This window comes from Garra rufa, chromosome 3 (assembly GCF_049309525.1).
Source record: "Garra rufa chromosome 3, GarRuf1.0, whole genome shotgun sequence".
In the NCBI taxonomy this organism is placed as follows: domain Eukaryota; kingdom Metazoa; phylum Chordata; class Actinopteri; order Cypriniformes; family Cyprinidae; genus Garra; species Garra rufa.
Genome location: NC_133363.1, coordinates 65367158 through 65439246, shown reverse-complemented (window position 1 = coordinate 65439246; position 72089 = coordinate 65367158).

Below are 72089 nucleotides of genomic sequence, written 5' to 3'. Positions count from 1 at the left end.
GGAGGGAGTTTGAGGCGGACTGCCACCGGACTAATGATCTTGGTGACAGGAAATGGGCCAATGAATTTAGGAGCAAGCTTATTCGAGACGGACCGGAGTGGAATGTTTTTAGTAGAAAGCCACACTTTAGAACCGACGACGTATACGGGAGGCCTCGACCGGTGGCGATCGGCTTTGGCCTTGGTGCGCGCTCCCACCTGGAGTAGAGTCTCACGGGCTCTAGTCCAAGTGCGATGACACCTCTGGACAAAGGCGTGGGCAGAGGGGACCGCGACTTCGGATTCCAGACTAGGAAAAATTGGTGGCTGGTACCCTAAACTACATTCAAATGGTGATAGGCCCGTGGATGATACTGGCAATGAATTGTGGGCATACTCCACCATTGAGAGTTGTTGGCTCCAGGAGGAAGGATTTCTGTTGACCATACATCGCAACATTCTTTCCAGATCCTGATTGGCTCTCTCAGTTTGACCGTTGGTCTGAGGGTGGAATCCTGAAGAGAGACTAACAGTTGCCCCCAACAATTTACAGAATTCTTGCCAAAATTTGGACACAAATTGGGGTCCCCTGTCGGAGACCACGTCCGTCGGGAGGCCATGTAACCGAAAGACGTGGTCAACTACAGTCACCGCTGTCTCCTTGGCTGAGGGTAATTTGGGCAAGGGAATGAAATGGGCCGCCTTCGAGAATCGGTCCACCACGGTCAAAACTACCGTGTTGCCCTGGGAGGGCGGGAGGGCGGTGACAAAATCTAAAGCGATATGGGACCAGGGTCTCGAAGGGACCGGCAGCGGTTGAAGGAGCCCATCAGGGGGTCTGTTAGACGACTTACCAATGGCACAAACTGAGCAAGCCAAGACAAAACTGCGAACATCACGAGCCATGAGAGGCCACCAAAATCGTTGCTTGACCATATGTAAGGTTCGATTAACCCCTGGGTGACAAACCACATTGGAACAATGACCCCACTGAATAACCTCGGACCGTAATTCCTCTGGCACAAATAAACGGTTCGGTGGGCACGCGACCGGGGGCGTTACCCCTTCTAAGGCTGATTTAACCTTCGTTTCGACCTCCCAAGTGAGAGTTGAGACGATAAGCGTCTCAGGAAAAATACTCTCGGGAGTAGACGGGCGATCGGAGTGGTCAAAAATTCGCGATAAAGAATCGGGTTTGACATTTTTAGAACCCGGGCGGTACGAAAGAGTAAAGTTAAAACGTCCGAAAAACAATGCCCACCGAGCCTGCCTAGAGTTCAATCTTTTAGCCGTTCTGATATACTCGAGGTTTTTGTGATCGGTCCATACTATGAAAGGTACCCCCGACCCCTCTAACCAATGACGCCATTCTTCCAATGCCAATTTGACCGCCAACAACTCTCGATTACCAATATCATAATTTGACTCGGCAGGTGACAGACGATGGGAGTAAAACGCGCAGGGATGCATCTTGTCGTCCGTGGCCGAACGCTGGGACAGGACTGCACCTACCCCCACCTCTGACGCATCGACCTCCACCACGAACTGACGAGATGGATCAGGGGTTACAAGAATTGGAGCCGAAACGAAGCGGCTCTTCAGTTTGGCAAATGCAGCTTCCGCTGCATCTGACCACCTGAACGTAGTTCTGGGGGAGGTCAAGGCGGTCAGAGGCGAGGCTAGCTGGCTGAAGTTGCGAACAAAACGCCGGTAGAAATTGGCAAAGCCCAGAAACCTCTGCAGGGCCTTGCGGGAATCTGGGGTTGGCCAATCTACCACAGCTTTAACTTTCTCTGGATCCACACGAACTCCCTCGGGCGACAAGATGTACCCTAGAAAAGGAACAGACTGTGCATGAAAAACGCATTTCTCCGCCTTGACAAAAAGCCCATTCTCTAGCAGCCTCTGAAGCACTCGCCTAACGTGCTGCACATGTTCCTGGAGAGATGAAGAAAAAATCAATATGTCGTCCAGGTAGACATATATGAACTGGTCGACCATGTCTCGCAGCACGTCATTGACGAGTGCCTGAAAGACCCCTGGGGAGTTGGACAAGCCGAAGGGCATGACCAAGTATTCAAAGTGCCCCCTGGGGGTATTAAAGGCGGTCTTCCATTCATCTCCCCTCCTGATGCGAACCAAATGATATGCGTTTCTTAAGTCCAATTTAGTGAAGACAGACGCTCCCTGCAACCTCTCGAAAGCTGAAGATATCAACGGCAAAGGATAGGTATTCTTTACCGTGATATTATTCAGCCCTCGGTAATCAATGCAAGGTCGCAGAGATCCGTCTTTCTTCCCCACAAAAAAGAACCCCGCCCCCGCTGGAGAAGAGGAGGGTCGAATGAACCCGGCTGCTAGAGAATCAGAAATGTATTTCTCCATAGCCTCTCGCTCAGGAATGGAAAGCGAATATAATTTGCCCTTAGGCGGAGACGTACCTGGCAGTAACTCTATTGCACAGTCATAGGGACGATGAGGAGGAAGAGAAGCAGCCCGAGACTTACTGAACACTTCCTTCAGGTCGAGGTACTCTACGGGCACGTTACACAGATCCACCGCCTTCTCCTGCAACATAGGGGTAGACACAGAGGGACAGGCAGACACAAGACATGACTCATGACATTTAGTGCTCCACTCAGACACAGACTTGAGCCGCCAATCAATCCGGGGGTTATGCTTGACTAGCCAGGGATGGCCCAGAACGACAGGTGCGTGGGGAGAGTCCAGTATGAGAAATGAAATACTCTCACTGTGATTTCCAGACACAGTGAGAGTGATGGGTTCTGTAGAGTGAGTAATTCTGGGTAAAGTCTGTCCATTGAGTGCGGAAACGGCAATGGTGTTAGTGAGGGGGGAGAGAGGAACATGATTATGCAGAGCAAAACTGTAGTCCATGAAATTACCTTCAGCCCCGGAGTCCAGAAGTGCGGTGACGTGATGATCAAAAGTCTGCCATCTTAACCTTCCCGGGAGGAGCATGGAGGTCGAGGTGGATGAGGTCTTCTCAGCGGAGATCCCACCCGACAGTAGCCTCAGATTTACTGCCGGGCTGGCCCTTTTACCGGACAAGAAAAAGCGAAATGTCCCCCAGCTCCACAATAAAGGCAGAGACCTTGGGATCTCCGCCTCTCCTTCTCCTCCCGAGAAAGCCGAGCTCTCCCCACCTGCATGGGTTCGTGATCGTCGTAGGGGCTGACCGCGTCACGGCCGCTGGCTCGTGATGGTGTTCCCTCCCCAGGGGGAAGCCGAGCGGAGAATCCACGCCGCTCGGCTCGGGAGAGACGAGAGTCTACCCGCAAGGCAAGATCGATCAATCCGTTAAGGTTGGCGGGTAGATCCAGGGCGTAGATTTCCTTTTGGACGCGGTCAGCCAGCCCATGCAGGAACCTATCCCACTGCGCCTCCTCGTTCCACTGGCACTCTGCCGCCAGGGTGCGAAACTCAATCGAATAGTCGGAGACAGACCTCTCCCCCTGTCGGAGGTCCATCAAAGTCCGCGCGGCCTCCCTTCCTGAGACCGCGCGGTCGAACACCCTCTTCATCTCGGCGGAGAGTGCAGAAAACGAGGCACAGCAGGGATCTTGATTTTCCCACACCGCCGTACCCCAAAGTGCCGCCCTCCCCGTCAACAGGGTGAGCACGAATGCTACCTTGCTTTCCTCACTAAGAAAAGTTCGCGGTTGTAATGCGAAGTGCATAGAGCACTTAGTGAGGAAAGCACGGCAGAAATTCGGCTCACCGTTGTAGACCTCAGGCGGGGGAAGGCGGGGCTCGAATGACTGAGCCGCAGCAGATGGTCCGGTAGATGCGAGAGGGGCGGGCGGCGTGGGTGGCGTGACTGGCGCAGCGGGAAGTTGCAGTTGTTGCATGCGCTGGGTTAGCTCGGACACCTGCCCCACAAGAGCACGAATGGCAGATCCAACACCGCTTGTGCTCTGCTCCTGTTTCTCCAGCCGGGAGAGACAATCCTGTACATAGTCCTCGAGTGTTGGCTGTGGCGCGCCTGCTGCTTCCATTGTTGGTCCGATAGTTCTGTGACGGTAATAAAAGATGGAGGAAGCAAATGCAGGTGAATACAGGATTTATTGAATGAACAGAAGTGAAACAGTCAATGATGATGATGAAGTTCTCCCGGCTGGGTGAGGCAGGGGCAGATGGCAGACAGTGAAATGGCGTGGGTCCCGTGATGATAATCCCTGGTGAAACAATGAAGACACGACGAAATCCGACAAGACAGAGCTCCACAGAGACGACCAGCAAACACGAAGACAACCCAACACTGTGACATCCAGATGAACTATCGGACGAGGGAGAGAGAGAGAGATGAGTATATATGGGCTGAAGGTAATGGGAAACACCTGTGCCGGACTGATTAGCAGCTCAGCTGAGCGAGCACACACAATCACATGACAAACCAACAGATCACGAGACGAGAGAACACGGCAGATCCATGAACCGTGACACCTGTTGTGTTATGTTTACATGTGAAATTTTAGTAAAACTTAGGCTAACTAATATTATATTTATTTCAATAAAAGTAGCGTTGAACTTTGATTTGTGGTTATAGTTGTAATATTTCGTGCTCTTGTGCTCAGATCAGTGTTATTTTAGCATCATTGATATAATATGGGTTTCTAAATATTTTTGTAAGAGCTTTTTAATATTCTCTGCTTTCATTCAGTTAATATTGTATTCATTAATTTTAAGTATTTATAATGTTTATATTGTTATAATATTTAGTATATCAGTTTAGTATTTCTAGTTAAAAGAAATCTAACTGTAATCTAATATGCATCCTGACATAAATAGAACACCGAGCCTGCAGCAGTAATCCGTTTGGACTCAAAAGAATGTATAGCAACATGGCACTGTACTCGCCATGAGGTCTTATCTATGACCATCTTTTCAAAGTCAGTGGCGTCCATGGGCGACATTTGACTCTTGAGTCAGGGGGGGCAAGAAAAAAAAATCCGATGTAAGCATTAAAACAGTGCCCTACGGTATTGCAGCACATCAAAGCAGTCAATTAAAGCGCTGCACTTCAGCCCGGGCCGATGGGCCCTGACTTTTTTTTACACCCCAGGGCTACGGCTTCGGGCCAATTTTCACGTCATAGTTCAGACCCGGGCCGGCATCGGGCCTGTTTTAGGCTTCTCCTTATTTTCATAATTTAGACAACCATCAATTATGGTGAAGAAAAAAAAATGCCGCCCTGGTGGAAACAACACGAAACTTCACTTTCGCTTTCACTTTTGAGACCGACTCAGACACCGTTTAGTGTGCTTTAGCGCAGCTGAATCCGCGTTCAAGCGCACACAATAGGCTAAATCTCACCCCAAGCACCGGCAAAAATAAATAACAATGAATGTGTCGAGGAAAGAGTAAGGACATAAATGAATTATTTATTAATTAATTTGTGTATTCTGAGTCAGTGTCGCAAAGATCCTGACTGGCAATCTCCTTTTTGGACGCGCCTTCAGAGAGAAATTCATCTTTACGGATTACATGAAAGAGTTTGTGCTTTTGATTTGTTTTATTTCGTTAAGTAATAATTTAAAGCTTTCTATAAATGTATTTATTATGTCTGTGAGGCATGCATTTCGCTTCATTTTGTTAAGCACTCCGGTTCAAGAACCAGACGGCAGAAAGCACATAATTTTTGTTTTCTTTATTTTATAAAAATGCTGTAACGTTTTTTTTCGATGTATTACTCGTACTTTGTGAGCAAAAATGACGGATAATTTTAAATTGCTTCCAATGAAAAAAATGCAAGTGATTGCGCTGGTGCCTCGATGTCCTGCAAGCTTTAGCTTCCACTTTCTGCACAAACTATGCGCATATAGCTCACATGTATCTGTAACGTTTAAACTACCATTGTTTTATACTTGAACTGTTTTATATCTATAGATTTCATTTTAGGCAAGTCGTGATGATTTGAGAAGGCAAACTGATCAAACAGACTATGATCAGTCTTCCGCTGGGCGCTGTTCGGTAAATATATATATTTTTAACGAATAAAAAATGCTCCAAGCGTTTTTCTAAATTAGCTAAATAAAAAACGAAACTAAATATAAACATTTTACCATTACATACAAAACTGAACTATTTTATAGCTGAAACAGTAAGTTGTTTTGGGAGAAGGGGAAAATAGGGCCATTACTTTTTATGCTTTACATGTTACCCTTGGGAGATATCATCAGGAAACATGGTGTTAGCTTTCATTGTTACGCTGATGATACTCAGCTCTATATTTCTTCGCAGCCCGGAAAAACATATCCATTCGAAAAACTAACAGAATGCATAGCTGATATTAAAAACTGGATGGCGAATAACTTCTTACTGTTAAATTCTGAAAAAACAGAGGTGTTAATTATTGGACCTAAAACCTCCACAAGTAATGACCTAAAACACAGTCTAATACTAGATGGCTGCTCTGTAAATTCGCCGTCATCAGTTAGGAACCTAGGCGTCCTATTCGATAGCAATCTCTCCTTTGAAAGCCACATTTCTAGCATCTGCAAAACCGCATTTTTCCATCTTAAAAATATATCGAAATTACGACCTATGCTATCAATGTCAAATGCTGAAACATTAATTCATGCGTTCATGACCTCAAGGATAGATTATTGTAATGCTTTATTGGGTGGTTGTTCTGCACGCTTAATAAACAAACTCCAGCTGGTCCAAAATGCAGCAGCTAGAGTTCTTACTAGAACCAGAAAGTATGACCATGTTAGCCCGGTTCTGTCAGCACTGCATTGGCTCCCTATTAAACATCGTATAGATTTTAAAATCTTGCTAATTACTTATAAAGCCCTCAATGGTTTAGCTCCTCAGTACTTGAACGAGCTCCTATCGTATTATAGTCCTTCACGTCCGCTGCGTTCTCAAAATTCTGGCAATTTGATAATACCTAGAATATCAAAATCAACTGCCGGCGGCAGATCATTTTCTTATCTAGCGCCTAAACTCTGGAACAATCTACCTAACACTGTTCGGGAGGCAGACACACTCTGTCAGTTTAAATCTAGATTAAAGACGCATCTCTTTAACCTGGCTTACACATAAAATCATTAACACATTTCTATAATTCAAATCCGTTAAAGGATTGTTAGGCTGCATTAATTAGGTCAACCGGAACCGAAAACACCTCCCATAACACCTGATGCACTCGTTGCATCGTAAAAAGAATGGCATCTACGCTAATATTAGTCTGTTTCATTCTTATTCCGAGGTCACCGTAGCCACCAGATCCAGCCTGTATCCGGATCAGATGGTCACTCCAGTCCCCCGGATCCAGTCCGTACCCAGCTTAGATCATGGATCACCACCTAGAGATGACTTCAATAGCCGTGGATGTCAACCAGATGAGCTCCAAGGCGGATCATCAATAAAGACCTCGCCAACCTTGACAGCCATTGGCACTACACCACAGGATCCTGATGAGTTCTCTATAATCAGACATTGGTACAAACTGTTGTTTGGTCTGGCCAGAGGAGAACTGGTCCCCCGACTGAGCCTGGTTTCTCCCAAGGTTTTTTTCTCCATTTCTGTCACCTGTGGAGTTTTGGTTCCTTGCCGCTGTCGCCTCTGGCTTGCTTAGTTGGGGACACTTTCCAGCGATATCGTACACTATTTGAACTGAACTGACGATGATATCACTGAATTCATTGATGAACTGCTTTTAACTGAAAATTGATTGTTACAATAATGCGTTACTTACACACTATTGTGCTGTTTAAATACTGTGCAGTTGCTTTGACACAATCTGTTTTGTAAAAGGCGCTATATAAATAAAGGTGACTTGACTTGACTTGACTTGATGTCATTAACCTGATGGCTTGAGGCAATGTGCGAATCGCAAACAATATTCACGTTTACGTGGATACTCATCAAGACTGTCATTCTGAAATACTTTTGTGTGCATTTGCTGATGAAGGCGCGAAAGAAAGCTCAACTTGGTACTCGCATGCTGTCTGGGCCATTTTTAGCCTTATTTTGGCACCCTAGGAGAAATTTGGACCTTAATATGCTTCTTCTTGAGCCACTCCTTTATTGCCTTGGCTGTGTGTTTTGGCTGATTGTCATGCTGGAATACCCATCCACCACCCAATTTCAATGCCTTGGCTGGCTTCAATGTCTTGACCCTGATTGTACATGGCCCCATCCATCATCCCTTTGATGTGGTGCAGTTGTCCTGTCCCCTCAGCAGAAAAACACCCCCAAAGCATAATGTTTCCAGCTCCATGTTTGATGGTGGGGATGGTGTTCTTGGGGTCATAGGCATCCTTCTCCTCCTCCAAACACGGCACCCAGGTGCCTTAATAACACTGACGAGATCCTCCCGTGTAGTTCTGGGCTTATTCCTCAGCGTTCTCATGAACATTGAAACTCAACAAGGTGAGATCTTGAATGGAGCCTCAGACCGCAGGAGATTGACAGTTATTTAGTGTTTCTTCCATTGGCATATGATCACACCAACTGTAGTCACCTTCTCACCAACTGCTTGGTCCTTTTTAAATTCAATATCCTCCATTTCAAAACAAGCATGCGTTCAAAATGTAAGAAATGCTTGTATTAGTTCACTGGCCATCGGAGCAAACCAACCCCATGACGTCACACGCTGTGGTGCTGCAAGATGGCAAGGCCCTTGCTCCAAAAGCAAATTTGCACACTGTAGTGGAAACGCACCATAATAGTTAGAGAGTTGGACTTGTAACCCAAAGGTTGCGGGTCCAGCAGGGATTGTAGGTGGGGGGAATGAATGTAAAACCGGCAGCCATATCACCCTGTAGCCCAAGATTGGTCGCCCACTGTAGCTAAACAGGGTTGAGCCTGGTCAGTACCTGGATGGGAGACCTCCTGGGAAAACTAGGTTGCTGCTGGAAGAGGTGCTAGTGAGGCCAGCAGGGGGTGCTCACCCTGTGGTCTGTGTGGGTCTTAGCACCCCAGTATAGTGACGGGGACACTGTATTGCCAAAAAGCACCGTCCTTCGGATGAGACGTTAAACTGAGGTCCTGACTCTCTGTGGTCATTAAAAATCCCAGGATGTCTTTTGAAAAGAGTAGAGGTGTGACCTCGGCATCCTGGCCAAATTTGCCCATTGGCCTCTGACCATCATGGCCTCTGAATCATCCCCATATTCTGATTGGCTTCATCACTCTGTCTCCTCTCCACCAGTAAGCTGGTGTGTGGTGGGCATTCTGGCGCACTATGGCTGCCGTCGCATCATCCAGGTGGATGCTGCACACTGGTGGTGGATGAGGAGATACCCCTGACACTGTAAAGCGCTTTGAGTGTCTAGAAAAGCGCTTTATAAATGTAACAAATTATTACAGCACTCTCTCCAACCCTCAATACCTAGAATGAGGTGAGTCCCTTGAACAAGGCACCAAACCCCCAACTGCTCTCGGACGTCACAGCAATAGCTATATGGCTGCCCACTGCTCCAGGTGTGTGTTCTCTACTGTGCGTGCACTTGGATGGGTTAAATGCAGAGCACAAATACTGAGTATGGGTCACCATACCTGGCCACACATCACGCCCTTTTCCTTTTACTTTCCTTTAAAGTGGAAATCTCTTTACTAAATAATGTAAACTTAACTGACTGCTTCACAGCATCAACATCGTAGCCTTAAAAGCTACACCCATGTTAAAACCAGACCTCTGAGTAATACTAAAAATATTTCTACAAACTGTAGCAGCACCTCACCCTTAAAGGAGTCATCGGATGCCCATTTTCCACAAGTTCATATGAACCTTTAGGGTCTTAATAAAAAGTCTGTAATATACTTTGGTTACAAATTCATCCTTTTACCTTGTCAAAATCAGCTCTGCAAAATATCAGCTCATTATATTACATCGGTCCCTTAAATGCAAATGAGCGCTGTCTGCCCCTCTCTGCTGTGGGATTAGGAGATGTACAGTAATGTTTACTTTAGCCACATTTAGCTGCGTTTAGCCAATAAGCATATTATTAAGAAAAGGCCATCCATTTGCAAAGATGCATAAAAACCCTTCTACTCACTTCTGCTGTGTGTGAAGCAGCTTCACGAATGATTCACACGAACATAGACGCATATGTAGATCGGGATCGGCGCTTTCCTTTTAAAACCGAAAGTAACGTTAATCGGTTTCGGGAGTAAATGATGACCGCTATGTTCATTATTACATCCAACAACAGAACACCTCAATCGCTCAATTAGTCTTCCTCTGCACCTGAGTCACACAATGGCGATTGTATTTGGACTGTTTCAGCTCGATGAGGGCGGGTCTAAGGTAGGGCGCTCATGTCAATCAAATGTGTTTCATCACAATAACAAGAAGCTGAGCATTAGCTGATTTTAAAAAGGGGATATTATTTTTAAAGATTAAAAAAAAAACACTGGGTGGATTTGTATCATTGTAGGGTGGTTGTGTTCGCAAAGTACCAACACATTAATGTTCAAATAACATGTAAAAGTTAGTTTTGCATCCGATGACCCTTTAACCTTCTGGACGCGGCTCATCTTGGATAGTCTGATGATGAGTAAGTTAAAAGCAAATTTTCATTTTTGGGTGAACTATTGGTTTAAACATGCATTCTGATGAGGTCATGTGAACACATTTATTCTAGCACACTACATTCTCTCTCTCTCTCTATTTTTTTTTAAAGCAGTAGTTTCTGCCACACAGCAAACACATCCAATAAGCCAGCCAACTGTGACAAATTTCCATCCTGAGCACACTAATTTCCATCCTGACCTTCACAGGTACACTTCATTCAAAGACAAAAAGCAAATCATCACTAATCAAGCCAAAACAGGTGAGTTAGGGAAATGAGTTAACAAGTCAATCTAAAACGTACTGAAAAAACATTACTCTGATGAACTACATTATCAGTAGTGATGGTTAACTGATTGGATACAACACATATTTTATTATCTATAGCTTATAGGGTGCCATTGTCCATCAACCCTAGACTCCATAAATACCCGTTTATTTTTAAGGTAACGTTTTTATTCCCTTACTATGCTTACAAGCTATGCATTTCTTTAGTCATTTTCCCTTTAAATAAAAAGCAATTATGTTGTTGTTTCTGTAAATTTCCAGGAGAAGAACCAAGTATGTGCCTACTTGTATTTGCATAGGAAAATAGCTGCTGAAGAGTCAAAAAAATGCATTCAATTTGTCACAATCTGAAAACATACTCTACTAATCACAAACACAGCTGACAACCAACTAAATAATGCATCATCAAAAATATGGCTTGCGATTTTCTCCAGTTAATGCAAGAACTGAACAAATGCAAATGTGCACATTGAATGCAACACAAGTCACTTTGAACAGAAGTGATGGTCAAATGCATTAATGCAAGTGTAAATGTAAATTTAAGATTAAAAAAGAGTGGATTTTCCAAATAAAATCATCTGTAAACGCTTGTACATGAAGTATGATCTTTCTTAGGTAACACTGTGTGTTTTGCATAGACTTGTGCATCATGTTGTTCTTCATTTACATCATTCACAAGGACATATAAACTGAAAAATGAAGATAAATTAAGCCACAAAGTCATCCAAAACAAAACAGCGACAGTATTCAATTTTTAAATCAACTACTATCATGTGTCTAATGTTTTAAAGTTGATTCAGTTTAAATGTGTAACATCTACTAAAGTGTAACAAGGAATCTGATGATAGTGAGTGTCCTAAGATGACTCATCAAAACAACTTAAGGAGAAACCAAAAAATAGGTCACAATTTGCATATCAGACTGAATTGCCCTCCTTAACATAACAAATTTAGTAAAAGAACACACGATTGGAAACTTAAGAAACATCCTGAGAAGTCGCTATCACTGAAGGAAGGCACTTCGTCAGTTCAACAGGTTAGTGCTCTTTTATTTATAAAGGATGAACAGTTGATTGCTACACTCTCAAACATAAAGGTGCTTCACAATGCCATAGAAGAACATTTTCATCTAAATGGTTGCATAAAGAACCTTTAACATCTGAATAACCTTTCTGTTTCACAAAAGGTTCTTTGTGGCACATAAGGTTTTTCAGATTATAAAAAGGTAAGAAAGGGATGGTTCTTTTAAAAACCTTTTGACAGATCGGTTCTTTGTGGAACCAAAAATGGTTCTTCTATGGCATCGCTTGAAGAACCTTTTGAAGCACCTTTATTTTTAAGAGTGTAATTACGCTGTACTTTTCACATTGTGTTGTTAACACAATATTACTTTTGCATTTTGTTTTTTTTCCTCCTTATGCAAACATATAAATTTAACCTTAAAAACAACAATGCTAATTCATCAACTATGCAGATGGTATATTAGAGAACTAATTTAGTTATTTTTGTATTTTTCCAGCAACAAAAACCACTGGCAAAGTAATGGACCAAATTTGGCTTCGCCTGCTTTTTCTTTCAGGTAAAACATTATACAAAAGATACAAATAACATAAAATAAATGTAACAACATTACAAAAGAAATTAGATTTGCATATTCTTGCTGTTTTACATACAGAGAAAAATACTGAGCAGAATTAAGTTCAATATAATCAACTCTTTGCTCGAAGTATCGCCTGGGTCTCTACACATTTACTCGAGCATTGAGAATATTGTTTGTGTACACAGAGTTTACTAAAAAGAAAGGTTTTGAACAACTTACTTTCACTGTTTGAGTTTCTGCTCGCAGACATCTTGCCAGTCAAGAAGTGTCGATCTCCGAATGCGAATGAATGGACTCCATTGGACGAAATATTAGGCTCTTATGATGCTCTTTTTACAACTAGAAGGTTAATATAGTTTTTCACTTGCGACAAAACAACGAATTAGCCGTGCATTTATATTGAAATATGCTTTAGGAGCTATCCATCCTCGCATTCTGAGCATATTCAGCATAATTTAATTATGGTAGGTTTGCATTTATTAAAAGACCAGGTTGCATTTCCCTGTGCGTTTCTATTCATATTTATTATCTGCTTTGTGAATTATGTTGCATAGCATAAATCATAATCTGTCTCTAAGAAGTGCATACAGTTGGTATATATTTTTGCATTAACAAATAAATTAAATCTTTAAATTAATCATAACTATTTATTAGTTGTATGCTTTTACAGTCCGTGTTTTCATTTATAAATATGTTTGATGCAAAGTTATCTATGTGTAAAATATTAAAAATAGGTTGTGAAAATGTTGATGGAACAAACTGATGTATGTGCAGAATTGAGAAATGGATATTATTGATGAGCAGCTGTGTATCACAAGGTAAATGAATCTCAGTTTAAATTTTCTTTTATAAAATTTAATAATTTATTTGTATATCTGCATAATTGGTAAGAGAAAATATTGTGTAGCTTTTCAACAGTTCAACTTTCATTTTGTAAACAGTAGGGATTAACTTGTTAGTGTACTTCATTCATTCACTGGACTGAATATATGTAAGTTTCAAATGCCACTGGCTCAGTATAGTATAGGAGTAAAAGAAATGTAAATCATACTTTCATTTTAAGTTATATTATAAATTCTGTAAACATATATAGAAGGTAATATTTGGATTTCTCCAGCTCTCTACACTGGTGAGTGTAGACCGGAAATCCAAGATGGCAGAGATATGCAACTATCCGATTAGTCCGATGACTGGGAACAAGTGACTGTATCTGGTGAGACAGGTGACTGTGTGACATTAACCCCTCCCCCAGACCGGCAACGAGGACAAATGCATGCCCTGGGAGTGGGACTGTCCAGATGGGCCTGGTGGAAATCTGTGAGGAGAGTCGGTTGCAGGATTGTCATCTCAATCTACCCACGATCTCTCCTCAGGACCATTCCCCTTCCAGTCTACGAGGGTCCCTGGTACTGGAGGGTGCTGCCTCACTGCCAAGAGTCAAGGATCTTGTGGACTCGGAAGATGTTGTAGGGGATGATCTCAGATGGAGGCGGAGGGAGGGGCATCTCATGCTCTGGGGATGGAGCGAGAACAGGGTTACCATAGGGTTTTAGCAGGGAGACGTGGAAGGTGGGTGAAATACGGTAAGTGTCAGGTAATTGCAACTGATAGGTGACTTCGTTGATCTGACATGTGATGGGAAAAGGACCTATATACTGGGGATATGGTAGATAGGAGTGTCGGCACAACGCGCATCTGCGCTCTCCTTGAGCCTCTGAATTGCCTGCTGGAGATGGACATGAGCTGAGTCCCATACCCTCTCAGTCTCCGGGAACCAGTAATCGACCGCTTGGGCAGACAAGGAGCAGTTGAGATGATGGCACAGACCAAAAATTCCTTGACATACTGAGCAACATCCTGGGCCATGTTGGGCCATCCGATCCTTGAGGTGCAAGAAGGTTCAGTAGCTGTCTGGATGCCTGGATCTCGGAGAGGTATGCACTGAATACTCTCGGTGAAGCGGGCTCGGTACGAATGGTTCAATTCAATTCAAGTTTATTTGTATAGCTCTTTTCATGATACAAATCATTGCAAAGCAGCTGTACAAAAAATGTAGGTTACTACAATATATTTAGTAGCTTACTACCCCCTGGTGGCTTCTATCTGGCTGTTGAGTGCCCAGGTAATGGGAGACATGAAGAGGTAAGTAGAATGGGTTCTGGTTCTTCGGGTTGTGGATCAGGTTGATAAAGGCGGAACATCGACTGTGGTGTTTTTGTTTCCAGGTCGTTAGGTGATGATAAGCGAAACCAGGTGAAGAAGAGCACCCAGCGGGCCTGAGGAGAGTTCAGTCTTTTGGCGTCTCAGAGATATTGCAGATTTTTTTGGTCCGTGATGACTTGTAATGGAAACTGGGCACCCTCCGTCCAGAGCGAGCTTAATGGCCAACAGTTCACGGTTTCCAAAGTCATAATTTTGCCCTGCCAGGGATAGCTTCTTGGAGTAGAACGCACATTGATGGTGTACAGGGGGTTCACCCCGCCACTGAGAGATTATGGCACACACTACCAGGGTAGCAGTGTCCAACTCCACCATGAAGCGGAGACTGGGTCTGGATGGACGAGAGCTGGGGCCATGCTAAAGGCCAACTTCAGGTCTTAGAAGTCTCGGCGAGCCCCGGGAGTCCACGACAGGGCTTTTCCCTTATGACAGATCAAAGAGAAGAGTGGATCTGAAAGTTGGCAATAGTGAGCCATGAATCTTCTGTAGAAGTGGCAAACCTGAGGAACCACTGCATCTCCCTGATGGCAGATGGGAGTGGCCAGTTCTGTACCGCATCTACCTTCCTTTGGTCCATCTGTACTCCAGCAGGGGTGACGATGTATCCAAGAAAGTGGATGGTGGTCTTGTGGAACTTTCAGCCTTCAGGTAGAGGCATTGGAGTACCTGGCGAACGTGGCGATGATGGTTCTGGAGTGATGGTGAGTAGATGTAGATGATTACAAACTGGTTGGGCATGTCTTGGAATATCTCATTCAAGAAGTTTGGAAAGACAGACTATTAGAAAGACCATAGGGCATCACCAGGTACTCATAGTGGTCAGTAGGTGTTATAAAGGCGGTCTTTCATTCGTCATCCCTGTGGATACAGATCCGATTGTAGGGCAACTGCGGGTGAGGTGGAGGGATGGATGAACCCCTGTTGTAGCGCTTCCTGAATGCTCTCCTTCACGCTGGCTCTCTCCAGGATTGACAGAGAATAAACATCCTTAGGAAGTTTGGCTCCAGGCAGCAGGTCTATGGCACAGTTCCACGGTCGGTGAGGTGGAAGATAGGTTGCAGCGACCTTACTGAAGACGTCCTGGAATGCCCGGTATTCGGGAGGAATGGAGAGAGTTTTGGAGAGATTAGGGCTTTCAACGGTAGTAGAGCAGACTGGCAGGTGAGTGGTTGGCTTGGGTAGTTTCTTTAGACATTGTTGGAAGCATTTAGGACTCCACTTACAGATCTCTCCAGACCTCCACTTGATGTCGGAATTGTGCTTGTCGAGCCAGGGGCGTCCCAGGATGATATCCACGTTAGCTTCCTCCAGCACCAAGAGTGAGATCCTCTCCGAATGGAGACATCCAATTTCGAGCACAACTTCTGATGTTCGGTGGTGCACCAACCCCTTGTCCAGCGGCTTTCCCTGGATATCAGAAATCTGAAATTAGGTTGTGAGGTTGGCAGTACTGGGTATATGGAGCCATTGAAGGGTGCGAGATGAGATGAACTTTCCCGCAGCACAAGAGTCCACCAGGGCTTTAACTGGGGAAGATGTACATTCATATGTGAGGAGAGCATCAATGTACAGTATACAAGAGACAGAAGGGGTTATATGGATAGTACTCACCGCTGGACATGATGGTCGGACAGGGCATGTGCGCAGAATGTGCTCCTGTGAGGCACAGTACCAGCCGTGAGTCTTCGTGCTCTCTCGGAATGGGACAGGTGGTAGTTCTCCGTTATCATAGGCTTAGGTGCTGGAGGAGTGGGCTTGGGAGAGGCGGCAGCTGCTGGTGAGCATTTCATATGGCAAGCGATGATGTGTTGAGAGATATGAGAGGCTTTCTATAGAAAACTAAGCAGTAATAATCAAACGGCAATAATGCTGAGAAAAAAAAAAGAAAATACAGTAACTCTAAACTTTCGGATACTTAAAGAACACTTATATAAGTAAATGTTTTAAAAAGTAGACTGCTTATACAATAAAAAAATCCACAAAATAAATTTGATATAAAATGTATATTAAAATGAAGCCATGTGCAGTAATTTTGGAAACTGAGAATGTGACGCATCGTGATATTTAGTTGATAATGAAAATCGTAATTAAGAAGATTGTGAAGATTCACACCCCTAATTTTAAGATGGCGGTACTGACATGGTACAGATTCCAACTATAAAAAAAAAAGCACAGAAACTGTTAAAAAAGCATAAAAAAATCACAATCAATCACGCCTTTAAAGGAGAAGTTCACTTCCAGAAAATTCTTTTACAGACAACTTACTCACCCTCTTGTCATCCAAGATGTTCATGTCTTTCTTTCTTCAATCATAAAGAAATAATGTTTTTTGAGGAAAACATTTCAGGATTTCTCCCCATATAGTGGACTTCAAAGGTGTCCGCGAGTTTGAACTTCCAAAATGCAGTTTCAATGCAGCTTCATTTTTGATCTGTCATTTTTAAACAAACTGATAAATTTATATACTTTTTAACCTCAAACGCTCATCTTGTCTAGCTCTGCATGTACTTTTGTGTATTCCTGGCTCAAGACATTTAGGCTATGTTGAAAAAAAAATCCATCTCATTTTCATTACATGCAACTTCAACATCTTCCTACATCACTGCAGAAGTACCGACTTAGTGTTTACAAAGTGAACGTGCAATGAAGGTTATATGGCCTTTACAAAAAAAAAAAAAAAAAAAAAAAAAGTTGCCCATTTACAAAATGAGGACGATTTTGAAGTTGGAGGAGAAAATGAGATGGGAGTTTTTTGACATACCCTAACTGAGCTATAAAGACGAGCATTTTAGGTTAAAAAGTATATACATTTTTTTTAGACCCTTCTTCCTCAGATTGTTTAGAGTCCTTTGAAGCTGCATTTAAACTGCATTTTGGAAGTTCAAACTCACAGGCACCTTAGAAGTCCACTATATGGAGAGAAATCCTGAAATGTTTCCCTCAAAAAACAATTTCTTTTTGACTGAAGAAAAAAAGACATGAACATCTTGAAAAATTTTTTGTTCTAGAACTGAACTTCTCCTGTTTTCCTGTAGTATTAAAAATGGTATCAAATATAGATATTTTTTACAGTACTGTATCAAAGTTAGAAATTACAGTATTGAAACATGAGAATAAAAACAAGAACACAGAGGCAAATAAAACCAGCCAACTGGAAACTTTCAGAATAAAAATAATAACATAACTGTATTCTCTTGCAGGACTTCTGTCATTAACTCTGTGTATACAACAAGAGTATATTCTGATCAAGCAGTCAACGACGTGGGAAAATGCGCAGACTTACTGCAGGAAACATCATATTGACCTGGCCACCGTTCAGAGTAATGAAAACTGGACGAGGCTGCAAGAAGCTGCAGATGAAAAACTGTTTACTGGCTTTGCCTGGATCGGACTGCACAACGACATCAACAGCTGGCGCTGGTCTTATAACGAGGAGAGACCGGTGTTCCAGTTCTGGGGTTGGAGTGAGCCAAATAACTACGGTTATGGAGAGGAGTGTACTGGGATGTTCTCTAATGGAGCCTGGTTTGATTTGTACTGCACCAACTCATTTTATTTTGTGTGTTATGATGGTGAGAAACACACACAATATGATGTTTAATTAATTCAGGTTATGAATGAAGACACTAATATAATGGCATTAGGGGCAGGTGAAAATTAACATCATAAATCACTGAGATGCTGTTATAGGTTTTTTCACTTGTATATTTACTGTTTTTATTTTATTTTAGTTCAGTTTGAGTCATTTTGTTGTTGTTGTTGTTGTTGTTGTTGTTTTTCAGTTTTAGTTGTAAACTCTAATCTAGTTTTTAACCACACACTCAACTAGGGTTGCAAAAAGCAGGAAAATTTCCAGTAAATTTCTGAACCATTCCATTTATTTTGGAAACTTTCCAGGTTTTTTGGAAAGTAGTCCTAAAACCCTAGTCATAAACTAACTTTTGGCCAGTAATGATAAAACAATAAAGTTCACAAGGATTCAGAACAAAAACAAAACTTGCTTTATTTTGATTCCGAAAATTCTGAGCGAATGACAACTTGCAGTTCAGATGTTTGGAAGCCAAATTAAATGAAAAATTCATCATGATAATTCAAACCAGTTACATTAGTTAAAGTGGGTCATTTGTTTGTGAATCAGACTACACTAGTTAATCAGAACTACAAATCTAAAAAAAAAACAGTCTTTTTTTTTCATTGTCGATTCAGCATTGCAGGTAAAAATACTTGTCCTATCTTATATTTCTACTCTTTTATACAAATAATCATACAGCGTTCTTAACCCACAGCCCATTCCAGACTTCATGATATTTTATTTTTATATTTATTTAATTCTCAAAACAGACATATACAACTTACAATGAAAATGAAGGTATAGTTCACCCAAAAAAAAAAAAACAATCAAAATGACTTACTCTCATGTCATTTCAAACCTATTCATAAAGTTATTATTTTTTATAAAGCAATTATTTTTTAATTATGTTTAATTCAATAAGTATTTTTTTACAGGTTATTACAAGAAAATGGCAAGTAACATATTAAATTAAATGTGAAATTTTGAAGTAAAAACCTGAAATGGTATTTTCTTGTAAAATTGTTTACAGCTTCAAAAAACTGCATATTGAAAAGTCATAGATTCCTTATATGTAAATTATGAAGATACTAATTGTTGACATTGAGTAAACTATGCCTTTATGTAAATATTATTTAAAAATGAACAATCTAGAAATATCCAGTAGGTTTAACAGGCTAATAGTTGTTACACAAAATTAATTTGGTTTTAACATCTTGACTATTTTTGAATTTTCACAGGAAGTATAAACGCACTGCAGAGAATGGTTTTGAGCAATACTCAGAATACATGGCATGCAGCTCAGAAGATCTGCAGAGAAAATTATACAGACCTGGCTATCATTAGGAGTCAAGCTGACAATGACCTGATAGCCGGACTGATATATAATAAAAAACATCCAGTCTGGATCGGATTGTACAGGGAGACTTGGAAGTGGTCAGATCGGGCCTATGTTAGTTCCTCAACCCAACTCGCTATTCAGACATTTACTCGGTGGAAAGAAGACTGTGTTGGTGCAGATATTTATTATCATACATTTGGCGAGAGATATTGCACTAAGAATTATTTCTTCTACTGTAGCACAGGTAGGTCTGATCTGAACTATTGTCTACATTCATGTGTTATTAGTTGATAAAATCATCAGAGTTTCACAAACTATGGTTCAAGGGTGTTGTAGGACCCTATGAAATCAAATTCAATTTTATTGTGTCCCAAAGATATATATTCCATTTAGCAAAATTTTTTTGGGGATTTTTAGTCAAAAGGGGTTTGTCTGCCGACCAGGGGTGTGTTTCCCAAAAGCATCGTTAGCCAACTACGGTCACAAGTTCGGTCGTTACCAACATAGTTCAACGATTCGGTGTTTCCCGACACCATAGTTCAAACAAACATTCGCAAACAGCGTCGCAAACGTACATGGTTGGAACTACAGCTCTCGACCTGTGGTTAGAAGCATAGTTTCTTGCTAGTAAGACATTTGTGACCCTGGACCACAAAACCAGTCATAAGGTTAAATTTTACAAAACTGAGATGTATACATCATATAAAGGCCTATAAATAAGCTTTCTACTGATGTACATTAGGATAGGACAATATTTGGCCGAGATACATCTGTTTGAAAATCTGTAATCTGAGGGTGCAAAAAAAATCTAAATACTGAGAAAATTACCTTTAAAGTTCTTCAAATTAAGTTCTTAACAATGCATACTAATCAAAAATTACATTTTAATATATTTATAGTATAGTTCATGGAACATGATCTTTACTTAATTTCCTAATGATTTTTTGCATAAAAGAAAAATCAATAATTTTGACCCATACAATGTATTTTTGGCTATTGCTACAAATATACCCCAGCGACTTAAGACAGGTTTTAGTGCTCCAGGGTCACATATGGGCTCAATACATGATGCTCTTGTGCACAATATGCAAGCTGACATGCAGTACAATCTACATCTTCCATTCAATCTAAATATAAATGCATTTTAATCTATGTATTTTTGTGCAGCCTCTATCCGTTTTTGAATGGTTCGCATGTGCATAAATGCCTAAGGGAACCGTATGACGTAAGAGGGAATGCGCTATGAATCAAACATCAAATAAAGCAAAATGACATGGAACAAAAGATAATAAATTAGTTATTTGGTGCCATTTTCAATATTGCTGCATTTTGAGATCTCTGATCAGTTAAATAGCAGAAGTTATTACCCGGTGACGTCATTAACAACAGCCCTAAGTTGTTGAATTAGCGTGGTTCAAACAACAGAGATGCGACTGTGTTCGGGAAACAGACGTGACTAGCTCGTTTCCACAACAATGCATTGTACTATGGAGGTTAATCAGCGAGTTACATCGATGTACGGGAAACGCCCCCCAGTTTGGGAATCCTTGATTCATAAGGCATAGTAAAACAAAGTAAAATTTATAATGTGCTTTTCCCACAGTCAGGATGAACAGGCAGGTGATCCGAGTTCAGGTGAAATCCGGTCAGAATGTGAATGAAGCTAAACTGAAGGCGCTCATCTTAAACAAGGTCAGTTTTATAATTAAATCATCAGATTTCCCCTCCAGAGTGAACCACAATAGTCAGTATGTGAAAAAAAAAAAACTATTTTTGTGTTTGGAGTTTTGACAATTTTTTTGGTTTAGTTGCAGCAGACACTGAGCTATCTGGACGCCACACTGAAATGGAGGACGCAACCCGATGGGAAAGTCTTCCAGAAGAACAAGACCGTACGGAAACGTAGCGAAGCCAACACTGCTGGTGTTTGTTCTTTGGAGTGAAATTTTGCTCAGATTCATAGAACTTAATCCTACACTGTAAAAAAAGAAATTTATTGAGGCAAGTTAAAATAATTTGTAACCTGGCTGCCTTGAAATTTTAAGTTAAGTTAACTTGAATTGTTAAGTTGTACTAAGCGTCAACTTAGATATTTGAGTTGATTCAACTTAAAATTTTAAGGCAGCTGGGTAACAAATTATTTTAACTTGCCTCAACAAATTGTTTTTTACAGTGTAGTTACAGATATCTGAATTACTACATTAGATGAACAATTTGGTAACACTACAATAAGGTTTCAATAGTTAACAACTTGAGTTAACATGAACTAAGAATGAACAAGACCTCTACAGCATTTATAGTCTTAGTTAATTTCAACATTTACTAATGCATTATTAATATCATAAGTTGTGCTTAACATTAGCAAATGCATTGCTAGTGTGAATTAACATGGATTGACAATGAACGACTGTATTTTTTATTAACTAACATAAATCCTGCAATGTAATAAATGTACTGTTCATTGTATTTTCATGTTAGTTAATACATGAACAAATGGAATCTTATTGTAAAGTGTTACCAACAGTTTATAGAAATCAGTTCCATATATTCATTTTGCATTTATTCATTTAGTTAACAGCTATTAACACTAAAAAAAAAAAACACTGTTTAATCATGTATAAATATTTATTTAAATATAAAACTTAAAAATAAGCAAGCAGGTATGACCTGCAATACTCTTGAGAAACCAGACTAGAAGATTTATTAAAGAGCCATACAGATATTTATAGGGTAAACCATTGCAAATGAAAATTATATTTTGAGACTAATAACTCTAGTTCGCCAATTTGCTTTGGAATTTAAAACCATTTTCTCTTTTTTATCCTTAAATACTACACAATTTGTAATACAACTAACAAAACATTAAAGTGGTCATTAACACTTTAGGCGCCAGTTTTTTTGTTTTGTTTTTTTGAAAAATGCTGGATTTTGAAATCAAAATTTCAAAAGTGTGTGGCTTAAAAGGGCTTAAAGATGGAGATCTATTGCAAAATAGAAAATATTAGTTCACAAATAGTAGCATGTTTTAGCATCGCAATTTGACTGTTACATTTGTCTTCATTAAGAATAGATAAAGGCAGTAGTGAATCTGAAAAATATATTCAAGTAAAAGTACCATTACATTTCAAAAATGTCATATCAGTAGAGTAAAAAATACTTGTCCAAAAACTACTTGATTATGGGTAAAAGAGTAGCCAATTAAAAGTTCTTAAGAGTATTGAGTAGAGAGTAGATGTGGATTCTACCCCCTAAACCAAATGCTCCTCTTCAATGCATCTACTTACTAGTAAACCACTACTTAACCATCTCACAAGTCTATAATGTGTTTCAGTGCTCAGATATACTGCATATGACTGAACAACTGAAATAAACAAACATGCTGTGATCATATTATTATTTAACTGATTACCCGAGAGCAAATATCAGTTATGGTACTGCTGCCTCCTTGTTCTGTTATATTTACATGTAAAGATTTAGTAAAACTTAGACTAATATTATAATATTTTGAACTATGATTTGTGGTTATGGTTGTTCTTTGTAATATTTCATGTTCTTGCGTTCAGCATCATAGATATAATGTTTTTTTTTAATGTGCTTTTCATATCTGTTTTGTGTTCAGTTTGATTTCAATTAAAATTTTAGTAATGTTGTTGTATTTGTCAATTTCATTCTTTTTTAACATGTACCTAGCATTTATTTTTTATTTATTGTTTTAATTTATTTAGTATATCAGTTCGGTATTTTAAGTAATTCTAGTTAAATTAAATGAAAATGAGAAATACTGCTTTGGCAACTAACAGAAATACAGGGCTCCAGACACACAAAAAATTATTCAAGAAGCCATTGGCTCCTATAAGACACAAAATGGGAGCCACATAGTTTTTTTTAAAGTACCAAAAAAAAGTGCTTTATGTATTTATTTAAAATAATAATAATAATAATAATAATATTTCAGTCACACTGTCATGTTTGTGTCTCCCCTCCATTAAACAGCATTAGCATTTTAATCCATCTTGTAGATGTTCTGGGAAAAGTTCACTTTAAGTGAGAACTAAATTTGTCTTTCCCACTTCAGAACTACATACAGTCACAAACAATTGTTCATTACATAGAATCTGTGTCAATACCACTGACCATAACTATATCAGCATCACTTGGCCACTGAGCGTAGCAGGGTTGCCAACTGTTAAGTTCAGCTTGGAGTGAGATTTTTTGGGATGGGGGTTTCGATCTCAATTCAATGTCAATTCATATGTATATACTGTACACATTAGAGGATCTTTTTTTGTTGTTGTTTTGTTAAACGCAGTTGCAAATGCTTTTTTAGTGCCATTTTAAACATTTCTTGCATTAAATTCAGTATTTGCTTCCAGTGATTAATATTCACTTGTGTGTACCTGTACAAGTAGCATTGAAAAGTAAGTTATTCACTTTTTAAATTTCACATTTAAAAAAAAAAAACTAATTTAATCATGTCTAAATATTTATTTAAATGCAAAACTTAAAAAATATGCAAGCAGACCAGAAACCAGACTAGAAGATAGATGTACATTTATTAAAGAGCCATACAGATATGTATCGGGTAAACCATGGCATTACAAATGAAAATGATTTTTGAGACCACAAAATAACTCTAGTTCGCCAATTTGCATTGGATTTTAAAACCCTTTTCTCTATTTTAACCTTAAATACTACACAATTTGTAATACAAGTAACAAAAAATTAAAGTGGTCATTAACACTTTAGGCACCAAGTTTTTTTTTTTTTTTTTGGAAAAATGCTGGATTTTGAAATCAAGATTTCAAAAGCTTGTGGCTTAAAGATGGAGATCTATTGTAAAATAGAAAAATGTCGGGCATGACCAAAAGTTTATGTGGGGTGTAAATATACTCGTCTAATTTGCATATTATGATGCCATCAGGGACGGCCATCTTGAATTTCATAATATTCAGGAAATAGTAGATTGAATTGATGTTTTTTTTCTTTTTATCTTCATTCCAAATGATCAGAAAAGGGGAAACCAACAATAAAACAGAAGAAAGTACAAAATTATTACTATATTACTATTATATATAGTATTTGTAACGGAGAGACGTGAAACAGGCAGATCCATTTGCAAGCTTTAATAATCACAGTCGTACAGGCAGGGGTCGAGAAACAGCATACGAAACAACGGAGAGAAGCTAGCTCATAAACAAAGTCCAGGCGGTAGGTCGAGGTGGGCAGCAATCAAAACACAGAGTAAATCCGAGGCAGGCGGCAATCAAACAGAGAACTAGGATACAATACAAGACGATAACAAGAAGACTAAACAGGAAAAATGCTTTGTATGTCAGGCTAGCTAAACAATACTCTGCAGTGTGGAACCGGGAAGTGCATGCTTAAATACAGTCTCTGATTGGTGGCAGGTGTGTAGGGTAATTAGCGTGGTGGATGATGGGAGATGTAGTTTGTGGTGATATGTGTGGGTTTGTGTGGTGTAAGAGTCCAACTGATGAGCAGGGTGACCTCTGGTGGTGAACTGATAGATGGCTACAGACCAGCTCCGTAACAGTATTAAAATACATGTGTACAGTAGCTACCTTTTTGATCAGTTGATCAGTAATATTCAGGAAATAGATATCGAATGGATATTTGAATTTATTTGCACGTTTTTTTTTTGTTTTTTTTTTTGTCTTTTTATCCTCATTCCAAATGATCAGAAAAGAGGAAATCAACAATAAAACAGGAAAAAGTACTCAATTATTACTATATTACTATACCCCTGCTACCTCTACCTCTAGCAACAGCCCTCCTATGGACACTACGACCACATTCACCCCTGCCACCCCCATCGGGCAAAGAAACGAATTGATCACTTATTTGTGCTTAGTGATATGTATAACTCTTATTTGTCTGACCAAAATCGACAAGAGTATTTTTAGTTTCTTTCGCACAGATTTTAAAAAAGGACTAGGGATAGTCCTTCCCTTTGGACTATTCCTAGCTCCCAGCACTTTCACAAAGTGCATGGACATGGCTCTTTACTCCCTGAGACAGATGATAAAGGTAACCAAGCCGACCTTACTGCACCTGTATGCAACTATTGCTATAATTCTTGTCTTTTCAACCATTTGTCAATTGTTCATCCTTCAGCGTAAGTTTAGACATCGACAGGTGAGTGCATTATTTATCATTAATCATTCAGATTTAATTAACTTTTATTCACAACTGATCAACGCACACCTAAGATGCGATACGCTAGAATCAGTTTAGCTTCGGTCACATAATATTTGCACTTGCATTTCAAACAATCAAAGATTAATAGAATTTGAATGGAACAAGAGTTTTGCTATATTAATTTTAGTATCAATAATGTGAAGGGAATGTTCCCTACGGCTGTGAGACAAATCTTGAGGTGTTAAGTGTGAAGTGATTTACAGTGCTTGAAAGGTGAAACGGTCCCAGTAGAAAAATGGCACAGATAAAATGCTTTAAATGGTGTAATTACTTAGTTTATGCTCCATTTTTAGCTACTGTCATTGCTGTTGTGACACCAGCCAAGCCTTTCACTTGAGTAAGAAGGTCTCTTGTTCAGGCACTGGCAGTCTTAAAGGTAAGTTGCTAACTAGTTTATGAAATCTGAGAGTTAATAAACAATGACCCCATAAGTTTCAGTTTTAAATATACATAAGTCCAGTATACAGTTAACCCCATCCCTTAAAACTGCCATGTCACTCATACTTATCACATTGGTCAAATCACATTTCCTAAGTCAACCTGGTGGCCACCTACAAGAAACATCTGACCTCTGTGATGGCCAACAAGGGTTTTGCTAAGACATGTTTTGTGAAGGGGTCAAATACATATTTTACTCATTAAAATGCTTTTTTCCCAGGATTTTTAGAGGCCAAGCACAAAGGCACCTATTGAAACCATTGGGGTTGTTCTTCTTCTGTTTCTACACTGATGCTTATCACATCGGTCACATTACAGTTCCTAAGTCAGCATAGTTTGTCAGTATAGTCAGTAATGTAGCAGATTGAAAAGTTAGTATCTTTCTGCAGTCCAATAGAAGGCAGTGCGGAGGTGGCTTGAGTCAGTTGAATGGTGATTTAATGCTACGTTGTCACCTAGTTGGTGAGATGCAATGCTATAAAGTAGATTAACAATCTCCCTGTCTTTCACTCTTACAATGAGCTTATCATATTCATTTGCTACATTACTGTAGGGCCCTATGACTTCTGCGATGCAGGAAACACAGACAGAATCACAGTACATTTAAATCAGATTGTGATATACAGTGAGGAAAAAAATATTTGATCCCCTGCTCATTTTGTATGTTGCCCACTGACAAACAAAATGATCGGTCTATAATTTCAATGTTAGGTTTATTTGAACAGTGAGAGACAGAACAACAACAACAAAAAATCCAGAAAAATGCATTTCAAAAAAGTTATAAATCGATTGCATTGTAATAAGTGAAATAAGTATTTGATCCCCTATCAATCAACAACATTTCTGGCTCCCAGGTGTCTTTGGCACAGATCACAAGCTGACTCTCTTAAAGGGAGTTACCTGTATAAAAGACACCTGTCCACAGAAACAATCAATCAGATTCCAAACTCTCCAGCATGGCCAAGACCAAACAGCTGCCCAAGGATGTCAGGGACAAGATTGTAGACCTACACAAGACTGGAATGAGCTACAAGACCATCGTCAAGCATCTTGGTGAGAAGATGACAATAGTTGGTGCGATTATTCACAAATGGAAGAAACACAAAATAACTGTCCATCTCCCTCGGTCTGGGGCTCCATGCGAGATCTCACCTCGTGGAGTTACAATGATCATGAGAACAGTGAGGAATCAGCCCAGAACTACAAGAGAGGATCTTGTCAATGATCTCAAGGTAGCTGGACCATAGTCACCAAGAAAACAATTGGTAACACACTACGACGTGAAGGACTAAATCCTGCAGCGTCCACAAGGTCCCCCTGCTCAAGAAAGCACATGTACAGCCATCTGAAGTTGGTCAATGAACATCTGAATGATTCAGAGGAGAACTGGGTGAAAGTGTTGTGGTCAGATCAGACCAAAATCCAGCTCTTTGCCATCAACTCAACTCGCCATGTTTGGAGGAGGAGGAAAAAACACCATCCCCACAGTCAAACATGAAGCTGGAAACATTATGCTTTGGGGGTGTTTTTCTGCTAAGGGGACATGACAACAAATGCATTGACATATCGTACGAAACTTGGAATGTGTCTTTGGCATCATGCCCTGACAGTACTTAAAAAGTTTGGTGGCAGCGTCACCTTGTGGTCAAAAGTTATAAAGAAATTTTGAAAAATGCTAAAAACTTCTGGTGAAAATGGCTTATTGTAAAAATATTCCTTGGGTCATGCCGAGAACATTGATACCAATTATGGATGAACTTACCACAATTGGATGAACTTAATGTTAAAAAAACTATTTTTTCGAACTTCTCCTAGACCATTGGTCATGGGATCAAATTTCCGTCTAAAGTATTGCGGTAACAGATTGAAAAATTATAAGTGTAAATAAAAAAAAATTAAGTGATGTTTTGTTCCCTATCCAATCACTACAGTCCCTTTAAATAGCCAAGCAGTCCTACCTTCACTTATCTCTGATTTTCAGCATCCACGTGACCTTTGTTCACGTTCTCACGTTTTGCACTCTAAACGACCAAGCGGCAATGAGTTGAGCATGTTTGATCAATTTAGCCTTCTCAAATTAAAAATAAAATAAACAAAATAAAAGCTATAAAAATAAAACACTTGATGCATTTCACAATATTAATTTAAACATTTAACCTAGATAAATGTGCGCTGTTAGGTCCAGTCGTTTGTGCGGAGAGTGAAAGCTATGCTTTGTAGGACATGAAAGCACCAGCGTGATCACTTCCACTTTTTCTAAATAACAGTGTTAACTAAAATACACCATCATTTCTGTTCATAAAGGTAAGAGTAATACATCATTCGGAACTGCAAAAGGGCTACTTTTATTTGTGTGCACTCACAATATTAACAAAACATTATGCTTTCGTAAAACAGCTAAAGAAACCAAACATGACCTTTCTGCCATCTCTGTCTTGAGGAGGAGCGCTTGACAAAAATAATCTGAAACTCAGCAGACATGATAAATCTATCTATACAATGTTTTAAATTACTACTTTAAAACAAAATAATTAATGTAATAAAATCATGTTATATTGCGTAAAGTTTATGTGAAAATTGCCCCTACTCAAACAAACAAAACAAAACCTGTCTTCACAAATACCACGAAAAAAAGCAATAAAAACGTAGGCTGGAACTCGGTTAACGAGGCTTATTTACGAGAAAAATAAAACAATGTTGGCTTTTCTGAGGTAGGCTAAATGTTATATTACTATTATTATGACTTATCCACAAGGTGTTTTGACGGGGTTTTTTTGTTTGTTTTTTTAACTCTGATTGATCGATTTAATGAGACATTGTGTTTATTAATTAAAAATGCATTCAAATATGTGTTCATGTTTATTTTGTGCTGTGAATATTAAAAAGAAAAAAAATCATTAATTCACATGCCGCTTGATCTGAGGCGAATATAGTTATCACACTACAAATAAAAGAATGTAAAAACACATTTATTATTTGTATTTTCACATAACATTGAGAGAATTTATAGGCTGAGACTTGCGTGCTACAAATAATGAATGGACTTGAAAATGTATTTCCAAACATTTATACTGTAAATAAATCAGCTTGTGGATACTCACGTAATGTTATGTACAGTACTTAAGCAAAATCAAACTGTGCTACAAGCGAACCGAGTTGATTTTTTTATTTTTTTTGCATATGGGCCTGGGGCTGACTTGCCATTTAACTGTGTGGATAGCAGAAACCTCTAGCATTAATTCTGATCATGGCTTGTCTTGAAAAATGACAGCACTTTGACGTTCGCCATAGGAGATGTCACATTGCAGGTCTGTGCACAAAAACTTCTGACACTGTCGGTGAACATGTCAAACTAACGATCAGAGACTACAGATTTTAGCCTTGGATTATAGGAATCTTTTAGGATTTTCAAAACTTGTCTCAGACGGCCAAATCGTGTCCAAAATTGCACAGAGTGCACCTGGCTTTAGCCACAGCAGTCATGAGGTTATCTCCCCATTTGACCGATTGGCTAGAGGAGCAGCTGTCAATCTAGACTAGTGGACCAATGGTGACACTGAAGCCCGCCCTAATTTACATCAAACTCTGACGGCAAAGTTTTGAAACGCAAGACCAAAAAATGAGAACGTGAGCAAAGGGGAAAAGAGCATAAGCACACAAAAAAATAAAATGGAAAAAAAAAAAAACTGATTTTGTTTGTGACTCAAAAAATGCAGTTTTTTTTGTTTCAGTTTTGTGCAATATAATTTTTAATGGGTTTATATTTTGAATTTGCACTTATTTTTCAATCTATGACCACATTGTTTGTTTTTCTAAATAACTTTGCATCTATTTTTTCATTTTTGTGCGTTATAATTTTACACGTCTTTTTATTTTTTTACGGTTATTATTTTTCAATGTTACGGCAATACATAATTGGTCTGATTTTTAGGAAATTTGACTCGGATCATCGTCAGGCCATGCTGACAAAAAGTTTGTAAACAAAAAAAACAAAACAGAAAACCCTTAAAAAAAAAAAAAAAAAAAGCTATCCATCGATTTGCATTTTAATGAGTGAAATAAGTATTTGACCCCTTCACAAAACATCATTTAGTACTTGGTGGCAAAACCCTGGTTGGCAATCACAGAGGTCAGATGTTTCTTGTAGATGTCCACCAGGTTTGCACACATCTCAGGAGAGATTTTGTCCCACTCCTCTTTGCAGAACCTCTCATCACAAGTCATTTGGCAACCAATTATACCATAGTTGGCCGAAGTTCCTGTTCGCCATATTGATTTATGCTGAAAACCTTTTCCGAACTCTTTCTAGACCATTTGTCCAATTTTTACCAAAATCGAGTCAGATCATCTTAAGGTCATTGCACAGAGTCCGCATTTCGTATGCGTTTTTCCCTTTTTTTGTATTTGTCATCCTTTCCAATCAAAATGCTTTCTACAGATGGAAAACACAGAAAATTGAAACTAATCTGACCTTTTTTTGATGGACGAAAGTTTCGGAGGCAATGTGCAAATGTGATCGACACATCATGAGGTCGTATTTATTTTTTAACATGCAAAAAATTCGGACTCATTGTGCAATGACCTTTAATGCCTATGACTCTGAGGCTTTATCTCTGCAAAGCTTTGACATAATGACACCAAAATTTGTGTATGCCTTTGTCGCCTCACACTAAACACACACCATTTTGATAACCACCTGTTGGTCAAAAGTGATAAGCCATTAAATCATATTACTAGCAGCTCTACATTACTTTTCTGTCATGCTTTGCTCCTCATTTTCCCTTTGGTGTACTTGGCCCATAATTGCTGCTTGCAGCTATATTTTGTTTTGTTACTGTTCTGTCTCTCGCTGTTCAAATAAACCTACCATTAAAATTATAGACTGATCATTTCTTTGTCAATGGGAAAACATACAAAATCAGCAGGGGACAGTTTCATAATCATTGACAAATAACTAAATGTATTTTTTTTTAGAAACTTGCAAAAGTTGCAAAGTTTTCTGACCTTAGATACATTTAAACCTGTTGCTGGGGACTCCAACACAATATATGGCCTGCTCTTTTGTTCTCGGACAGGCTGCCACTGAATCACCAAGGCCTGATGATGAGTAAATTAACAGCATTTATCATTTTTTATTTTGGGGTGAACTATTGGGGAAACTGATGAGTTAATGTGAATACATTTATTCCTGCACACTTCATTGTCTATTTTTTTTAAAGCAGTAGTTTCTGCTACACAGCAAACACATCAAATAGCCCAGCCGATTGTGAAAAATTTCCATCCTCAGCACACTCATTTCCATCCTGACGTTCACAAGGACACTTCATTCAAAGACAAGAAGCAAATAACCTCTAATCAAGCCAAAACAGGTGAGTTAGTGAAATGAGTTAACAATAAAAAACATACTGAAAAAAATCTGTAATTATGTTTTCCTGATTTGATACAACACTAATTATTATTTCTATAGTTACACATCATATATAGCTTAATGTGTTTATATACAGTGAGGAAAAAAATATTTGATCCCCTGATGATTTTGTACATTTGCCCACTGAAAAAAAGATCAGTCTATTATTTTTTTATAGACAGAGTAAAAAAAAAACAAAAAACAGAAAAGCCTTTTTCAAAAAAAGGTATCCATCGATTTGCATTTTAATGAGTGAAATAAGTATTTGACCCCTTCACAAAACATCATTTAGTACTTGGTGGCAAAACCCTGGTTGGCAATCACAGAGGTCAGATGTTTCTTGTAGATGTCCACCAGGTTTGCACACATCTCAGGAGAGATTTTGTCCCACTCCTCTTTGCAGATCCTCTCATCACAAGTCATTTGGCAGCTCGAACCTTCAGCTCCCGCCACAGATTTTCTATGGAATTAAGGCCTGGAAATTGACTAGGCCACTCCAGGACCTTCATGTGCTTCTTCTTGAGCCACTCCTTTGTTGCTGCGGCTGTGTGTTTTGAGTCATTGGCAAGCTGGAATACCCATTTTCAATGCCTTGGCTGGCTTCAATTCCCTGGCACTGACGTTACATAGCCCTGTCCATCGTCCCTTTGATGCGGTGCAGTTGTCCTGTGCCCTCAGCAGAAAAACACCCCCAAAGCATAATGTTTCCAGGTGGGGATGGTGTTTTTTCCTCCTCCTCCAAATACGGCGAGTTGTGTTGATGCCAAAGAGCTGGATTTTGGTCTGATCTGAACACAACACTTTCACCCAGTTCTCCTCTGAATCATTCAGATGTTCATTGGCAAACTTCAGACGGCTGTACATGTGCTTTATTGAGCAGGGGGACCTTGCGGACGCTGCAGGATTTCAGTCCTTCACGGCGTAGTGTGTTACCAATTGTTTTCTTGGTGACTATGGTTCCAGCTGCCTTGAGATCATTGACAAGATCTCTTGTAGTTCTGTGCTGATTCCTCACCGTTCTCATGATCATTGTAACTCCACGAGGTGAGATCTCGCATGAAGCCCCAGACCGAGGGAGATGGACAGTTATTTTGTGTTTCTTCCATTTGTGAATAATCACACCAACTGTTATCATCTTCTCACCAAGCTGCTTGGCGATGGTCTTGTAGCTCATTCCAGTCTTGTGTAGGTCTACAATCTTGTCCGTGACATCCTTGGACAGCTCTTTGGTCTTGGCCATGGTGGAGAGTTTGGAATCTGATTGATTGATTGATTCTGTGGACAGGTGTATTTTATACAAGTAACAAAAGACAACTGGGAGCCAAAAACCTTGCTGATCAATAGGGGATCAAATACTTATTTCAAAAAATACTAAAATGCAAATCAATTTAAAACTTTTTTTAAAATGTGTTTTTCTGGATTTTTTGTTGTATTCTGTCTCTCTCACTGTTCAAATAAACCTACCATTAAAATTATAGACTGATCATTTCTCTGTCAGTGGGCAAATGTACAAAATCAGCAGGGGATTACATTACATACCTCACTGTAGACCAGGCGTAGGCAAGTTCTGGCTTAGAGAGTTCTGCTTCCGTTTCTGCAGTCCATTCAATATAATCCGTCAAGTCCAAACCGGTTGGTCGGTCCTGGTGTTTCTGTGGATTACAAAATCTGTGGCCAGGAGAAAAAGTAAAATCACATCAGAGCAGCTGGCAGCCATTGCTCCAGCACTTGGGGAGCAATTGAGGGTTCGGTGCCTTGCTCAAGAGCACCTCAGCCATGGTATTGAAGGTGGAAAGAGTGCTGTTCATTCACAATCCCCACCTTCAATTTCTGCCAGTGTGGGACCTTTGGGTTACAAGTCCGACTCTCTTACCATTAGGTCATGACTGCCCCTATAATGATATGTTGAGAATATTGGGGTTACATAGCTGTCTATGGTTTATCTTGCATGTTTTTGTTTGTATTTTATGATTTTTTTATTTGTTGTTGCTTTTTACATTATTTATTAATGTTTATAAATTGTACAGCACTTTAGTACGATGTTTGCTTTTAAACGTGCTTTATAAATAAACAAACTAGAACTTGATAACGCGCTGAAGGATGCCATAACTTCAAGTAATTTTCCAGATTCTATGTGAATGCTGTCAAACGCCGCCTTGAAGTCGATGAAGCTGAAAATGAGGGTCTTTGTGGCAGATGAAGATCTGCTTGCTACAGGATCGACCGGGGCGAAATCTGGCTTCTATTTTGTTTACCTCAGTCATTAGTTGTTGTAGATAGACAATGCATGCAGTGAGGCAAAGTTACACTCCCTTGCCAAAAACACTGGGCAGCATACCGACATGCAGGGCTGTTGTGCTCCAGGCGTCCTGTGTTCAAATCCCAACTCGAGGAGCTTTCCCGATCCCAACCCCCTATCTCTCTCTGACGTTGCTTCCTGTCAATTCTGATCTGTCCTATCAAAAAAAAAAATATTTATGTAAATGGAAATGTGACCTCAGACTGTTACACCACTCACATGAAAGCGGCACCCATTCAACACTAAACAATCCAAAAGAAACAACACAAGCTAACTCTTCTGTATATTTCACACTTTTGAGCTACTAATTGTCTGTATTCGTTTTTTAAATCTATTAGTTTATTACAGGCTTCTTATTGTCATTACCATAACATTTAAGCGTATTATGTCTATAATTTTAAATGAATCTCTTTTAATAATATGCTATAATGTGGTCATTTCTCTACTCTAAATTTCCAGGAAAAGGGCCAAGCACAAGCACTACCTACATTTGCATAGGAAAATAAGCGCTGAAGAGTCAGAAAAGGCATTCAATTTGTCACGATCTGAAAACATACTCATCTAACTCATCATACTCACAAACTAATCACAAACACAGCTGACCTGAAAACTGACAAATAAGCCAAACTCATGATCAAAAATGTGGCTCTGGGCAAGCGTGCGATTTTCTCCAGTTAATGCAAGAACTGATCAAATGTAAATGTGCATCTTGAATGCAAGTCGGTTTGGACAGAAGTGTTGGCCAAATGCATACATGAAAGTGAAAATTAAAGTTAATTTTAGATTAAAAGAAAAGCTGATTTTTTTTAGAATAAAAACTGTAAATGTTTGTACATGAATTATGATCTTTCTGAGATGACACTGTGTTTTGCATAGACTTGTGAATCACATTGTCCTTCATTTACATGATCCACAAGGACATATAACCTGAAAAACAAAGATAAAATAAGATTACAATCATCACAAAGTCACCCAAAACAATTAAGGTAACAGCATCCCACTTTAAATCAGTCTATTTCTATTATTTAATCAGGTCACAACTAATGTGAAAGATGCACTCAGCCTCTTATACTACCTAGATAATCATGACTACTATCATCTGTCTAATGTTTTAAAGATGATTTATGCATGATCTGCCAATGAACATCTTCAGTCGGGTTCTGAGATCCTTATTCGCAGATACAAAATCAAGAAACATTAATAAATAGACAGATGGTACAATGACTTTTTGTGATATTCTTGTGATTACACTAATAGACGGCTGCCAACCGATGATTTAGTTTAAAAATCTTAAAACTTCTCATTTACATTTTATTGAGCAATCAGATGATTGTGAATGTCCTAAAATGATCCACCAAAGCACAACTTAGGGAGGAACCACACAAAAGGAAAATTAGGGCACACTTTGCATATCAGACTGAAATTTTCTTCTTAACGAAACAAATAAATTTAAAGAGCACAAGATTGGGAACTTGAGAAACATCCTGAGAAGTCGCTTTCACTGAAGGTAGACCAGCACTTCATCAGTTTAACAGGTTGGTGCTCTTTTATTCATAAGGGATGAACGGCGGATTACTAATTATGCTGTACTTTTCACACCATTGATGTTAACAAAATATTACTTTAGCATTTTATGTATTTTTTCCTGATACAAATGTATAAATATAACCTTAAAAACAATCACACAATTTCTCAACTATGTAAATGGTATATTAAAGAACTAATTTAGTTTTTTTGTTTTGTTTTCCAGCAACAAAAACCACTGGCAAAGTGATGGACCAAATTTGGCTTCGTCTGTTTTTTCTTTCAGGTACAACATTATGCAAAACATTAAAACGACTTAAGAAACAAAAATATTAGATTAGCATATGCTTACTCTTTTACATACATCAATATTATAACACAATGTGATACAAACGTTGTAGGAAAGAGACCAGGAGAATAAGGGTCAGTGCTAAAGTGAGTTGTGTTTCATGTGTTCTTGCACTTGATTGAATAAATATCTTGGTGAGTATCCTCGAAAATACATGTGCATCATTATTAGATCCAATCAAAAACAGTTTCTTTCCTCAGGCAATCCATCTCATGAACACTTGATCGTAGAACATACAACACTATACACTCTTTATTCATTTTTCAGTTAACGCACATACTTACTTCCATTCAAATGTCTTTGCTATTTTTGCACATTGTCTGTCTTGTATACTTGTATATTGTTCTATTTATAATATGTATCGTCTTGTCACTGTCATTCTGTAGCACTGTGGAGGAGCTTCTGTCAAAAACAAAATCCTAGTATGTGTAAACATACCTGGCAATAAAGCTCATTCTGATTCTGATTCGATCTTAAAGTGACAGAGCCGTCACATTAATGTTATTAAAACAACAAAAGACAGAGAAAATCATAGTTTGAACCTGCCTGAAGAACTTTGCTTATTTGTTCTTATTTTATTACGGACATCACTTGTCTTATAGGTTTGATAATGTCTGTATAATACTACATTTGCACTGAGCCATGATTGAGAGTTTGACTCAAATGCAGAAATTAAGACATACATATTGTAATTTTACTAAAGTAAACTAAAATAATATAATTATGAACATTTTTATTTTGAAGTGCACTTGTATTACAACATAATATAATTCTATATTAGCTCAAACTAATAATAATAATAATATACTTAAAATAATAACTTGTGTTCACAAATCAGCTCTAAACAGTGAAGTTTTAATTCATAAAGTTAAACTAGAGTTTTTTGACAGGTTGTTTTACAGTACTGTATCGAATATAGAAATTAAAGTATTGAAACAGAATAAAAACAAGAACACAGAGAAATAAAGCCAGCCAAATGGAAACTTTAAGAAGGAAAAATAATAAGATGAGTGTATTCTCTCGCAGGACTCCTGTCATTAACTCTGTGTATAGAGCAAGACTATATTCTGATCAAGCAGTTCATGAAGTGGACAGATGCCCAGACTTACTGCAGGACACACCATACTGACCTGGCCACCGTTCAGAGTAATGAAAACTGGACAAGGCTGAGAGAAGCTGCAAATGAAAATCAGTTTTCTGGCTTCGCCTGGATCGGACTGTACGACGACATCAACAGCTGGCGCTGGTCTTATAACGAGGAGAAACTGGTGTTCCAGCCCTGGGCTCGGAGTGAGCCAAATAACTTTGGTTACGGAGAGGCGTGTGCTGCAATAGACTATACTGGATGCTGGTATGATGTGTCCAGCAACAGTTTATATTTTTTCATCTGTTACGATGGTAAGAAACACATATGTGACCCTGGAGCACAAAACCAGTCTTAAGTCGCTGTGGTATATTTGTAGCAATAGCCAAAAATACATTGTATGGGTCAAAATTATAGATTTTTCTTTTATGCCAAAAAATCATTAGGAAATTAAGTAAAGATCATGTTCCATGAAGATTTTTTGTAAAATTCATACTATAAATATATCAAAATGTAATTTTTGATTAGTAATATGCATTGTTAAGAACTTAATTTGGAGAACTTTAAAGGTGATTTTCTCAGTATTTTGATTTTTTTGCACCCTTAGATTACAGATTTTCAAATAGATGTATCTCGGCCAAATATTGTCCTATCCTAACAAACAATACATCGATAGAAAGCTTATTTATTGAGCTTTCGTGTGATGTATACATCTCAGTTTTGTAAAATTGAACTTTATGACTGGTTTTGTGGTCCAGGGTCACATATAATCTCTCTTTACTGATGACTTATTAATTCAGTCTATGAATGTAGACTAATATAAGGATGGGTGAAAATTTACATCATAAATCACTATGATACTGTTATAACTTTTTTTGTATATTTACTGTTTTAATTTTGTTGTTGTTGTTGTTGTTTTTTATTTTTAGAGATTTTTTTTTAAATGTCTATATAGCTTTTTTTCCAGTTTTATTTGTTTTTGTACAACAAGATAAACTAAAACGTTAGATTGCATTCAAAACTAGTTTTTAACCGCACACTCAACTAAATGAAAATCGGGAATGTTGTCTTGAAAACTAGCCGAAGTACATGATTCATTTATTTCAGTTAACATGTATTGTTTTTCAAGTCTTTTAGTTTAATTCAGTTTTAGTTAATAATAACCCTGTCAAAAAGGTTAAAGGGATAGTTCACCCAAAAATGAAAATTTGATGTTTATCTGCTTACCCCCAATGCATCCAAGATGTAGGTTACTTTGTTTCCTCATAAAAACACAAACGAAGATTTTTAACGAAAACCGGTGCAGTCTGCCAGCCTTATCATTGACCTGGATGGGCACCAGACCTTTAAAAGTAAACAAAAACATGCACAGACAAATCCAAATTACACCCCGCGGCTCGTGATGATACATTGATGTCTTAAGACACGAAACGATCGGTTTTTGTGAGAAACTGAACAGTATTTATATAATTTTTTACCTTTGATACACAGCCACGTCCATCTGTCATGTGCACGAGTTTGGCATCAGTCACGTCAAATGAGCACGCGCTCTAGCGTAGAATACGCAAACGCCGGAAGCGATCTGTCGCCTGTATACGACACTCATTGTTTACACAGTGCACAGAGATTGTGTGTGTATAGCGGCTATTCAAAATGGTAATTACTTGCGCGTATCCTGATTGTTTAAACCGATTTAAAGCTAAAAGATTACGTTAGTTTGCGCAAACTCATCCGGGACTTTTCACTGATTTCCCCTTACGACGTTTGCGTATTCTACGCCAGAGCGCATGCTAATGTGACGTGACCATGGACGTGACTGATGGACGTGGCTGTGTATCTAAGGTAAAAAATGATATAAATACTGTTCAGTTTCTCACAAAAACCGATCGTTTCGTGTCTTAGGACATCAATGTATCATCACAAGCCATAGGGTGTAATTTGGATTTGTCTGTGCATGTTTTTGTTTACTTTTAAAGGTCTGGTGCCCATCCACTACCATGATAAGGCTGGCAGACTGCACCGGTTTTCATTAAAAATCTTCGTTTGTGTTTTTCTGAGGAAACAATGTAACCTACATCTTGGATGCATTGGGGGTAAGCAGATAAACATCAAATTTTCATTTTTGGGTGAACTATCCCTTTAAGTTTTGTACAAAAATGGTAAAACTATAAAGTTAACAAGGATTCTGTAAACCTCGCTTTATTTCAACATAGAAAATGCTGAATGGAATAATAGCTTGCAGTTCAGATGTTGGGAAGCCAAATGAAACGAAAGATTCAATGAGTCATTTGTTTGTGAATCGGACTATACTAGTTTGAACAATAGAATCCACAATGAGTTCCGTCTATTAATCTAATCATATTCAGTCTGCAATTTCAAACAATGATTTTTTATTTTTCACTGACGGTTCAGCATTGGAGGTAAACATATTGGTAGAGTCAAGAACACTGCCCACCCAAAATGACACTCTTATATTTCTACTATTTTATATAATCAGTTAATGTGACGTGCAGGAAAGGATGAGGAAGCAAATGCAGGTAATGATGATTTATTGAACAAACGTGAGTGATACAAACAACTGGTGAGTGCGATCTCTCGGATGGGCGAGGCAGGGGCTAGATGGTCGTGACGTGATGAGCTGTGAAGTCCTGAGCGGGTGAGTCCTGGGATGCGTGGTGAATAATCCAGACAGAGAGTACACGAAGACACGAACGACATCCAACGCAGACTCCAACACGAACTCACAGAGACACACACAGCAAAGGTCCGGGGAACAATCATCTGACAATGGGAGAGAGACAGCGGTGAGTATAAGTTGAGTGTGATGATGAGCGGCACCTGGTGCGGGACTGATTGGCAGCTGATGAGTGAGCATGACGTACAACACAACAAAACACAGATCACGAGACCTGAGAACACAGCTGATCTGTGTACCGTGACAGTACCCCCTCCCCTAGGAACGTCGCCTGACGTTCCCAGACTCCTTTACCTGTCGATTGTAATCATCAATGAGGGAGTGATCCAGGATGTCCATGGCAGGAACCCAACTTCTCTCCTCCGGACCGTAACCTTCCCAGTCCACCAAGTACTGAAATCCGCGTCCCCTCCGTCTAGAGTCCAGAATACGATTAACCGAATAGGTGGTCTCCCCGTCTACGAGACGCGGCGGTGGGGGAACCGGAGTTGGCGGGTTAATACGTGCGAAAAACACGGGTTTGATTTTGGATACATGAAAGACGGGGTGAATTCTCCTGTACACTGGAGGGAGTTTGAGGCGGACTGCCACCGGACTAATGATTTTGGTGACAGGAAACGGGCCAATAAATTTGGGAGCAAGTTTATTAGACACGGATCGGAGAGGAATGTTCTTGGTAGAAAGCCACACTTTAGAACCAACGACGTATACGGGAGGCCTAGACCGGTGGCGATCGGCTTTGGCCTTGGTGCGATCTCTCACCTGGAGTAGAGTCTCACGGGCTCTATTCCAGGTGCGATGACACCTCTGGACGAAGGCGTGAGCGGAGGGGACCGCGACTTCGGATTCCAGACTGGGAAAATTAGGTGGCTGGTACCCTAAACTACCTTCAAATGGAGATAGGCCCGTGGCTGATACTGGTAACGAATTGTGGGCGTACTCCACCATAGACAGTTGCTGACTCCAGGAGGAAGGATTTCTAGTGACCATACATCGTAACGTTCTCTCTAAATCTTGGTTGGCTCTCTCAGTTTGTCCATTGCTTTGAGGATGGAACCCCGAAGAGAGACTAACAGTAGCCCCCAGAAGTTTACAAAACTCTTTCCAAAATTTGGATACAAACTGGGGTCCTCTGTCGGAGACCACGTCCGTCGGGAGGCCATGTAACCGAAAGACGTGGTCTACGACTGCCACCGCTGTCTCCTTGGCTGAGGGTAATTTGGGCAAGGGAATAAAATGGACCGCCTTCGAGAACCGGTCCACCACGGTCAAAACTACCGTGTGACCCTGGGAGGGTGGGAGGGCGGTGACAAAATCTAGAGCGATGTGGGACCAGGGTCTCGAAGGGATCGGCAGCGGTTGAAGGAGCCCATCTGGAGGTCTGTTAGATGTCTTACCAATGGCACAAACTGAGCAAGCCAAAACAAAACTGCGAACGTCACGAGCCATGAGTGGCCACCAAAATCGTTGCTTGACCAAGTGTATGGTGCGATTGACCCCTGGATGACACGCTACATTGGAACAATGTCCCCACTGGATAACTTCGGACCTAAGATTCTCTGGCACAAACAAACGGTTAGGTGGGCAAGCGACCGGAGGCGTTACCCCATGTAAGGCTGTTTTAACCTTCGATTCGACCTCCCAACTGAGAGTGGAGACAATAAGTGTCTCAGGAAAAATACTCTCGGGAGTGGACGGGCGATCGGAATGGTCAAAAATACGAGATAATGAATCGGGCTTGATGTTTTTAGATCCCGGGCGGTACGAAATAGTAAAGTCAAAACGTCCGAAAAAAAGTGCCCACCGAGCCTGCCTAGAGTTCAATCTTTTAGCATTTTGGATGTATTCTAGGTTCTTGTGATCAGTCCAAACAATGAATGGTACCCCCGACCCTTCTAACCAGTGGCGCCATTCCTCCAATGCTAACTTGACAGCCAACAACTCTCTGTTACCAATATCATAATTAGTCTCGGCTGTCGACATGCGGTGTGAAAAAAACGCGCAGGGATGCATCTTGTCGTCTGTCGGTGAACGCTGTGAGAGCACCGCACCTACCCCCACCTCCGATGCGTCGACCTCTACCACGAACTGTCGTGATGGATCAGGGGTAATCAGAATGGGAGCTGAAACAAAGCGGCTCTTGAGTTTGGTAAACGCAGTTTCAGCTGCGTCTGACCACCTGAACGACGTTCGGGGAGAGGTCAAGGCAGTCAGAGGTGCGGCTAGTTGACTATAGTTGCGAATAAAACGCCGGTAAAAATTGGCGAACCCCAGAAACCTCAGTAGGGCCTTACGGGAATCTGGGCTTGGCCAATCTACCACAGCCTTAACCTTCTCGGGATCCATACGCATACCCTCAGACGACACGATGTACCCTAAGAAAGGAACAGACTGTGCGTGAAATTCGCATTTCTCCGCCTTGACAAAAAGCCCATTCTCTAGCAGCCTTTGGAGCACTCGCCGGACGTGCTGCACATGTTCCTGGAGAGAAGAAGAAAAAATCAATATGTCGTCCAGGTAGACATATATGAACTGGTCGACCATGTCTCGCAGCACGTCGTTGACGAGTGCCTGAAAGACCCCTGGGGAGTTGGACAAGCCGAAGGGCATGACCAAGTATTCAAAGTGCCCCCTGGGGGTATTAAAGGCAGTCTTCCATTCATCTCCCCTCCTGATGCGGACCAAATGATAAGCATTTCTTAAATCCAATTTCGTGAAGACGGACGCTCCCTGCAACCTCTCGAAGGCTGAAGATATTAGCGGCAAAGGATAGGTATTCTTTACCGTAATATTATTCAAACCCCGGTAATCAATACAAGGTCGCAGAGATCCGTCCTTCTTCCCCACAAAAAAGAACCCCGCCCCCGCTGGAGAGGAGGAGGGTCGAATGAACCCCGCTGCTAGAGAATCAGAAATATATTTCTCCATAGCCTCTCTCTCGGGAACTGAGAGTGAATAAAGTTTGCCTTTCGCCGGAGACGTACCTGTCAGTAACTCTATCGCACAGTCATAGGGACGGTGAGGAGGGAGAGAAGCAGCCCGAGACTTACTGAACACTTCCTTCAGGTCGTGGTACTCCGCGGGCACGTTACCCAGATCCACTGTCTTCTCCTGAAACACAGAACTAGAAACAGACGGACAGGCAGACACAAGACAAGACTCGTAACATTTATTGCTCCACTCAGTCACCGACTTCAGCTGCCAATCGATCCGAGGGTTGTGTCTGATAAGCCAGGGATGTCCTAAAACAACAGGTGCATTGGGAGAGTCCAGGATGTAGAATGAGATGCTCTCACTGTGATTGCCAGACACAGTGAGAGTGACGGGTTCCGTGATGTGTGTGATGTTAGGGAGAATCTGGCCATTGAGTGCGTGGACGGCAATGTTGTTGGTGAGGGGGAGAAGGGAAACATGAAACTGATGAGCAAAACTAGAATCCAAAAAATTACCTTCAGCCCCGGAGTCCAACAGTGCAGTACAGTGATGATCCTGGTTTGACCATCTGAGCCTAATCGGAAGGAGCGTGGAGGTAGCACTGGATGAGGTCTTCGCAGCGGAAATCCCACCCGACAGTAGCCTCAGTTTTACTGCCGGGCTGGACCTTTTACCGGGCAGTTGTAAGCATAATGTCCAGCGGCTCCACAGTATAAGCAAAGGCCCTGGGACTTCCGCCTCTCCTTCTCCTCCCGAGAAAGCCGAGCTCGACCCACCTGCATAGGCTCGTGATCGTAGGTAGGGCTGACCGCGTCACTGCTGCTGGCTCGAGCAGGTGTTCCCTCCCCAGGGGGGAACCGAGCGGGTAAGCACCGCCGCTCGGCTCGGGAGAGACGAGAATCCACCCGCAAAGCCAAGTCAATAAGGCCGTTGAGGCTGGTGGGCAGGTCCATGGTGTAAATTTCACATTGGACGCGATCAGCCAGCCCATGCAGGAACATATCCCACTGCGCCTCCTCGTTCCAGTTACACTCCGCCGCCAGGGTGCGGAACTCGATGGAATAATCAGCGACGGATCTCTCCCCCTGTCGGAGATCCGCCAAGACTCGCGCGGCCTCTCTCCCCGCGACCGCGCGGTCAAACACCCTCTTCATCTCAGCGGAGAGTGTAACGAACGAGGCAACACAGGGATCTTGATTCTCCCACACCGCCGTTCCCCACAGTGCCGCCCTCCCCGACAGCAGGGTGAGCACGAACGCTACCTTGCTTTCCTCACTAGCGAAAGTACGGGGTTGCAGAGCAAAGTGCATGGAACATCTAGTGAGGAAAGCTCGGCAGAAGTTCGGCTCACCGTTGTAGAGTTCTGGGGTGGGAAGGCGGGGCTCGGATGACGTAGTAGCGCTGGATGGTGGTGGGGAAACAGATGGCGTGGGCGGTGTGGGTGGCGCAGCGGGAAGTTGCATGTGTTGAATCCGCTGAGCGAGCTCGGACACCTGCCCCGCGAGACTACGGATCGCCTGACCCATAGTCTGTTCCTGGCTGTCCATCCGAGAGATACATGCTTGCATGAAATCCGCCGTGGTGGGTTGAGGGGATCCTGCTGCTTCCATGGGGTCAGATGATTCTGTGACGTGCAGGAAAGGATGAGGAAGCAAATGCAGGTAATGATGATTTATTGAACAAACGTGAGTGATACAAACAACTGGTGAGTGCGATCTCTCGGATGGGCGAGGCAGGGGCTAGATGGTCGTGACGTGATGAGCTGTGAAGTCCTGAGCGGGTGAGTCCTGGGATGCGTGGTGAATAATCCAGACAGAGAGTACACGAAGACACGAACGACATCCAACGCAGACTCCAACACGAACTCACAGAGACACACACAGCAAAGGTCCGGGGAACAATCATCTGACAATGGGAGAGAGACAGCGGTGAGTATAAGTAGAGTGTGATGATGAGCGGCACCTGGTGCGGGACTGATTGGCAGCTGATGAGTGAGCATGACGTACAACACAACAAAACACAGATCACGAGACCTGAGAACACAGCTGATCTGTGTACCGTGACAGTTAATGATACAGTGTTCTGCCCATGATATATTTACATTTCCATATTTGACAAACTCTCAAATTATAAAATAAAACTAAAATAAAACTTATAATGAGAGAATGAAGGTACAGCTCACCCTAAAATACAATCAAGATATCTGACCCTCATGTCATTTCAAACCTGCACTGTAAAAGAAGAAATTTCACTTTAATGCTTAATTCAATACGTAGATTTCACAAAAAAATTACAAGGAAATGGCAAGTAACACATTAAAATAAATGTGAAATTTTGAAGCAGAAAAACGGAAATGGTATTTTCTTGTTAACAACTTAAACAGTGCATATTAAAAAGTCCTTGTAAGTAAATAATGAGAATGATAATAAAGTTGACATTTTTGAATAATTCATTTGGTTTTAACTTCTTGACTCTATTTGTGTATTTTCACAGAAAGTACAAATGCAACACAGAAAATGACTTTAATCAGTACTCGGAAGACATGGTATGATGCTCAGAAGTTCTGCAGAGAACATTATACAGACCTGGCTACCATTAGGAGTCAAGCTGACAATGACCAGGCAACCACACTGGCAACATTTCCAGCCTGGATTGGATTGTACAGAGACACCTGGAAGTGGTCAGATGGGGCCAATGTTACTTCCTCAACCAAACTCACTACTCAGACATTTGCTCTGTTGAATGGAAACTGTGCTGTTGCAAATAATTATTTTGGTACAATTGAGGAAGCATCCTGCCCTGTGCCTCATTTCTTCTACTGTAGCACAGGTAGGTCTGATCTGAACTATTGTGTACATTCATTTGGTTATAATAGGACAATATGACATTAATTTATTGTCTACATCAGTGTTTCACTAACTACAGTTCTTAAGGGAAAGTAAGGGTGTCATAGGACCCTATGAAATCAGTTCCCCAAAATTGTAAAGCTACTGCCCTTCCAGGATCTTGAGCTGCATCAAAACACTATGGGAACACCTTCAGCGTGAGCACGCTCTGAATCATGCGTGTAATCAGTCCAATGGAATCGCGAGACGTCACCGGCGTCATGACATCACCGACCAGGAAGCTGAGAACAGCGTTAGCTTTCTGCCATTCAGCAAGCACTCTGTGTTGTGCATGTCACTCTCAGTTTTTTCATGCCAGTTTGCACAAACTTTTTTAGAGAGTGATTGTTTGTCATGTCAATGTCCAAACCAAAGGGTGAATGTTATAAGCAGCAGCATTTCAAGCTGTGTGTTCCTCTTTGCACTCGTTTTATCATGGATGAGGATACACACAGCTCCCATGTTGTCTGTATTGGAGCGGGGCATGCGGCATCAGCCCTTGAGGGGACTGGTTGCCCGCATTGTTAACGCATGCCTATGTGCGTGCTCCGCTCCCGGAAGGCTTTGGAGGTGGTTACTCATGTTGTTGCTACTATAAATCTCAAGTGGCCGGCTGAAAAATAAGCCGAGCCACAGAGAAGCAATTGGATGAATGCTATCTGCGGTCTCGGCCACCACCTCCTCGCCAGAGCCTTCCCTTTTTACCCCGACTGAGGTGTGGAGGTCGTGGGGAAAACCCTATTCATTGTGGCTCTACAGCCCATCCGCCGCCCATTATGCAAATGTGGTGGGGCTGTCTGAGCACGCATAAAGGACGATGCCCCGGGTAGAACAGACGCTTGCGAGCTGTCTGTCCCCTAAAATGGCGACGTTGTTGAAGGCTCCGACCTTGACCTCCAGAGCGTTAAAAACCACGTCAGCTCTGTTGGGCAAGGTCTACGCACCATGGGGTGCTACAGGCATAACAAGCTGACCTGCTCAAAGAACTGGATGAAGGCAGGTCAACGGCAGCCATGGTGGCTGTGGAGAGGCACCTTTGGTCGACCCTGTCTAGTATCAAAGAAACAACAGGGTCTTCATTTTGGACGCCCCGCTTGTGTCTTCTGGTCTGTTCGGTGAAGCTGTTGACTCAGTCGTCAAGAGGCAGCATTTCAGCGGTTCCTCCCTCACCGTGCTCCAGCTTCCCGCATACCAGCTCCTTGTATAAGGAGGCTCGGCTAAGAAGCCCTGACGGTTGTGACCCAGGGCTAATGGGGACAGTCCCCTCTGGGGAAGAGCGGTTAACAGCTCATCTTACAGTGCCCGTCTATCCTCAGTGTCCTCAGGGGATCATTCTGCCAACCCTGCCAACCCTGCCACCCCTGGTGTTTCAGGGCGCAGCGGTCCCCAGCGAGCATGTCTCTCGGCTACCGCCCGACATCGTAGCGGTACCGGGAGGCTCGTGATCTCCATGGAGGTCCCTCGAACAGCTAACTGGGTGCTTGCCTGCCGGTCCGCCGCTTCAGGCCCCCAAGTTAGTTGTTCCTCTTACACCAGAGGTCAGCCTCGAGGGCTAATTCCCTTAGTAAACACTTTGGCAGCATGGAAACTACTGCCAAATGTGTCTCAATGGGTCCTGCAGACTGTAGAAAAGGGCTACCGCATCCATTCGGTACTCCTCCTCCCCGCTTCAGCTGAGTTTTTCCCATTCTTGTGGGCCCTGAGCAGGCTCTGGTTATGGAACAGGAAGTTAATACTTCCGGTCTCTCAATCGAGAATGTTGAGACCATCCTCCAGTCCAGAGCTCCCTCGACGAGGAAACTGTATGCCTTGAAGTGGAGACCCTTCACTTTATGGTGTGGAGACCGCCAGTTTGATCTAGTTAACTGCCCAGTTGGTACAGTGCTGGAGTTCTTACAGGCCCGTCTCTCCGCTGGGTTGACCCACTCCACCCTAAAGGTTACCTGGCAGCCATTGCAGCTTACCACGCCCCTCTCGGTGGCTCCTCAGTGGGCAGACACCCTTTAGTTACACGTTTCCTCTGCGGTGCGCTCAGGTTGAGGCCTCCTGTACACGCTCTCGTCCCTACTTGGGACCTGGCTGCGGTGCTAGAAGCTTTGTGTAAGCCTCCCTGGGGACCTTCAGGCCCTCTTAGAGGCCCCTTCTTTTTCGACTTTGCGCCTGGTATGGCCAAAGCATTCTTGTATCCAAGATGGGATACCTCCCTAAGGTCCCCCACAGTTGCACCTTGGCCCGTCATACTGCAGGCCTTTCATCCTCCTCCCTTCTGGGAGCCCGGCCAGCAGAAGCTTAATTGTCCACAGAACTGCCTTGTGGAGGAAGGCTGACCAAATTTTGGTCTGTTACGGCCCTCCTAGGAGAGGTCGCCCTGCTGCTTAGCGTTCCATAAGCCGCTGGATTGTGGATGCCATCTCGGTAGCCTATGAGTCCGCTTGGAAGTCAAGGCTCACTCTACCCATGGAGTTTCTGCCTCAAAAGCCTTCTTCTCGGGACTCTCCCTGCAAGAGATTTTGGGTTGATCTAGGTTCTATGGCCTAGTTCTCTGAGCCACTCCCGGCTCCTTCGTTCTCTCGCCCTAATTTTGGGCAGGGACTTTTCTTCAGTATGGCGGCGTGGGCATACTCATTCCCATAGTGTTTCGACGCAGCTCTAAGTTCCTGGAAGGGAATGTCTCGGGTTACGTATATAACCCTAGTTCCCTGAAGGGAACAAGATGCTGCGTCTCAAGGCCATACTTCCGTCATCCCTGCAGCGCTTGCCTCATTTTACTGATCCCAAACATTTGAGCGCTATATATGTGTGTGTGTATATATATATATATATATATATATATATATATATATATATATATATATATATATATATGTATATATACATATATATATATATACACATATATATATATACACACACACACACGTATATAGCTCTCAAATGTTTGGGATCAGTAAGTTTTTTAATGTTTTTTTAAAGATCAAAAATACAGAAAAATATGCAATATTGTGAAATATTTTTACAATGTAAAACAACTTTTTTCTATTATACTAATATACAATAAAAATGAACTTATATCTGTAATTAAAGCTGAATTGTCAGCATTATTACTCCAGTCTTCAGTGTCACACAATCCTTCAGAAATCATACTAATATGCCAATTTATTATCAATGTTGAAAACAGTTGTGATGTTCAATTTTCTTTTTTTAATATTTGGCAGCACAACAACTGTTTCCAACATTGATAATTCCAATAATAAATCAGCATATTAGAATGAGTTATTTATTAAGACTGGAGTAACAGCTGATGAAAATTCAATTAAATTTTTCAATTAAATTTAATTAAAATGCTAATTAACTGAAAACGAGATAAAAGGACATTTTCTCATTAAGGTAAGATTCAAAAGGTAAGGTAGAGTAAAACTAAACTACATAATGTGCTTTTCCCACAGTCAGGAGGAACAGGCAGGTGATCCGAGTTCAGGTGAAATCCGGTCAGAATGTGGATGAAGCTGAACTGAAGGATCTCGTCTTTAACAAGGTTCATTTTATCATTAAATCATCAGATTTCCCCTCCAGAGTAGGGCTGTGTATTGCAAGGGCCTCACGATACGATACATATCACGATACATGGGTCACGGTACAATATATCATGATATATTGCGATACAATAAATATTGTGATATATTGCAGTAGTTTGTATTAGTATGCGTGTCACATTGAAAACTTGATAAAGTCGGCAGACGAATTAAAATTCCAATTCCAATTTATTTTCCATCTATTCCAATTCATTAGAACTGCACAGTGTGATTGAACAGAGTAGCCAACGTTACTTTTTCCCAACACTTTAGCCTACTTTGTGTAATAACGACAACATTTATTTCAGTGAAAAAATAAGTCCAAATCTCTCTATTTTAACATTTTGAACAATCTTTTTTTTTTTTTTTTTAGAAATTCTTGTGTGTTTAAATTTTTCTGATGATCAAATGAAAGCATAAACATTTATTTATTTTTAATCAAATGAAAAATAAACCCTTTTAATTTTTGGCAAACAAATTGAGGTTTACTGTTAAAATCAATACATAGAAGAAAAATTATATTCAGTTTAAAATGTTTAAATAATAGTCAAATAATGTCGTTTTTTTCTACAATTAAGTGGTTAGTCTTGTTGTAATATTTATTTTTTATCATATATATTGTTTTATGTAAATTATTTAAATAGGAATATATTAACACTTACATTATACTGTACAAACGTAATACAAGACTAGTATTGTTCTGTTACATACGTACTTTTATTTTGACAGGTTGCCGTGAAGTTTCTGTGTGTACAGTATGATATTATGCTAGTTTTCTCAAATGAAGCGGTAAAAGTGACACTCACAGCAGCTTTGGAGTTTATCTGTTCATGTGAGATGCAAAGGCCAAAAATTAGCGGGAGCATCACGTGTGCTTCAGTATGCGTGTAGTACGCGTCTCCGCCATTCATACATACAGAGGCAAACGGAACATGCAGGATTCATATTGAAACGGTGTTTTTGCATTTCAGTTTTCACAGACACTATTCAATATCGCGATTTGAATTAAGTGACAGACCAACTCTTGATTTATTAATCCAAAAATCGACGATTTGCTATAGTAAATTCGGTTTTTATGAATGGAGTCCGCAATTCGTCCGTGTTTTCGCGGAGGAGACATTGTAAAGGCGCGACCATGTAGAGAAAGAAATGACATGCCTTTGTGTAAATGCCTTTAATAAAAGAACAATGTATAGCCCTGTTCTATAGGAAAGATAACATTGAATGACTTCTATTGTGATCTGGCGTTATATCGAAAATAAAATGAACTTGACGTTCAAGGAGGAGGGAGGTGCCGTCCCCCTAATGGTAGGGGAAACACTGGATTTGCAAAGCTTACAAATGGCTTTTTTTTTTTTGTCCAATTCAGTACTCCCTGGTATAGTGTTAAAACCAAAGTGCAGCCAGGCGATTTTATATTTTCCGCCATGCTCACTCTTGCTTACTTCTGATACCGTACTGCTTAGCGTTTTGTTCATAGCGAGTTAGCGACATCTACTGGAGCGGAGGAGGAGGTCGTTTGGCACAACTTGGATCGATACTTGATGTTGGACTATCGAAACACTATCGTAAAAGAAATTATCGTGGTAGTTAGATGTATCGATATTTTGCACAGCCCTACTCCAGAGTGAACAAAAACCCATATCAGTCAGTTTTTACACTGAGGAAAATAATTATTTGATCCCCTGCTCATTTTGTACATCTGCCCACTGACAGAGAAACGATCAGTCTATAATTTTAATGGTAGGTTTATTTGAACATTGAGAGACAGGACAAAAAAAACAACAAAAAAAAAAACAACAGAAAAACACATTTTAAAAAAGTTATAAATTGATTGCATTTTAATCAGTGAAATGAAACATGACTTAGCAAAACCCTTGTTGTCAATCACAGAGGTCAGATGTTTCTTGTAGTTGTCCAGCAGGTTTGCACACATCTCAGGAGGGATTTTGTCCCACTCCTGAGATGTCCCACTGGCAACTCAAACCTTCAGCTCCCTCCACAGATTTTCTTTGGGATTAAGGTCTGGAGACTGGCTAGACCACTCCAGGACCTTCATGTGCTTCTTCTTGAGACACTCCCTTGTTGCCTTGGCCTTGTGTTTTGAGTCATTGTCATGCTGGAATACCCATCCACGACCCATTTTCAATGCCTTGGCCCTGACGTTACATAGCCCCGTCCATCATCCCTTTAATGTGGTGCAGTTGTCCTGGGCCCTTAGCAGAAAAACACCCCCAAAGCATAATGTTTCCAGCTCCATGTTTGACGGTGGGGATGGTGTTCTTCCATTTGCGAATAATAGTTGTTAATAAACTGTTCTCACCAAGCTGCTTGGCGATGGTCTTGTAGCCCTTTCCAGTCTTGTGTAGGTCTATAATCTTGTCCTTGACATCCTTGGACAGCTGTTTGGTCTTGGCCATGCTGGAGAGTTCAGAATCTGATTGATTGATTGATTGATTGATTGATTGATTGATTGATTGATTGATTGATTGATTGATTGATTGATTCTGTGGACAGGTGTCTTTTATACAGTAACAGAGATTATGAGCACTCCCTTTAAGAGTCTTTCTAATCTACAGATTAGGTCTCAGTTCGTGACCTGAATAAAAGACACCTGGGAGCCAGATAACAAACTGAAATTAGGAGCAATCCCTTTAAGAGAGATCGATAGGGGATCAAATACTTATTTCCCTCATTAAAAAGCTAATCAATTTATAACTTTTTTGAAATATGCGCTTCTAGTTTATTTGCTGTTATTCTGTCTCTCACTGTTCAAATAAACCTACCATTAAAATTATAGAAAGATTGTTTCTTTGTCAGTCGGCAAACTTACAAAATCTGGGGATTGAATAATTTTTTCCTCACCGTATATAGTTTAGAGTTTTGACCATTTCTGCTCTTTCTGTAAGATTTATAAAGTCATGATCAAAATTAAGAGATTTTGAACTGAAATGCCTCAAACTTGGATTTTTTTTTTTTTTTTTTTGCATGGGATTAATGGAAGGCTGTTTCGGTGGTTTAGTTGCAGCAGACACTGAGCGATCAGGACGTCACACTGACCTGGAGGACGCAACCTGACGGGAAAGTCTTCCAGAAAAACAGCACTGTAGAGAAACGTAGCGAAGCCAACACTGCTGGTGTTTGTTCTTTGAAGTGGAATTGAGCTCAAATTAATGCATTCATTCTTAGTTACAGATATCTGAATTACTAGATTAGATTAAGAATTTATAGTACAAATAGTTACATATATTCATTTTGCAATTATTAATTTAGTCAACTATTAATGCCTAAATATGAGCTAGTGAATGGTAGCGTGTTTTAGCATTGTAATTTTACTGTTACGTTTATCTTAATTAACAATAGATAAAGGCCTTTGGCCACTGGATCTCATCTGATTGAAACATTTTGATTCGATTGAAAATGATAGAGTAGACCTGAAATAATCCTTTCAGCTGAGCATGTAAATGCCGAAATCCATAACAGATGAACATATTTTTAATGAAATCTAAAAGGTTTCTGTTCTCTCTACTGACAGTCTACACAACAACAGTTTTAATTTTGGCTTTTATTCACATATAAACATGAATCAACGCACACACTAAAAATGACAAAACGAGTCTATAATGTGTTTTAGTGCTCAGATATACTGCAGTGACTGTACTACAGTAATATTATAATATTTACAATAAATGTAGTGTTCAACTATGATCTGTGGTTATGGCTGTTCTTTGTAATAAAAAGGGTTGAAGCATAAAAACAATAACTGTAATACTATTCCAAAAAAATATTTAAATGATTTCTGTTTAATTTAATTGCGTTTTTGTTCTGAGCAAAAAAATAAATATCATACATTTTTCCCTATTCCCTATTCATTAAAATGTCATTAAGTGTAACAGTCTTGTCAGGATTATTCACAACAAAAATCATTTGTCACTAAGTTTTTTTTTTTTACTCATTTAAAAAACAATATTTAACACGCTCCCTTAGTCCTTTCAATGTCCTTACATTGTTTAAATATTTTTTGTTAATGAGCTTTTTATTTTTCTGCTTTGTTGTGTTTGTTACTTCATTAGTTTAAAGAATTATGTAATAATTTAAAATGCAACAGATTTTGTATTAAAAAAAATATAATAATTATGTTTTTACAAAATAAAAGACAACAGAAGCGCTGCAACATACTGTATTTATCTTTATCCTGCAGGTGAAGCAGGGATACATTGTTACACCAGATTATACATTTTATTTATCTATGGTATTTTATTTTTAATTATTATTTGTTATAAGGGTAATTTATTTTCAAAGAAGATTGTGAGCTCTTATTAAAGGTAATAATCACAGTATGCACGTTGGCTGACGTCATATGTAGGTGAAAAAAGGAAATCGCGGCACAATCAAGGCTCGTCCTCTTTCTGGTGATGCCATTAGAGGAGAGAGGTACGATTCGACAAGCTCTGTTCATTTGATGCTATGCACTTCATGTTTAAATGATCAAATATGATGATGTTATGTCAAACCGTTTCTGTCAAAAAGTTTGAGTGCTGTTATTGGGTGCATCATGTGCGAAAGTATTAGCAGCTAATACTGCATTTGATGATATAAAGATATATATTCCATTCTATTTAGATAAGGGATCTTATATTAAGAAGTGAAATGCTATGTGTTCAAAAATTACCTGTTGCACTTAATACATATTTTGTGATTAAAAGACAACGCAGAGCAAGCATCGCAGATAGTGCCTGTGTGTTTGTGTTTTAACTATACAGACGCTAAGATTAAATCACCCGTGACAAAAAACAGCTTTGTGTGGAGAATTCTTCAGTCAAAGTCAAAGTCAACTTTATTGTCAATTCTGCTATATGTACCGGACATACAGAGAGTTGAAATTGCGTTACTCTCAGACCCTAGGTGCATACACGTAACATTAAATACAAAAGGTAGGAATTTAAAAATACAAATAAATACAATTATACATATAATATATAAAAAACAAAAACAATATACAAGTAAGGGAACATGGCACAGTGCAAACAGTGCAAACCGGACAGAGTAGTGCAAATGCAAAAAGATTTTATTCCCATAAAACCCAACACACTGCAGAGGGACAACCGCTACACATGATCATTTACAGATTTACTACAAAAGGAAAATACTGTCTAATAGGGCTGGGCGATATGGGCAAAAATTCATATCTCGGTATTTTTAGGAGGAATGACGGTATACGATATATATCCGGTATTTTTCCATAAATGGTTACTTAAGAGTCAAAGCCTTTATTAAAACGTTATTAAACAGTTTTTGAGCAAAATATAATTAAAACACGGGGGTTTCCCTCCCTGTTTACAAATAAACAGCTGCACAAAATCTTTGATAAATAAAATACAGTGCAGGTTGTTTCTCCTGCTTAACACTATAAGCTGCACAACATATTTCAAATTATGAAAAAAAAATAGAAATGAAAAAAAAAAAAATAGACCAGGGGTCTTCAACTAAAACGGCTCGAGGTCCAGTAATGAACAATGCTCACCAGCCGAGGTCCGGACAATTATAAATTAAAAAACAATTTATGTTTTTTGCGAGACCAGGTTATCTGCAGCATATTTTATCTTAAATTCTAGACATTTGAATACCTTTTTAAAGACCTGAACAAAAATAAATAAATAAAATGACTGTAAAAAGCTTGATTTACAATTCAGATGCAGGTTTCACAAAACAAAAAAGATTTCTTAAATGATAAACTTCACATTCCAGCCTTCAAGAGTCAAAAGTATCAATTCTTAAATAAATTTAAACAAACATTGTCAATCAAGTATTATATTAACAAATGCATATATTTTACTGCCTTAATTGTTTAAATTTGTATAACACATGATCTTGTCGATCCATCAGTTCACATGTACAACTCTACGTGTTTGCTGCTTAAAACCATGGATTGATTTTTTTTTTACATTAATCTTTTTGACAACAGCCGACATACGAGCTGATTAAAAATGTCAGATCATTGCCTTCCAGCAGGAGGCGCTGTCAGAATGGCACAAAAAACAGCTCCGAACGTGAAATGTGCAGCGCTCATATTTATATAATGTCAAATTTATATTATGCCTTATAAAGTTTCATCGCAATTCTTGCCTTTTAGTCCCCAATTTAAGACGACCTGAAATCATAATTAAGACTTTCTTAACCCTTACAATACTGCAGTCATCAATGAAAATGAGAGCTTTATTTTAAACACCGACTTTCAAAAACAACCCCCCTTTCCTACACAAAATACGTTTCTTTTAATGTTTTCCCCACTGTGTTCGGCGCACAAGAGAAATATTAGGGAAGTAAATGATTGTGTAATATCAGCATATGAAGTATATTCGTCTATCATTGTCTCTGAGAAAATGTGCACGTCGGATGCTGTAAGAGCTGTTTTTACTTTCGCTTTATAGGCTGTTGCTCAGTTTTCACGTTGCTTGTGTGATATCCATTGGCTCACCTTCATGGTTTAAAACATAAATATGTATAAACATACAGTATAAAAAGATATATTTACAATATTTTGCGATTTAACCCCAAAATAATGCATTTACATCAACGTTTTTCACTCACAGTTGACGACCCCGGGGCTAGACCATAAATCGGCTGTTAGTACGAAATGAGTCACTTTTGCAAGCCGCTCGGAAAGCTTCCCTCTGACCTCACTGTACATTTGCGGCAGAGCTTCTGATGCAAAGTACTTGCGATTGTAGCTCGTATCTTGGGTCAATGCTTTTTAGCGGCGTTTTAAAGCCCTCGTTTTCACGCAGAACGCGCACGCGCCATATCGATATGAACGATATTGGTTAATCCCGTATCGCGTTGGGGAATCATATCGATATATCCCCAGAACTCGATATACCGCCCAGCCCTACTGTCTAATTTGATGTAATAATCTTTTGTTTATGGACTAATCCATTTGTTACTCAAAATAATGCCAGTTTTTCTGCTGGTGTTCCCAGTGGAGGTGTGATGAGTCTCTAGAGGGCGCTGTGTCTGATCTTTTGTTTCCTGAACTGAACTATGTAAAGCAGTTCTCAGACCTGTTCCTGAAGATATTCATCAGATGGTTCAGATTAGAGCTGCACAATTAATCGTTAAAAGATTGCAATATCGATTCGACCCCCCTCACGATCTTAATCCAGCATTTATACGATTCAGCCAATTATATTTTATTTTATTTAGCCTAATTACTGCACAGACTGCTGTGAGCTGATGCAGTGACAGGTTCGGCGTTCTCTCCAACATTACATAACCATTTAAACTTCATCTTCAGCGCACATTCTGTCAGATGCAATTCATGGCGCCTCTGTCTCAATATACTGTACAATGCGGCATTCATTCAGATCAGATGATAACTCAGCGGCAGAGTTCCACTCACACAGGGGCGTAATTTCCACCGGGAACACGCTTTTCAAAATCCCATTGGTGTCCACCTACTTTCAAATGGTTTTGTTAAAGTAATCTCTTGTATTGTAAATTGCACGCTCAGCGGCGCCGAAAATTTTGCGCAATCGTTAAAACGAAACCAAAAGTAAAACCCGCACGCGCATTCAAAAGCAATTTAAAACCCTGCAATTATAGAGCAACTCCCCAATGTGCGCAAAGTAAGCTACATAAAATATCTAGGCTGTTATTAGTATGTGGGCTATAAGTAGTTGTGTAGTTGTGTAGATAGCTCTGTATCATGCTTGGAAAATTCAGTCTCTATTTGCACTTTGAATATTGAAAGAGTACTTTGATCGTGCCAGATTTATGGACCAGCAGAGCAATGGAACCATATATGAGCATGACGATCCATTAAACCCTTAACTGTTACTCCCATTTTTGAACAGAGACATGAAATGAAGAATTTAATTTTACATCTTTACATTTTCCATGTTAATTCAATGTCTGATTTTAAAATGGCATTCCAAAGGATGAATTTAGAAATTTTTAGTTTTCATCTGATATATCATTTTTTATTATTTCTAATGTGTAATAGGGAAAAAGGCAACAAGAAAGTCTGTTTGTGAAAAAGGTCAGAACTCCTGTTATGAAGTAGATTTTTGAGGTGCACTCTTGTCATAAATTAATCTATGAAACTCTTGTCATAAATTATTTTCCTACATAATTTGTAACACAAAAAAAAAAATGTTTTTATAATAGCAATTTGCATTTACTCCAGAATGTTATAAAGAGTGATCAAATGAATTGCATAGTCCTTCTTTGCCCTGAAAATGAACTTAATCCCGAAAAATAACTTCCCACTGCATTTCATTGCTGTCATTAAAGGACCTGCTGAGATCATTTCAGTAATCGTCTTGTTAACTCAGGTGAGAATGTTGACAAACACAAGGCTGGAGATCTTTATGTCAGGCTGATTGGGTTAGAATGGCAGATTTGACATGTTAAAAGGAGGGCGATGCTTGAAATCATTGTTCTTCCATTGTTAACCATGGTGACCTGCAAAGAAACGCGTGCAGCCATCATTGCGTTGCATAAAAATGGCTTTACTGGCAAGGATATTGTGGCTACTAAGATTGCACCTAAATCAACAATTTATAGGATCATCAAGAAGTTCAAGGAAAGAGGGTCAATTCTTGTTAAGAAGGCTTCAGGGCGTCCAAGAAAGTCCAGCAAGCTCCAGGATGGTCTCCTAAAGAGGATTGAGCTGCGGGATCGGAGTGCCACCAGTGCAGAGCTTGCTCAGGAATGGCAGCAGGCAGGTGTGAGCGCATCTGAACACACAGTGAGGCCAAGACTTTTGGAAGATGGCCTGGTGTCAAGAAGGGCAGCAAAGAAGCCACTTCTCTCCAAAAAAAAAAAAAAACACCAGGGACGGATTGAACTTCTGCAAAAGTATGGTGAATGGACTGCTGAGGACTGTGGCAAAGTCATATTCTTCGATGAAGCCTCTTTCTGATTGTTTGGGGCATCTGGAAAAAGGCTTGTCCGGAGAAGAAAAGGTGAGCGCTATCATCAGTCCTGTGTCATGCCAACAGTAAAGCATCCTGAGACCATTCATGTGTGGGGTTGCTTCTCATCCAAGGGAGTGGGCTCACTCACAATTTTGCCCAAAAACACAGCCATGAATAAAGAATGGTACCAAAACACCCTCCAACAGCAACTTCTTCCAACAATCCAACAACAGTTTGGTGAAGAACAATGCATTTTCCAGCACGATGGAGCACCGTGCCATAAAGCAAAAGTGGGTAACACTTTCTATGAAGCCCCTATTTATAATACATTATAAGGTTATTTCTAAGGCATTATAATGAATGCATAATGCATTATAAAAAACCTTATATGTTATATCATCTCATGAATAATCATAACAACAATTATAATACATTATAATACTTGAGTTTTAGAGGTTATAACTTTTATTATTATGATTATTTATAACACACAGTGGAAATCATATTAAATCTACTTATCATATTATACTATATCATATTACATTTATTTTTTACATTATATTTTAAATTAGATTTAGGGTAAGATTAGGCTAGATAGAAGGTTCATGTACTTTTAAAGTTACTTATAATATAATAGTTTGTCTTTTGGGGAAACATCAAAATTTAGTGTTAGCATATGTTTAGCATACTACTAATAATAATTACTGCTAGCCAACATACAGTTTCAGAGTTACATATCAAAAGCTGTCTAAAGGGTACCATCAAAATAATCAAACTGATATTACAAATGTGTCATCACACATTCATCTGATCTGACGCTTGATCTTAGGGTTCTTTGGGAAATATTATTATAATTACTTATAAGTGGTCTTTGTATGCTTTAAGTAAAGTGACATGAGAAACATGGCAAGATATGAGACTTATAATATGTTATAACTATGGAGTAGGTAATCATACTCTTAAAAGCTATAACCACAAATAAGTAAAAATTATAATACATTAAAACTGTTCTTATGAATACTCATGAGATGATATAACATATTATAAGGTTTTTTATAATGCATTATGCATTCATTATAATGCCTTAAGAATACTCTTATAATGTATTATAAATAGGGGCTTCATAGAAAGTGTTACCCAAAAGTGATAACTAAGTGGCTCGGGGACCAAAACATTGAAATTTTGGGTCCATGGCCTGGAAACTCCCCAGATCTTAATCCCATTGAGAACTTGTGGTCAATCCTCAAGAGGCGGGTGGACAAACAAAAACCCACTAATTCTGACAAACTCCAAGAAGTGATTATGAAAGAATGATTTGCTATCAGTCAGGATTTGGCCCAGAAGTTGATTGAGAGCATGCCCAGTCCAATTGCAGAGGTCCTGAAAAAGAAGGGCCAACACTGCAAATACTGACTCTTTGCATAAATGTCATGTAATTGTGAAACGTATGAAGTGCTTGTAATTATATTTCAGTACATCACAGAATCAACTGAAACAAAGATCTAAAAGCAGTTTAGCAGCAAACTTTGTGAAAACTAATATTTGTGCCATTCTCAAAACTTAGACTGTAGATACATTTATACACACTTAAACGTCTTTTTTGTGGTTTTTGCAGATTATCATAATCACAAGCACCCACATTATCGTCACGAGCTTGGCTGGCGCTCGGCTTCATGCTTTTAATGCTTTTAGTGTTTTTAAAGGGTCTGTCTTAAGCTTTGTCAATCAGTTTTATTAACTTTTGTGTTGTTTTTGTTCCCTCGTCCGAATGAACGCTTAAGGTATGTGTGTGTGCTGCTACAGCAAATGCGTTCTGCACATATGTGCTAAATACGGCCAAAGATTATGTTGTATTTATCGGCCAAGTAAAATAAAAAATGTTTAATCAAATCTCCCTATCTGACTCGATTATGTAGAGTTGCTACTAAGTTTTGATGTCGGCAAAAAGTAGGGTCTTACGTAGGCTAATTATGACAGATCATTGTTTAAATTATCAATCATTGCTGTTACTTCAGCGAACTCGTGCTCATCTCTATTAACAGTCCTAATATGTATTATATGTAGCTAGTAGTGTTGCAATGCTTAAATATAACAGTTAATTTGAAATAACCCAAAAAATGTATTAAATAATTCTTACTATTTGGAATTTAAGACAAGTCTCGGGCTATCCTAACTTTAAAAAGTTATTTATGGTGGTTTTTAAGAAGATTCTTTTCAAGAATTTGAATTTTCTTAATTTTTGTCTTAAGAACAATCTTAAGTAAAAAGATAAGAATATTCTTAAGACGATTTTTTTTGGGGAATATAAAATATTCTTAACTTTTTTTCTTTACGATTTAACATTTGTAGATGGTCTAAAGCAAAATAGTGATATATTCTAAACATCTTTTACAGCTCATAATTAGTTAAATATACAGCATATTGCACATTAATGAATAAATCAGTATAAAAAAAATATTTTACAAGTGTCCTATTTGTGGTTTTATTTTATTTTTTTAATTCGTGAAAGCTATAGCTTCTCAATCAAAACATAGGGGAGCGCGGGGCACAGCCTAACACTTTTTTGAATTTCTTAGTTCCCTTTCTGACATTCACTTCAACGTTGTGTCGAATGTATGACACTAGAGATCACTCTTGGGAGCCCAAACACCTCTGATACCTTTTAGAAAAGGTCAATGAAATTAGGTGTGCAGAATTTGCATAGCTGGCCACACCCCGGACATCCAGGTATAAATAGGCCAGTGAGGCATCTGCTTATGCGTTCTATTCTTCTGAGCTGAATGCAGTGTCTCTCTGTGAGAAGCCAACACAGCCAAGTGTTGTGAGAGTACCCCTGGTCGCTACGACAGCAATCTTTAAAGAGCCCCTAAAAAAGAAGCATGGATGAAAAACTGCAGCATCAGAGGGAGAGTGTGAACCACATGATGCTGACGCCTCGGCTAAGCAAGCCTTTGTGGGGCAAGTCTCAGTTGCAGACAGACACTCAAAATGGTGGCCGTCTCTGAATAAGTAGAAATGCACAAAGTACTGATGAAATCATGGTACTGTAGGCCTTTTTTCAGATGAAACATGGTATACCTGTTCCTCTCTCGTCTCCCTCGATAAGGGTCCAGCGAGGGGGTTTTCGGGGATTCCCCGGGTGGGTTGACGCTTCACAGTGCATCTTGTCCAAGCAGCGCCACCTTGTGGTGGGATCAACCTAGACTCTTATCCAGGGCATGTAAGTTGTTGGAAAAGCTCATTAGAAAGACTTTCAAGTATTAAAAGACCTTACAGTATTAAAATAAGAAAATAAAATGTCAATAATAATGCAAGAGTTCCATATTGCATCCAAGTCAAATTGGAGAGGACTCATCTGGTTCCCGTGGCCTTGTTCCAGTGGGCGTTTAGGGTAGGAGTTCTTTCCTGATGATCTGTCTCTGGGGCTCATCTAGTTGACACGGTATCTGCTGACATTCGGCTGTAGGTGTTGATCCACCATCTGCTCTTGGTACGGACTGGATCCGGGGGACTGCAGTGACCATCTGATCTGGATACAGACTGGATCTGGTGGCTATGGTGACCTTGGAATAGGAGCCCAAACTAAATAATTGAATTACACTTGACTTAATTTTTCTTCCAAAGAAGTTTTCCATTGTGTGAGGTAGCTGATATATGTCCGAATCAAGTGTTTGTTTTTCTAACAAGTTTGCTTATAGGTAGTTATTTAATGCTATAAAAACAGGGTGTGGTGTCATGATTGTGATTTTGTTATTGGGTCTGCGGGGGTTTGGGCTGGACTTCGACACGGTGGCCCCACCTCATGACACAACCGCGCAGACTCTGGCTCCAAACAAACCTCTACTGTGAAGACTCTGGCTCCAAATGACGTAATTTCCCCCAAGATGGCAGCAGCCATATTGACACGTTTTGGCTTTTCTATAGTAGAATGAAGCAGAGACACTCAGTCCATCTTTTTTTTTTTACCATCTATGGGCTAAGGTTTTATGAGGGTGATCTCGAAGGCCATGATGCAGGCTCTGGGAAGAGCGATGTCCACCGTGGTGGTCCTGAGCCCTGCTGCCCAGAGATGGCACTCCTGTCTGCTCATCACCAAAGACAGCCCCCTGTATAGACTGTTGTGAAGGGTGCGATAGAGATGGTCCTGTCAGCCAAAATAGAGAAAGGGTTCTACAGCCCCTACTTCACTGTACCCAGAAAGGATGGTGGACTCAGAACAATCTTGGATTCGAGAATTTTGAATCTGGCCCTGCTCAAGCTCCTGTTCAAAATCCTAATCCTCAAACACATTACTAGGTGTGTTAAGCAGCAAGGTTTGTGGTTTGTGGCAATAGACCTGAAAGACACGTATTTGTTTCAATCCTTCCAAGACGCAGGCCGTTCCTAAGGTTTGCCTTTGAGGGACAATCGTTTCAGCACAAGGTCCTTCCCTTTGAGCTGTTCCTGTCGCCTTGCGTCTTTCAGAAGGTCACGGAGGCTGCCCTTGCCCCTCTCAGAGATGTGGGAATATGCATTCTCAACTCCTCAACGACAGCACACTCATGAAAATTGGTTTGCTCCCACAGGGACATGGTTTTCAACCACCTAGCTCGATTGGGACTTCGGGTCAACTGGGGAAAAGAGCAAATCTTCCCAGTGCAGAGTATCTCTTGGCTGATACTGGGCTGTTCCCCTTCAGTCGAATCACTTCGACGTTACATGGGAATTCGCTTAGAATCCAATCATATCTGAGCCTTATACAAAAGGCCAATGAAAATTGGCGAGTGGCATTTGCATGACGCGCCACGCCCCGTACATACGGGTATAAATAGCGACGTCATGCGCCAGTCAGACAGCTTCTTTGCTTCAGATCCTTTCTGATGTTGAGCCTGCTGTTTCTCTCTGTGAGACTTCTAAATTTCTACAAGAGTTCTTCAAAAAGAGTTCCTGCTCTCTCTCCTGACGTGCTGCCAAAAACTAAAAGAGCTTATCGTTGGCAGCCGTCAGCGATCTCCTGCGGGCTGCCGTTTTCACGGCCATTACAGCCGCACTGCTTACCAGCGAGAAAGTCCCGTTGAGTGCACAGCCGCCCCGCGGCTTTTTCCCTGGGCAGACCAGGAGCTAAAAGAGCAATTTCTCACGGCTGAAAAAGACGTTCTTTTCAGAATGGCTTTTCGGCAGTGCGCTTCAGGATGCGGTAGTTTCCTCCCTCCTGCGGACGGACATGATCACTGCCTCACGTGTTTGGGAAGTGAGCACGCTGAGGCAGCGTTCATGGATGGTGAATGTATTCATTGCGAATGCATGACCATGACCATGCTGAAGTCCCGCCGCTCGTTCGCAAGGCGGCTCCCCCCGTCTTCCTCCCGCGGTCCGTCGTTAAGCCGTCAATGCTTTTCGGCCACCGCGGCGAGACGCGGGGGGGACTTAACAGTCACCGTGCAGAACGCACCGCCAGCCCAGAAAGCCCCGCGGTCTTCTGTCACACAGCATGGTCCCGTCGAGTTCCCGAAGCAGTACGCATCCCCGCCCAGCGGGCTGAGCGTCTCCTTCGGTGCTCCTGCGGAGGATGAGATGTCGACCGCAGCATCAGAGGGAGAGTCGGTCGGTGAGGCGGACGCTTCGGCGGCGCGACCCCCTGCAGAGGTGGCCGCTCCGTCTGAGGTGGACGTCGAGCTATCGACTATGCTTCTCTGGGCCGCCAGGGGGATCGGTTTGGAGGTGCCCCGGGCGCCCCCGGCCGATCCCTCTAGGCTGGATGACTGGTTCCTGGGGAGGGCCCCCACGGCCCCATCACGCTCTCCCTCGGTCCCATTCTTCCCGGAGGTGCACGAGGAGCTGACGAAGTCCTGGCGGGCCCCCTTCTCATCACGGCCCCGCCCCAGCTCCTCTCCCCTCGCCACCCTCGATGGCGGGGCAGCCAGGGGGTATGCAGCGATTCCCCGGGTTGAGCGCGCTGTGGCGGTGCACTTGTGCCCACGCGGCGCTGCCACCTGGAGGGATCGTCCGCATCTCCCGTCCAGGGCGTGCGAGCGCTCGTCCGCCCTTGCGGCCCGCGTTTACCACGCCGCTGGACAGGCCGCCACCGCCCTGCATGCTATGGCGATCCTCCAAGTGTATCAGGCCCAGGCTCTGAAACAGCTGCACGAGGGTGGTCCCGACCAGGGGGTTATGGAAGAACTCCGCGCCGCCACCGACTTCGCCCTACGGGCAACGAAGGTCACGGCGCGTTCCCTTGGTCAGGTGATGTCCACAGCCGTGGTCCAGGAGCGACAACTATGGCTCACTCTGGCCCAGATGGCAGACGTCGACAAGGCTCGCTTTCTTGACGCTCCTATCTCCCAGAGTGGCCTGTTCGGCGACACTGTTGAGGACTTTGCCCAGCAGTTCTCAGCAGTCCAGAAGCAGAGGGAGGCCATCCAACACATCCTGCCCCGCCGCGAGTACAAACCCATCCCGCCGCCAGTGGCCCAGCCTCCCTCCGCTCGTCGCCGAGGGCGCCGCCCGCCTCTCAGGGACCTGCAAAGAACACCCGCAAAAGAGCCGCGAAACGTCCCTGACGCGGGCAACCCGGAGGTGGAGAAGTTTGTTCTTCAGGGGACGAAAACATCTACGTCCCCGCTCCCGGTGGAGGGCTGGGGGTTGTTGTGCACTTTAACGCTGCCGCCGGCCCACGGGTCGGCGGTACCCACAACTTCAATAAAAGAGCAATTTCCTTCACCTCCGGGGCCTCGGCCCCGTGTTCCCGTTCCGGGCGGCACCAGGATGCCCTCTCGGAGCCGGATACGGAGCTGTCTGTCGCCAGCGCAGGAACCTGGGAAGAAGGTAGGCCCTGCTCAGAGCAGCTTGTCTCCCCTCCCTGTTCCCCCCCCAGGCTGCCCCACCACGGTCACGTCGGTCAACGTTCCCTTGACACCCCTGTCGAGGCGCTTGGGAGCTTGGCTTCAGCTTCCCAGCCCCTCGCGGTGGTTGATACGGACGGTACGTCTCGGCTATGCGATTCAGTTCGCCAAAGCTCCGCCCAGATACAGAGGTGTCCTTCACACTCGTGTCCATTCAGACACCCACGCCGCTGTCCTGCGTGCAGAGGTCGCAGTCCTACTGGCGAAGGATGCGATCGAGCTTGTCCCTCCAGCTGAGATGAGGTCAGGGTTTTACAGTCCCTACTTCATCGTGCCCAAAAAGAGTGGTGGGTTAAGACCCATCCTGGATCTCAGAGTCCTGAATCGGTCCCTTCTCAGGCTGCCGTTCAAGATGCTTACGACGAAGTGCATGCTCTCATGCATTCGTCCCCAGGATTGGTTTGCAGCCATCGACCTGAAGGATGCGTACTTTCATGTCTCGATTCTTCCTCGCCACAGGCCCTTTCTCCGGTTTGCGTTCGAGGGTCGAGCATACCAGTACAAAGTTCTCCCATTCGGCCTGTACCTCTCTCCTCGCGTTTTCACCAAAGTTGCGGAAGCGGCCCTGGCCCCTCTTTGGCTGTCAGGTTTCCGCATCCTCAACTATCTCTACGATTGACTTCTGATAGCCCACTCTCGAGAGGCGTTATGCGACCAGAGGGACCTGGTGCTTCAGCACCTCAGCTGTCTGGGCCTTCAGGTCAACCGAGAAAAGAGCAAACTCTCCCCTGTGCAGAGGATCTCTTTTCTCGGTGTGGAGCTGGACTCGGTCTCCATGACAGCCCGTCTCACCAACGAGCGCGCTCAGTCGGTGCTCAGATGTCTAGAATTATTCAGACACAAGACAGCGGTTCCTCTAAAAACTTTTCAGAGGCTCCTGGGGCATATGGCAGCTGCAGCCGCGGTCACGCCGCTGGGCTTGCTTCATATGAGACCGCTTCAGCACTGGCTACACGACCGAGTCCCGAGACGGGCATGGCACCGTGGCACACTCCGGATTGGCGTTTCCCCGCAGTGTCGCCGCCTATTCAGCCCGTGGTCAGACCCTGCCTTTCTCCAGGCCGGAGTACCCCTGGGGCAGGTGTCCAGGCACATCGTGGTTTACACGGATGCCTCCATCACGGGTTGGGGTGCTGTGTGCAACGGGCAAGCAGCTTCGGGCTCCTGGACAGGACCTCGACTGCAGTGGCATATCAATTGCCTCGAGTTGCTGGCTGTGCTTCTGGCCCTTCGTCGCTTCCGACCGACGTTGCGTCAGAAGCACGTGCTTGTGCGTACCGACAGCACTGCGACTGTGGCCTACATCAACCGCCAGGGCGGCCTCCGCTCCCGTCGCTTGTCACAACTCGCCCGCCGTCTGCTCCTCTGGAGTCAAACGTGGCTGAGATCGCTACGAGCCATTCACATTCCGGGGGAACTCAACCGTGCAGCCGATCAGCTCTCACGGCAGTCCACCCTCCTTAGAGAATGGCGACTCCACCCCGAGACTATCCAGCTGATTTGGAGTCATTTCGGGGAGGCCCAGATAGATCTGTTTGCCTCCCCCGAATCCTCCCACTGCCAGCAGTTCTTCTCCCTCAACGAGGTATCCCTCGGCAGGGACGCTCTGGCTCACAGCTGGCCTCCGGGGCCCAAGTACGCCTTTCCCCCAGTGAGCCTCCTTGCACAGACCCTGTGCAAGATCAGGGAGGACGAGGAGCAGGTTCTCCTGGTCGCCCCATACTGGCCTGCCAGGACCTGGTTCCCAGAACTTATTTCCCTCGCGGCAGCCCCTCCCTGGAAAATCCCCTTGAGGAAGGACCTTCTTTCTCAGGGGATGGGCACAATCTGGCACCCACGTACATCTATGGTACCTGCACGTCTGGCTCCTGGACGGGACGCTACAGACCTCGCCGGCCTTCCTCAGGCCGTGATAGAGACCATCACTCAGTCCCGAGCCCCCTCTACAAGGCAGGCGTACGCACTGAGGTGGGGTCTGTTCGTCGACTGGTGTTCCTCACGAGGACAAGACCCACAGAGATGCACGATTGCAGTAGTGCTTTCCTTCCTGCAAGAGAAGTTGGAGCGCAGGCTGTCCCCTTCGACTCTCAAAGTGTATGTTGCCGCTATTGCAGCACATCACGATGCAGTGGATGGATCATCCCTAGGTAAGCACCCTCTGGTCGTGAGATTCCTCAGAGGCGCTAGGAGGATTAACCCTCCCAGACCGCGCCTCGTACCCTCTTGGGACCTCTCCGTCGCCCTCCAGGGCCTGCGGGGACCTCCCTTCGAGCCCCTCGCCTCAGTTGAGCTTAAATTTCTGTCTTTAAAGACAGCGCTCCTGACCGCGTTGGCCTCCATCAAGAGGGTGGGGGATCTGCAAGCTTTCTCTGTCGACGAAGCGTGCCTTGAGTTCGGGCCCGGCGATTCTCACGTCATCCTGAGACCCCTGCCCGGTTACGTGCCCAAGATTCCCACCACGCCTTTCCGCGATCAGGTGGTGAACCTGCAAGCTCTGCCCTTGGAGGAGGCAGACCCAGCTATAGCTTCGTTGTGCCCAGCCCGTGCTCTGCGCACTTACGTAGACCGCACTCGGCACTTCAGACGCTCTGAGCAGCTCTTTGTCTGCTTCGGAGGTCAGCAGAAAGGAAATGCTGTCTCCAAGCAGAGGTTGGAGCATTGGGTGGTAGAAGCCATCTCCCTGTCCTACTTATATCAGGGAGAGCCTTGCCCCTTAGGTTTGCATGCCCACTCCACACGGAGTGTTGCATCTTCCTATGCGTTGGCACATGGCGCCTCATTAGCGGACATCTGCAGAGCTGCCGGCTGGGCGACACCAAATACCTTCGCCAGGTTTTACAACCTTCGCTTAGAGGCCGTTTCCTCCCGAGTTCTGACAGGTGATCGGGAGGACGGCTAGTGTCGGCTTGCTGCGCCATTCCCTCGTGGATCCGTGCGCTATCTCCCAGTATGTTCCCTCCGGCGAACCTGGGTCCTCCATGCCCCGCAGTCTGGGCTAGATGCGGAGTAGCTCTTGACTGTGCTCCTGCCGGGTCTCCTTTTTCTTATATTTCTCCAGTGGTCAACCAGAAGGCCTCTGTTTTCCTCGTATATCCCTAAACCCCTTACGGATATATTGAATTTCTTTTTTTCACAAGATCAGAATTCATGTCTCCGCCCCCCCAACCCCTGCTTCAGTTTCTGGCATCCCTGGGGACCCCCCTTCTCGGGCCCCAGGGCGTTGGGAAGGTTACGTTAACGTCCGCCTGTTGACACGTCCGCCTGCCGGCACGTGGTCGTTGCGTAACGCGGCGCAGGGACGTGGCTTGTTCCATAGGGTCAGTTCCCATGTAACGTCGAAGTGATTCGACTGAAGGGGAACGTCTAGGTTACGTAGGTAACCCTCGTTCCCTGAAGGAGGGAACGGAGACGTTACATCCCCTGCCACGTCCCTGTTGTCGCGCTGACGCCGGCTCAACCCGGCTCCTCAGCGAAGAACCTGTCTGACTGGCAAATGCCACTCACCAATTTTCATTGCCCTTTTGTATAAGGCTCAGATATGATTGGATTCTAAGCGAATTCCCATGTAACGTCTCCGTTCCCTCCTTCAGGAAACGAGGGTTACCTACGTAACCTAGACGTTATGACTGCACGCCTGTCACAGCGCTGTGCTCAGTCAGTGCTAAACTGCATGAGAACACTCAAGCGCAGAACAGTGGTCCCTCTACGAAACTTCCAGAGACTCCTGGGGCACATAGCATAACGGGTCACACCGTTGAGTTGATGCACATGAGACTGCTACAGCACTGGCTTCATACCCGAATCCCGAGATGGACATGGCACATACTCTGTTAACGTCACACCTGTTAACCCCCCACCTGCTCCCCGGTTTTGTGCAGAGCACAAAACAAACTCCCCAAGCACTGCAGACAATGATCGTGCTGGTAGAAACCACAACCAGAAGGACACTGATGGAAAGGCATAATGAAACACACAATCCAACCGTGTCAGCTCTTTTAGGAAACACTCAGGGGGCTCTTACTGCAGCAAGCTGAGTCTGAGAAGGGAGAGACTGGTACTGGTGCCTCAGATCCAACGACGAAGAGGTGAGTGATGCTGCTTCTCGCGAAGAGCCGCTGCATTCAGCTCTGAAGAATAGAACACATGAGCAGATCGCACATTGGCCTATTTATACCTGGAGGTCCTTGGCGTGGCCAGCTATGCAAACTCTGCACACCCTAATTTCATTGGCCTTTTCTCAAAGATATCAGAGGTACTTTGAGCGACATCTAGTGTTGTATCAATCGACACAACGTCGAAACAAACAATAATTTCTATAATTCTATATATTTAATGGTAGATTTATTTGAAATGTTAGAGACAGAATAACAAAAAAATCCAGGAAAATGCATTTAAAAAAAGTTATGAATTGATTTGCATTTTAATGAGTGAAACAAGTATTTGATCCCCTGTCGATCAGTATGATTTCTGGGTCCCAAGGGTCCGTTCTTCGTACCTCGCTTACTACATCCAGGATCAAATGACACATCCAAGATCAAATCATCACGCTAACTATGAGCTCACTATTCCGGTTCTCCGAACGCACCTGTTGTTGATGATTAGTATAGCTGGATGAAGTTATTTGAGATCACTGGGTGGCTTAAAAGGGGCTACGTATCGATAGTAGAAACACTGATCGGCAACGCTTTGATTGGTCGGCGAACATGACGAAGGAGCGAGCTCAGTATTTTTCTGCAGCAGAGCAAGAACTCTTGATTGAGGGATTTCAGGAGTTTCAGAGTTTAATTAAAACGCAAGGGAATACTGCAAAGGCTGGAAAAGCAAGGAGAGAGGGCTGGCAAAAAGTAGTGAACAAATTAAACGCGTTAATGCTGCCCATGTTACATGTTTTTTCCTTGATATGTTATTTTATTTATATTTTTATTTTTTTATACACTACCGTTCAAAAGTTTGGGGTCAGTAAGACTTGTAGTCTTTAAAGAAGTCTCTTATGCTCATCAAGACTGCATTTATTTGATTAAAAATACAGAAAAAACAGTAATATTGCAAATTGTTTTTACAAAATAAAATAATGTTTTTGTTTTTTTTTATATATATTTTAACATACTTTGAAATAGAATTTATTCCTGTGATAAAAAGCTGAATTTTTATCAGCTGTTACTCCAGTCTTAAGTGTCACACGATCCTTCAGGAATCATTCTAATATGCTGATTTATTATTAGAATGATCAATGTTGGATAATATCAACAGTTGTGCTGCCAAATATTTTTTGGAACCTGTCATATATATACACTTTCTTGCAAGATACTTTTCTTTTCCCACGTGAGTCAGTCCGCGTTAGTCGTGCTCTTTAACCAATCAGATGTGACCTCGCCATTTCAACCAATCATAACCCGCCAGGAGCGCAGCCTAAATCCTGTTTACATGAAATAAACCTGCTCCAGAGCAGGTTTAAGCTTGCAGAGCTGTTGCTATGACAGCAAGTCCCGGATGAGCTTCGAAGAACCGAGCGATCCAAGATCACGCAAAATCGTCAACAATCAAATCCAGCTAACTTAGTTAGCGAGGTACGAAGAACGGACCCCAGGTGTCTTTTATACAGGTAAGGAGCTGAGATTAGGAGCACTCTCCACCATGGCCAAGACCAAAGAGCTGTCCAAGGATGTCACGGACAAGATTGTAGACCTACACAAGACTGGAATGAGCTACAAGACCATCGCCAAGCAGCCTGATGAGAAGATGACAACAGTTGGTGTGATTATTCGCAAATTGAAGAAACACAAAACGGGCTCAATGCAAGATCTCACCTCGTGGAGTTATAATGATCATGAGAACGGTGAGGAATCAGCCCAGAACTACACGGGAGGATCTTGTCAATGATCTCAAGGCAGCTGGACCATAGTCACCAAGAAAACAATTGGTAACACACTACGACATGAAGGACTGAAATCCTGCAGCGTCCGCAAGGTCCCCCTGCTCAAGAAAGCACATGTACAGGCCTGACTGAAGTTTGCCAATGAACTTCTGAATGATTCAGAGGAGAACTGGGTGAAAGTGTTGTGTTCAGATGAGACCAAAATCCTGCTCTTTGGCATCAACACAACTCGCCATCTTTGGAGGAGGAGGAAAAAACACCAGCCACACCGACAAACATGAAGCTGGAAACATTATGCTTTGGGGAGGGGGGGGGGGGGGTTCTGCTGAGGGGACAGGACAACTGCACTGCATCAAAGAGACCATGGTTGGAGCTATGTAACGTCAGCTATGTAATTTTCTGGATTTTTTTTTTTTTTTTTCACTGTTCAAATAAACCTACCATTAAAATTATAGACTGATCATTCTTTTGTCAGTGGGCAAATGTACAAAATCAGCAGGGGATCAAATAAGTTTTTTCCACTATGTAGACTAGTGTCTGTAAGTATTAACCTTGAGGTGATTTTGGGGCGCTTGAGATGTTTTGACATGCCCTTACATTTGTGCTTGCTTCAGCTACTTATACCATACTATTGGCCAACATGTATTTTTTTTTGTACTCACCACAAACTGTGCTACAATAATATGTCAGCATCATAACAGACGGACCAGCTGACCAATCAGAACATAGTATGCTTACTAAGGGGAGGGATTTACATACATTATGCTTAAAACTGATTAGAATGATCAGTTTCGTAATCACTGACAAATAACTATGTATAAATGTATATATTTCATAGAAAATGTACAAAGTTGTGACATTTTTTTTTTTTTACCTTAGATGCATTTAAAACAGTTGCAGGGGACTCCAACACAATGATTTTGGGGTGAAATATTGGGTGAACTTGATGAATTATATTGAATACATTTATTCCTGCACACTGCATTGTCTATTTTTTAAAGCAGATAAACGCATGTGCACACTGATTTCCATCTTGACCTTCACAAGGACACTTTATTCAAAGACAAGAAGCAAATAATCTCTAATCATGCCAACACAGGTGAGTTAGCGAAATGAGTTAACAATCAAAAACATACTGAAAAAAAAAACTAAATTACAACATCTGTAATGGTATTTTCCTGATTTGATACAACACAAGTTGAAATTTCTATAGTTAAACATCATATATAGCTTAATTTATTTATATAGACCAGGCGTAGGCAAATTCGTTCCTAGAGAGTTTTGCTTTCACTCCTGCAGTAAGACTTGTATTTCTGCAGGTTTGTACATTTTGTTGACCTCATTCATCAGTTGTTGTAGAAAGACAATGCATGCAATGAGGCAGTTTCATTCCCTCCCTTACTACAAACATTGCATTTATTTTTATTTATATATTTTCAGTGTCTAAAATGGACCTACATACATTATG